Source organism: Ruditapes philippinarum, unplaced genomic scaffold (genome assembly GCF_026571515.1).
Source record: "Ruditapes philippinarum isolate M1 unplaced genomic scaffold, ASM2657151v2 ctg2215_1_1_1_1, whole genome shotgun sequence".
Lineage (NCBI taxonomy): Eukaryota > Metazoa > Mollusca > Bivalvia > Venerida > Veneridae > Ruditapes > Ruditapes philippinarum.
Genome location: NW_026862127.1, coordinates 1 through 64,529, shown reverse-complemented (window position 1 = coordinate 64,529; position 64,529 = coordinate 1). Strand labels below are relative to the sequence as shown.

At 31.8% G+C, this 64,529-nt stretch overlaps 4 protein-coding genes and 1 long non-coding RNA gene across 9 annotated transcripts; 4 read left to right on the top strand and 1 right to left on the bottom strand.

Annotated features, from left to right (window-relative positions):
• Positions 1 to 8,903: 8,903 nt before the first annotated feature.
• LOC132718036 (uncharacterized) lies at positions 8,904 to 16,795 on the top strand. Its single transcript, XM_060701638.1, has 6 exons — positions 8,904 to 9,075; positions 13,589 to 13,717; positions 14,527 to 14,644; positions 15,817 to 15,968; positions 16,299 to 16,373; positions 16,752 to 16,795. Exons 2-6 carry the CDS (start codon positions 13,658 to 13,660, stop codon positions 16,785 to 16,787), a joined length of 441 nt encoding a protein of 146 aa, XP_060557621.1. The 5' UTR covers positions 8,904 to 9,075; positions 13,589 to 13,657; the 3' UTR covers positions 16,788 to 16,795.
• An 81-nt stretch (positions 16,796 to 16,876) lies between these two features.
• On the top strand, positions 16,877 to 20,163 carry LOC132718035 (uncharacterized). The gene is made up of 4 exons (XR_009624034.1): positions 16,877 to 16,912; positions 18,072 to 18,290; positions 18,659 to 18,745; positions 19,145 to 20,163. It is a non-coding gene; the product is annotated as an uncharacterized LOC132718035 (long non-coding RNA).
• A 7,180-nt stretch (positions 20,164 to 27,343) lies between these two features.
• LOC132718039 (CD63 antigen-like) lies at positions 27,344 to 42,518 on the top strand. Of its 3 annotated transcripts, none has more exons than XM_060701646.1 (9): positions 27,344 to 27,471; positions 33,574 to 33,700; positions 34,826 to 34,943; positions 36,986 to 37,137; positions 38,454 to 38,528; positions 39,445 to 39,549; positions 40,082 to 40,300; positions 40,688 to 40,774; positions 42,112 to 42,518. In XM_060701646.1, the coding sequence occupies exons 2-9, from the start codon at positions 33,641 to 33,643 to the stop codon at positions 42,175 to 42,177; spliced, it is 882 nt and encodes a 293-aa protein (XP_060557629.1). In that variant the 5' UTR covers positions 27,344 to 27,471; positions 33,574 to 33,640; the 3' UTR covers positions 42,178 to 42,518. The 3 variants fall into 3 exon arrangements, with proteins under 3 accessions (XP_060557629.1, XP_060557627.1, XP_060557628.1); XM_060701644.1 differs by lacking the exon at positions 27,344 to 27,471 and adding an exon at positions 30,092 to 30,241; XM_060701645.1 differs by lacking the exon at positions 27,344 to 27,471 and adding an exon at positions 32,044 to 32,197.
• Positions 42,519 to 44,382: 1,864 nt separating this feature from the next.
• Positions 44,383 to 49,763, bottom strand: LOC132718038 (uncharacterized). Of its 3 annotated transcripts, XM_060701640.1 has the most exons (7): positions 49,703 to 49,763; positions 49,483 to 49,529; positions 48,271 to 48,407; positions 47,785 to 47,817; positions 45,561 to 45,797; positions 45,101 to 45,316; positions 44,383 to 44,772 (listed from the first exon to the last, which is right to left on the bottom strand). In XM_060701640.1, the coding sequence occupies exons 3-7, from the start codon at positions 48,382 to 48,384 to the stop codon at positions 44,389 to 44,391; spliced, it is 984 nt and encodes a 327-aa protein (XP_060557623.1). In that variant the 5' UTR covers positions 48,385 to 48,407; positions 49,483 to 49,529; positions 49,703 to 49,763; the 3' UTR covers positions 44,383 to 44,388. The 3 variants fall into 3 exon arrangements, with proteins under 3 accessions (XP_060557623.1, XP_060557625.1, XP_060557626.1); XM_060701642.1 differs by lacking the exons at positions 49,483 to 49,529; positions 49,703 to 49,763 and adding an exon at positions 49,309 to 49,444; XM_060701643.1 differs by lacking the exons at positions 47,785 to 47,817; positions 49,703 to 49,763 and having other exon boundaries at positions 49,483 to 49,673.
• Positions 49,764 to 51,446: 1,683 nt separating this feature from the next.
• LOC132718031 (phosphatidylglycerophosphatase and protein-tyrosine phosphatase 1-like) lies at positions 51,447 to 59,336 on the top strand (the record flags this gene model as incomplete). Its single annotated transcript, XM_060701635.1, is given in 6 exon segments — positions 51,447 to 51,514; positions 56,390 to 56,782; positions 57,432 to 57,512; positions 58,088 to 58,114; positions 58,116 to 58,283; positions 59,181 to 59,336. Coding segments are annotated over 5 exon segments (576 nt in total), but the record flags the coding sequence as incomplete, so codon positions are not given.
• Positions 59,337 to 64,529: the final 5,193 nt, after the last annotated feature.

The following is a 64,529-nucleotide window of genomic DNA, read 5'->3' as shown; positions in this document are numbered from 1 at the left end:
ATAGTTTATGATATCTTTGAGTACTACTATTAAAGGCCGCATCTACATCTAGTCAAGTTTAGATAAGCTAAATAAATGGCCTTTTCAACATATTTTCAGGCACATTTTTGACTGAAATCTCTTATAAAGAAACTGTTTGAGGAGGGCATCGTAAGATGGCTGCAGTTACAGTATCACGTGATTATCCCAAGCACCACAGCGACTTAGCGCAGGAATTATAAATAACGCCCGCCGGACGGCGTCGATCTATATCTCCAAAAATTCGTAATATCGGCCTATGTCCGTCCGACCTTCGGGACGATGGCAGCTGAAAATTTTGCTCAATGGGCTTGTGCCGTCGAGTTTTAAGTACTACTTTTAATTTTTGAGGTAAGTGAGTTGAAAAGTCATCAAGCAAGGCGATATTTTTGGATCGGTAGCATAAAAACACCGTCCGATTTTAAAGGCACTCGGACGGACATCGCCCGGGTCCGCCTGGTGCTCCAATAGACACCAGTTTGCAAAAGATTATCGCTCGATATCCGGACAGGCACCGGGCGGCCGACGTTTTGTCTTATGGCGATCGCGCGGCTTGAGTATTTTGTAATTGCGGCTTAAGTTTTTTTCTAGTTGCCTAAAAACGTATCTGCGAATTCCTTTGGATTAAACTCGAGCAAGAACGTCTTCACAGCTTATTAAGGGAAAGGCAAACTCCTATTTTTGCATTATTTGCTTGACCTTCATCTTGTCTCTAACAACTATCTCCTTTGCTGGCATATTGACCACTGACTGATTGAGTATCATAAAAAGCCAAGCCTTTACCGCCCGACCGTGCGATCCATTTATAAATCGTATATACGTCGTCCGTACATCGGGTGTCGACCGCCCGCTCTTTGACACACCGTACCATCAAATGAGCAGACAGCAGTTCAAGCCTCGACAGCTGTCGACTAACTAACTAACTAATAATCATACTTTAAATTAATTTACATGCTGTAAAATAAATCATTTATTATGGTTGAAAATTTAGAAATTATTGAATAGAAGATGGATTTTGTAAGCATGATGTCTATTAGAAAGTATCATAAATAAATGAATATTTTAAATGAACAAAAAAGTTTTACCTGTAGCGCAAAAACGCTGAAAATTGTTTCATTGAACTGCTTTCAGCGTTATTCATTCTTGCTGATGAATGGCTGTCATTAAAAAGAGGCGAACGGCTGATGACGTTACTAAAATTTTGATAACATTCAAACTTAAATACCCTATAACTTTAACAGAAAAGCATTTTTGAAGGTGTGGTCTGGAATATTTAATGACGAAATGTTGACGTTTACGACTCGTATGATAAAAGGATTTATTATCATGAGGAAAATATAAGATTTTGTGAGTTAATAAAAAGGCTGCATTTCATCGGATAGTGTAGTTATTTTCAGTCAAAATTCACGTGAAGTAAAGCTTGCACATTTAGCATGCTCCTTTGGATGTTGAATATGAATCATAACATTGATTTACTCGAATGTTAAAAATAGATAAATATTTACCGTCAGTCAATTGTGTTTTCTGCGCCGACATGTATATAATAATGATAATAATAATAATAATAACTTTATTTACCGAAGGCATATACATATTGCAACATCTTTTTTACAATGCAGCCTTCTGAAATTAAAACACGTACGCACGCACGCACACACGCGCACACGCGCACACGCACACGCACACACACACACACACACACACACACACAAGAACACATATCAATATAAGAAAATATAACATGTACCCATAACTAGAAGTCATCGACTCTAACCCCTCATTCACGGAGGCGGTATTATATTTAACACCATGGTGACATATATACGAGTTCAGAGAACAAGGAAATTAAAGCGGGAAAAATGGGGTTTTATTGTTTATATTTCTGTTTCTGTGGGTTTGCACGATTTTCATATGTTCTATTCAGTGGAAGATATGTAATTAAGTGTTTATCTTTTAAAGCTGTAAATTGGCTGTATTGTTTTATTTTTAAATTTGATTTTCTTATACTTTTTTTTTCATCTGGAGACTTGCAATTTCATTACAATTCCTTAGCGGCCCAGCGGCCTGAACTTAACAAAATACAAGTTTGGCAAAGAAATTAAATTGACTCTTAATTAATTTCTAAAGACATATCTTACCATTTAAAAGTTACATAAAAGAAAAAAAAACACATTTAGACAGTTTTTTTTTTTACCTCTAGCGACCTGTCAGCCGGATAGAAATGTTATTAATATGATAAAAACGTTACTTTATGGGTTCTTAAGACTATTCTTAATATTTAAAAGTTATATAAAAAGAAAAAAAATCACTTTCAAAGAACTATTTATTTTATCACTTTTCTGAAGTTTGCGGCCGCTGGGGCACTAGGCCGCCAACTTCACACATCTTACATTTATTACATTCCATGAAAAAGTTTGAAAATATAAAATGTCTGATGAAACGTTATTCATTTTCATTAGACCAGCATAAAAAATCTATACAGAAAAAAAATCTGAACACAGTGATCCCTCGGAAGCATTTATCACAACAAAAGAAGTCAGTATGCAATCGTGCCTATATTACATAAGAATGAATGTAATATTTTTCTTGTTTATCTGACAATCGACAATGACATTGTCCCCATTGACCTGAATTTTGCGTACAGTTCTGCGCTTCATAATGGTTAACATTTTTGCCTATTGTTATATAAAATTCTTTAATAATTTAGAAGTTTTTCTACGTATAAAACGGTTTTCATTGACCTTTAAATATAACCTTGACCCTTGACCTGGTTCAGGTATGCAGCACAACAAGTTAAGCTCCGGACAGGCGTATTGAAAGGGATTCTTAAGAAAAGGGAATGCTCTTGTTTCTTTTAGCCACAGAAATTTTTCACTCTGGAAAGGGCAAAAATGCATTTGATAATGTCACTGGGGAGGAACTGTTACACGAAGTATGGAGTTCTTGTCACAGAGTTCATCGGAAAACTTTTGTATATACTACAAAAACGCCAGTCAAAAATGGTTATTTTCATCTTTAAAAAGTGTGTTTCAGGTACTTAATTAAACATAAAAGATTAAGCTTGCCTTATATCTTGTATTATGTGTCAAAAATAATTCATAGTCAATTTTTCATCACATCCTGTTTAAAATCTGGTAGTTTGAGTAAAATTTCCAATTATTGCCTTCGCACGTATTGACCTGTTTCTTTCTGGGTTCATCCTCGCCATACATAATTACCTAATTATAATACAAAATTGCAACATAAAGCCCCGGCTTATAAACTTATACCCGATTTCCTAATATCCTGGTCCTAATGGAGTTCTTGTGATAACTATGAAGATATCCTAGAGTTCTTGTGATAAATTTTGTTACTGTCAGTGTGGTTTTTTTTTGCGCTAAATGACGGCACGTTTTAGCGCTTTTTAGCATTCAATAAGGTTGTAAATCATTATGAAATGTAGAACGCTCATCCTTTGGACAAAGATATGGATATAATGTTGGTCTTTAGTGTCTGCAAAGGATAAACGGGTAAAAGGAAATCATCTTCAGTACAATTAATCAGCAGTTACCGATATTCAGCAGAATCATGACTTAAACCGCAAAACAAAATTGTCTCAAAACTTACACGTCGTTCTAATTTACTCATGTTTTAAGCCATCGCCTTCTATATAACAGACATCATATATTTGTGTTTCCCTTATCTAATTGCACCGTAAATACTATTGTTGATCAATAAGTACTTGTTTAAAGTTATTCCAAGATGCACGTCCTCATACCCTCGCATATTGTTGTTGTACTTTTTGTCTACTTCCATTGCTTTCTCGTATTCAATCTTTGGCCTATTACCCACCAATATCACCAGAATAACTTACTCACATCCACCTAACCACCCTAGCAACCGTAACTTACGATCCTCATCATCAACGCCAGCATAACCAACATACAATATGGCCACCATAAACAACAGCCACCGTTATCTACTACCACCACAACAAATACCTTCACCGAACATAAACAACAACAGCTATCACCATCTTCACCAAACATAACCACACCTACGACCACCTTCACCAAACATAAACAATTACAACTACTACCACCACCTTCACCAAACATAAACAAGGACAACAACCACAACCTCCACCAAACATAAAACAACTAGAACTACCACCACCTTCACCATAAATAAACAACGTCAACCGCCACCTTCACCAAATATAAAAAACGAACACTACCACCACCTTCACCAAACTTAAACAACCACAACTACCACTACCTTCACCAAACATAAAAAAATAACATCTACCACCACCTTCACCAAACATAAACAACCACAACTACCACTACCTTCACCAAACATAAAAAATAACAACTACCACCACCTTAACCAAATATAAACAACTAGAACTACCACTACCTTCACCAAAAATAAACAACGTCAATCGCCACCATCATTGAACATAAAAACACAACTACCATCACCTTCACCAAACATAAATAACAACTACCACCACCTTCTCCAAACAAAAAACGACAATTACCACCACCCTCACCAAACATAAACAACCCAAACTACCACCACCTTCACCAAACCTAAACAACCACAACTACCACTACTTTCGCGAAATATAAACAGCCAGAACAACCACCACCTTCACCAAACCTAAACAACCACAACTACCACTACTTTCACGAAATATAAACAGCCAGAACAACCACCACCTTCACCAAACCTAAACAACCACAACTACCACTACTTTCACTAAATATAAACAACCAGAACAACCACCACCTTCACCAGTCATAAACAACAACAACTACCGCCACTTTCACAAAAAATAAACAACGACAAGAACAGCCACCTTCACCAAACATAAACAACAACAACTACCAATACCTTAACCAAACATAAACAACAACTACCACCACCTTCACCAAACATAAACAACAACAACAACCACTACCTTCACCAAACATAAACAACAACTACCACCCTTTCACAAAACATAAACAACGACAACTTCCACCACTTTCACCAAATATAAACAACAACAACTACCACCACTTCCATCAAACATAGACAACAACAACTACCACCACCTTCACCAAACATCAACAACAAGAACTATCGCCACCTTCACAAAACATAAACAACAACAACTTCGACCACCTTCTCCAAACAAAAAACGACAATTACCACCACCCTCGCCAAACATAAACAACCCAAACTACCACCACCTTCACCAAACCTAAACAACCACAACTACCACTACTTTCGCGAAATATAAACAGCCAGAACAACCACCACCTTCACCAAACCTAAACAACCACAACTACCACTACTTTCACGAAATATAAACAGCCAGAACAACCACCACCTTCACCAAACCTAAACAACCACAACTACCACTACTTTCACTAAATATAAACAACCAGAACAACCACCACCTTCACCAGTCATAAACAACAACAACTACCGCCACTTTCACAAAAAATAAACAACGACAAGAACAGCCACCTTCACCAAACATAAACAACAACAACTACCAATACCTTAACCAAACATAAACAACAACTACCACCACCTTCACCAAACATAAACAACAACAACAACCACTACCTTCACCAAACATAAACAACAACTACCACCACCTTCACAAAACATAAACAACGACAACTTCCACCACTTTCACCAAATATAAACAACAACAACTACCACCACTTCCATCAAACATAGACAACAAAAACTACCACCACCTTCACCAAACATCAACAACAAGAACTATCGCCACCTTCACAAAACATAAACAACAACAACTTCGACCACCTTCACCAAACTTAAACAACAACAACTTCCACTACTTTCACAAAACATAAACAACAACAACTACCACCACCCTCACCAAACATAAACAACAACAACTACCACCACCTTCACCAAACATAAATATCAACAACTACCACTACCTTCACCAAACATAAACAACAACAACTACCACCACTTTCACCAAACAATAACAGCCAGAACAACCACCACCTTCACCAAACATAAACAACGACAACTTCCACCTCTTTTACCAAACATAAACAACGACAACTTTCACCACTTTCACCAAACCTAAACAACCACAACTACCACTACTTTCACCAAATATAAACAGCCAGAACAACCACCACCTTCACCAAACAAAAACAACAACAACTACCACCACTTTCACCAAACATAAACAACGACGACTTCCACCACTTTCACCAAACATAAACAACAACAACTACCACCACTTTCACCAAACATAGACAGCAACAACAACTACCACCACCTTTACCAAACTTCAACAAGAACAACTACCGCCATCTTCACAAAACATAAACAACAACAACTTCGACCACTTTCACCAAACATAAACAACAACAACTTCCACTACTTCACAAAACATAAACAACAACAACTACCACCACCTTCTCCAAACATAAATAACAACTACCACCACCCTCACCAAACATAAACAACAACAACTACCACCACATTCACCAAACATAAATATCAACAACTACCACCACCTTCACCAAACATAAACAACAACAACTACCACCACCTTCACCAAACATAAACAACAACAACTACCACCACCTTCACCAAACATAAACAACAACAACTACCACCACCTTCACCAAACATAAACAACAACAACTACCACCACCTTCACCAAACATAAACAACGACAACTACCACCACTTTCACCAAACATTAACAGCCAGAACAACCACCACCTTCACTAAACATAAGCAACAACAACTTCAACCACTTTCACCAAACATAAACAACAACAACTACCACCAGTTTCACCAAACATAAATAAAAACAACTACCACCACCCTCCCCAAACATAAACAACAGCAACTACTAACCCCCTTACCAAACATTAACAACCACAACAACCACTACCTTCACCAAACATAAACAACAACTACCACCACCTTCACCAAACATAAAAGACCACAACTATCACCACTTTCACCAAATATGAACAGCCAGAACAACCACCACCTTCACCAAATATAACCAACGACAACTACCACCACCTTCACCAAACATAAACAACAACAACTACCACCACCTTCACCAAACATAAACAACAACAACTACCACCGCCATAACCAACCACCCACCCACACATCCCCATTATTATCACCTTATACCAATACCACTATCAGCACCCATCACTAAACACCCCCGTTTCATATAGCACTGTGTCCTAAAATTGTTCCCCAACTAAAGATGAATGTAGAATATTTAAATAGTCATTAAATCCGTGGCAAATACTTCTTTATTTAACCTACTATTACATATATATTTCACTAGAAAATAATGTTATTTCAGGGGATTATTTTTTGACAATCCTGATACGACATGCTATTATTTAAATAAAGATATATATTATACATGTACAATATTTATTTTAAGGATTTAAGAAACTGAATGTTCACGTAACTTTTGTTTGCATTTGACTGGTTAAAAGCAAATGTACACTCTTTTCATACAGTGAGCGAATTTTTGAATACAAAAATAGCGCTTTGATATTTAAATCAATCTGTAAATGTTATTTAGTCTTTTGAACAAACTTGAATGTTTTTATATTGTAAACATGTGTATTTTCTTTAATGTACATTTTCTTATCTTTAACCCCCTAAATAGTGCTACTATATAGTGCTCAAATATTGGAAGAATATAAAAAGCATCACGTTAAGGGCGCTGAATTAAAAGTAATTTGTAATTAAAGTAGCAAATTGCAAACAAAGTAGTACATATAATTATAAAGTTCCTTAATCACTTTTATTTACTCTATAAATTGTCAAATAGGAAATGATGCAAAACATAATAAGGAGATATGGCCAATGAAAATCATTGTGATAGCTGTATCAATACACTTGAAATAAAAAGTAATTAAAATAGATTTAAAGTTAATTTAACACATTAAATTGTGTAGACTCATCATTTAAAATGGGACGGGCATTATGTCTCGTAAATTACGATATCAACATTTTTCTTATATACAAGTATTATATTTTAAAATTTTGTGTTATCGGAATTTCTTTTTGAAATATTCGATTCTGTGCTAAGGGGGCACGCTTGATGTAGTTAGTTTCCTGTTGTCTCATTTTTTGTCGAACATTTTCATTTTGATTTAGTTATCCTTTATATAGTAATCACTCTTTTGAACATATCTTCATTTCAGAAGCACCAAAAAGTTTGGCAGGTGAAAAAGTAAGTTGTCCCTCTCTTTATGTCGCGGTTGGTTGCCCTCTATTTTTTCGGGATCATTGATTCCGATAAGTTTAATTCAGCTAATTGAATAAAGCTAAAGCCGGTGCTAGCGTGCCTACTTGTTTGTTATTGGTGAACAACCTTCATGGAACCGTTTTCCTTGGGTTTCACTAGTTAATTTTGCTTTGATTTCTGTGGTGGACTCCAACTTTTATACCGGGAGCAAACAGAATCTTAACCGTTTTCTTTTTGATGTTTTAGACCTGATTTCAGGGGTAAATATATTCTAATCTCGGACATTTGGGCGGAATCCGGAATAAAGGGGCCCCGGAATAAAGGGCTATATCATGTTATTATATAACGAAATAAATGGGAGACTTTCCACAGATTTAGAGGTTTGGCCCGAGGTTAAAAATTGAGCAGGGTTAGAGGGCATTTTCAATGGTTTCCACTGTAAACACTCCTAGTTTTAATTTAATACGAACAGTAAAAATACTGCATTTAAATGTTAAGTTGAACTAAATGTTAAACTTATATCCAGTCATGTTTTATCAATTATTTTCATCAATATTTTTTTACTGTGTTACACGAGCCTCTAGTTAATGACTCTAAAGTAGACCGAAATTGTAAAGCAAATATCATTCCATTGTGAACACTTCTATTTCAAACATCATGGTACATTTACGTCGTCTGTATTTTCACCTCATTTGATCATAAATACCTGATTATTAAAGGACACTTGGGAGAATCTATGAAGGAGTTAAATCCCATTTAACATCTTTTTATTTTTTTATGTTAATAATAATTAAGGTAAGTGATAATTTAACTACGAGATTTATCCAAGATTTGTTTACACATTCTTGATATCTTTAAGAAATCATTTTGCGTAGATTAAATATGAACATAGCACTTTATGAATTTCATGAACAGATAAAAATTAGAATAAACCTAACCAGTGTATGAATTACGTTCATAATACAACTTAGATAACAAGTTGAATATTTCGAAATTAAGACGAATATTGAAAACACATCTTTTTCTCGAAATTACAAAAAATCAAATCGTTATATAATAAATTAGTTCATACTGATTATGACAGTTCTAACAAAAATCTGACATCAAGTAAAATATTACAAATTAACAAAGACCTGATAAGCCCATTGATGTCAGTTTTTATCAGAAGGCTTGTTTTTTCTCATTGATTTCCTGTAAAATAAACCAAAAAAATAACTGTAAAAGTGGCACTTTGAATGTGCATTTTGAAAGTTTTAAACTGAAATCTAGAAATGTCATTGGTCATTACAAGATAGACTAGGAATTTCATGACGCAACCATTCTAGAACGATCATACTATAGGGTTTGTTGCATAATTTTAAGGAGGACATGCAAATGTATATATGCAAAATTATTATTGGACTTGTTTGCCTGGATAACAGCCCGTTCATACTTAGAAATAAAGCAAAACAATTAAAAAAGGTTAACCACGACTGAGTTTCTGTTTATATTTACTTTTTACTCATTTTTTTTCAAATTTTTTACATTTTGATAAGGAAATAAAATACAAGTGTATTACCAGCACAAGCAGTTTTGAATTAATTTTGAAATTTAGCTTCATCGTACAAACATTTACCTTATATATCGCTAAAACAGCTTGTGTATTCATACAAACGGACAATGTTTCTTTCAAATATCAACAAGATATAACTGTGTATTTTTTTTCCTGAAATCAATTGCGTTTAAAATCGATAAATGCACAGTATAGTAAAGTAGATCAAAATGCAGTTAATTTATGCAGTTTTACATATCATAACATAATTACGTTTTAATCGCACGTGAAACTCGTGCTGCCAATTTATCAAAATATTACAAATAATTTATAGTTTCTATGTAGAGTTCAAAGTACGTGGTACACGATTTATGAACTCTTCGATTTCGGCGTGCGGAAATTTAATCGATTGAATTTTGTGTAGGACTTCTGTTTGAAAATTTTACATAATTAGAAATTACAGCTGCATTTTGAAGGCTTTTAAGTTAAAAGTCATTTTAAATTGCACAATTACCAGATAATTTGTCTCAAAAAGTTATATTTGGAAACACGCAGTATAATTACATAATATCTCTTATATTGGTATCTATCTTTTCTGATTTTCTATAGCTCGACTCGCTTTATTAACTTTTTGTACTAAGTAGATAAAATTCATAAATAATTTCATGTTCTAGTACAGTTTATGATACGCTGACTACATTAATGACATAAGATACTATTATTTAAGTTATACATAAATAAATCGGTATCTAAATGGTATATAGATCAACAAATATTGAAATGATATATAGACCAATCGGCATTTTAATGATATAAATAAAAACAAACATTGAAATGATATTAACATGTAGAGCACACGGTATTCAACCGGTATTAAAATGCTACATAGGTCAACCAGTGTTGAAATGCTACATATGTCAACCAGTATTGAAATGTTACATAGGTCAACCGGTATTGAAATGTTACATAGGTCAACCAGTATTGAAAAGCTACATAAGTCAACCAGTATTGAAATGCTACATAGGTCAACCAGTATTGAAATGCTACATAAGTCAACCGGTATTGAAAAGCTACATAGGTCAACCGGTATTGAAATGTTACATAGGTCAACCAGTATTGAAATGCTACATAAGTCAACCGGTATTAAAATGCTACATAGGTCAACCAGTATTGAAATGCTACATAGGTCAACCAGTATTGAAAAGCTACATAGGTCAACCAGTATTGAAATGCTACATAGGTCAACCAGTATTAAAATGCTACATAGGTCAACCAGTATTGAAATGCTACATAGGCCAAACAGTTTTGAAATGATATATCGATAAACCTGTATTAGAATGGTTGGTAAATAGGTAAACCAGTATTGAAATGCTATACAGGTCAACCAGAATTGAAAAGATATATAATTCTACCGGTATTGAAATATTACATAGATTAACCAGTATTGAAATGATATACACCATAGTGTAACAGTAAATAGGTCAACCAGTATTGAAATGATATAAGGACAACCAGAATCGAAAATCTATATAGTTCAACCGATATTGAAAGTTTTGATAGACCAGTATTGAAATGATAAATAGATTAACAGGTTGTATAAAAAACAATTAATAGATCAATAGTTTATAGTGCTTGTTAAATTTGGATTTTTACTCTCATTTGATTGTTATTTATAGAGGACATGTATATTGCAATATGGATAACCGTTTAGATGCATTTAATGACTGTCATCAATGCACTGATTTCAAGTTTCAATTTCTATTATACTCGTACTATTTAATACGAACTTATTAAAACAGTATAGTACGACTTTTCAGTTGCATTGTTTGAAATATCATTATACTTTCTCTTAAATACCAACAAACTATCTTTAATTTATGCTATTTTGGCTCATCGATAGGTGTTTTTTTTGTATTGAAATTCGTTGATCCATTACAAAATCAAAGAGAAACGCCATTGTAGTATTATGTTGATTTTAACAACTGAATGATATCTCTTAAAATACTAAAGGACGAAAGGGTAACAACTATAAATTGTAATCGTATATTCTTATATACCGAATAACAAATTCAGCATATCTAAGAAATAATTATTATTAAAATATAATGTAACAAACTCATCTCATTTCTATATAAGTAAAATGTTTTCTGAATAATTAATTTCTAAAGTAAACACAACAGCAACAAGAGTCGGTCAATATTTGTTTTTTAAAGTTGGCAACCTTTCATGATGTTTCTAGTAGTCGATATTTAAGAAAACAACGGCTGTATTGCTAAATTCCAGTGTATAACTAATTCGTCTGGTTTGCTGTTATTATAGGTGTATATTGAGACGATATTACACAGTGTCTAAACATAGAATATATTGTCAAATGATTTTGGAAGAATGGATTATTAAATAGATTTAACAATTATTAAAAGGCAAGTGCATTTGCTTTTCAATGTTGTATACGTTTCGCGATAATTTACTTACAGGAACATGTCATAACACTTTAGCCATATAGCCACGCTAAATATCGTAAATAGAATTGTCTATCTTTCAGTCTGGACATAGGCATGTATAATTTCAAATATGAACTAACTGAAAATCAAGCCTTGCAGACCATCAAACAGTACGCCTAAGTCTGCATCGGTCACACAGAAGGATGCCGCCTAAGGGTTAAATCATCTGACATTTGTTTTAGATGAAACACAAACAGGAACACAAAACCGTGTTATATGTTTGTTGTTGTTGTTTTTTTGTTTTTGTTTTTTCTGATCGCAGATCAGATAATACATAGCTAACATCCACGGTCTAACACAAAATTTCCTAACAGTCCTAACAACGCAAATTAGTTCTCACTCAAAACTGCTTAAAAACCAGCAATTTAAAAGAAAGAACAATTTTTTGTTACAAGTGTTCAAGAAATTACTACACCTTCAAACTTTTAAAGTAGCGTTGGCTTATAGAGTTGTCAATAAACGCACACTCACAAATTACGCGGATGAATATGATTTTAATCAATGAAAATGCTATTTTTAGCGATGTCGATTACCGAATACTACACAAATAAATCTGACTGTCGAGTAGTTGAATATATAGTTTCTACATGTTGGACTGTTTTGGCGAGAAGATTTTTGCTAAATTATTTACTTCAATTCTAAACAACAGGTTTACCCCGAACAAAATACCTCGAAATTACCCTAACCCGAAATGCAATGGAAATTCTAAATTTAGAATCACTTGATTTTATTCAGCATTGGATTTTAAATCTTCTCTGTGGTGCAGGGGTAACGCGCTCGTTTCGTGTGTGAGAGGTCTGGAGTTCAAATCCCAGTCGAGTCAACATTTTTTTAATTCTTTTTTTTAGTGTCTTTGTTAAGGAAATAGCCACGATATGCAAGGATAAAGTGTGGCTACCATAAAAAATTAACATAATTTTTTTTTGATGCAACTCTAGTTATGCAAAATTCCGTATGTATCAAACTCTGGTGCCCTGCAAGATGACTTATAGTACATAAAAATAAACTTATACAGGAAAACACATACAGATATACAGTACGATTTAGATTTCAGGGATCAGAAAATACCACTGAGCTTGCAGCCCTTTGATTGTTTGTTTGTTGTTGTTTTACTGCTTCTGTTGCACAAAAACATGTTCTAACATTAAAGATACACTATGCTCAACTTTTTGTCAAAAGTTTATAGATCTAAAGAAGTTCTGCAATAAAAATATTTTAATCGAAGATGTGCATGTATATTTTTAATAGAATAAGAAAATAATTGTATTTCCTTCAGTAAATTGGAAAAGAAGCAAGCGACGCGAAACAATACATATTCTACTTCCGGTTCCTTGTGTGAGGCACTATGGGATTACTGACGTTTGCAGGAAGGATAGTTCTTGTTGTTATAAATATAGTCTTCATTGTAAGTACTATATATTTTGTATGGAAAGCGGTATGGTATGGAAAGCGGTATTGGACCCTTCCGCCGTTACTATATAATCCAATGTAATTGTCTTATGACGGAAATCCGCCGTTAGAAATACCCGTTCCGCCATAAGCTATCTATTTCGCATAATTGTGTTTGTTCATTAAACATGGCATATTTATACTTGTAAAAATCCTTTCTTAATTATGTGCATATATATATATACTTATCGTTTAATAATTCACTCAGTTGTTCTGTTTGTCTAAAAAGAAAATAGAGAAAAAATTTTTTTTTTACATTTATAGGTATCTTAAATTTTCACAGTATGTAGAAATAAAAGAACTATTGATTGTATTTTCCAATAATATGTTCCGATGGTAAAAAAACTAATGCTAGAAATATATCAAAAATGAAATTTCAACCAATCGACACTTCTATTTCTAATATATCTTACATCAACACATTTTATTGACCGACAGGTATTTCCATCACTTTACAGCATTTGAGCATTGGATACAATGACCAAAAACCCTTTTCTAATTAATCAACATGTGTCTGGTAAAGTTAAGGATGTGATGTTTATATGTAGCATGGTCTTTCGAATAACTTTTGAAACATTTTGTATGTAACAATTGTCTGTTGCATTACCGAGTAGTGAATAGTTTTCATACACACTTATAGGTTAATCGATACAGAAAGCAAACACTTTGATAATGTCTTAGATTGTCTTTGTATGCAAAACTAAAGCGTTTCTGATGAATGGAAAAATGACTTATAAACTAGTATTTATTTTTACTTTATTACAGCTTTTATCACTGGCGCTGATCGTTGCAGGTTTTGTGATACGTTTTGCTCATGATTGGCTTCGACCTAAAGTCACAGCTATTCTAGCTGATATAGAAGCTACTGTCAACAATGCATATGGTAAGGTACTTTTGAGAAATGTTTAAGGCCTTTATGCCCATGTTTTGTTACAGTTCCAAAAAGTGACTCTTTGGTTATCTAGCTGAGCCACTTTGTTTATATTTTGGTACATTGAGTACAAATTATTTCACTATCAGCGTCATTTATTTTCAGGATATAGAAATATCAAATGTTCTATAAGATTATTAATTCTATTTAATGGTGCTAAGTTTGATGTAGTATTTAAACCAATTTCAGATTGACTTTTGAAAGGTAGCCGATATTCGATGCATTCTTAAATATAATAATGGTGAATTGATATTTACGTAAAATTGACTCCTTCACAATAAAACATAATTAATGGAAATTATGTAAGATTGAACCGGAAATAGAATTTGGCAAATACAGTATTTGATTTAATAATGTTTGCCGTGATCAAATATTTGACACGACTGGAGGTACACACATATTGTCATGAAATTGAACCCGAGCAAGTAACGAACACATAGATACGAAAGAACAGTGGTGACATTTCAATTTCTTAAATTCTCCGGACTTTATTTTCATGAATTTACAAAATAATGAAACTTCATGAATTCACGATTCTAAAATACAGAATTTACTAATTCACAAAGTTGAAATCGTGAAATTCGTGAAGTTGAAATCGTGAAATTGGACAACTGGAATTTGTGAATTCCGTATGTTGAAAACACGAATTTGTGAATTCGTGAAGATTAACATATGAAATGTCCCCACCTGTCTGTCATACATAAATATAAAAATATGTAAAATAATTATGTCGTACTAAATTGGATAGCCTCACTTCTTGAATTATAGTTTCCTACAGTCACATATACAGAATTTGTCTCTCAAATAACCTTGTAATGATACAATCATGTATGTTTGATACGAATAGAGACAATAAGATAAAATTATTTATATTCGCGAACCTATTTCTTCGCGAATTTATGGTTATCGTGAATAAATTTGTAGCCCGAAACTTCGAACGTCATATTTGATTTAGAAATACTTTAGATTTTGATTATAATGATGATGCAATTTCATCCTAATAAAGAAAAAACAACAACATTTTTTGGGGGGAATACCCTGAATTTTGACGCCGAGAATTTAAATCGTTTTACAGTACTACAATACCTTAATACCCCATCATAGTTTATGAATGTCTATTACAGGAGACGCAAGTTTTAGTACGGACAATTTTGAGTTTGGGAGTCTGGTCTCAACACTATGTTATATCATGATTGCATTAGGAGTCGTGCTTATGGCTGTTGCCTTCGTGGGCTGCTGTGGTGCTTGCTGCTCTCTCACCACTGTCATACTTGTGGTATAGCTTTATTTCTTCAAGTCATCAATACGAAGTGTATATTTAATGTATAACAAAAATTGCATACATCGTAAAGTAGCTAGGTTTTCTAGAAACTTTAAAAGAAATCATTGTTTCTTAAAGGTGCGTTTTAAATACATTTATGAAAAATCTATTCACATGTGGCACTAATATTATACAATGTACATTGTATATCTAGAATAGCAATTTGGTACTTGAACTAGATCGACATTTCATGTGAGAATCAGCCACATTTGTAGCATATTATAATGTTAATATTTAATTAGTAACTCAGCAGGTCATGTTTTACATTATTTTCATCTATTTCAGTACCTTATCATTGTGATTGCCTTGCTGGTAGGACAGGTTGTTATTGTTATATTGGTGTTTGGAGCACCAGACACGGTAAATTCATTTCAATTGTTCATCTAAACTCTTTTGTATATAGTAGGAGTAATTTGGATTATTCTAAAAGAACATAACATTAACTTACTGTAAAACAACAAATCCAATTGTAATTAAAGAGAAGAAATATGCATATTTTTTCGGCTTATTATAAAAAAATCATGTCCAGCAATAAAAGATAATTATGACAGCGTTTGAAGACCAATAAGATCAGATTGTTGATTACTTATACCAGAACTAAATATTGAATATAACAACAATTCTTGTAACGCTGTACGTTGTTGCACTTTATTTGATTTCCATTTTTTATGGCAACTATAAAATAAACCATTTTTATCTTATAATTAAGTATGTGTGATTTTGTTTATTTCATTTTAGTTAAAGGGACACATGAAGACGAAAATGAAGGGATAACAGAGAGAAAATTGTATATTATTATCTATACATGGATATAAAACAATGAAGCCGCTCACCTTGTTTTCTATCAGGCCGCGCGCTCCCTCGTATCACGATTAGGCTGGAACTGGGTACAGCAAGAGGTTAGAGTCTTTATATATACCAAAATGTAGTGGTCAAAACTATAAACTTAAACATATTGTTATTAATGTTAACGGTAACGATACATCAGCTGTCAATGTGAATAAAACAAAATTATAAACAGTTCTGTTTTCATATACTTCTAGATCAAATATTTCAGAACTTTATGGAAGTTAAATACTGCTTTAGTCGGTGTTTGTTGTACTAAATCCCAAGTCAAATCACATGAATGCATATCGTTATTTGGTTTTATTGTTGTTAGCTCACAAAAGCGCATATTGCCGAAAGTGAGCTATTACGATAAAAAAAACTGTTCGTCTGTCCGTCCGCTCTTCTACACTATCTTCACCGGGTCATTATTATTTAAATTTTAGAGAGATATTTCAATATTGTTTAGTTAGTCATTTCCATGATGGACTTGCCTTGTCACCTAAAGGAAAAGTTCATTATTTCTTTTTTTTTGCGTCATTCTGTCAGTTCGATTTTGATAGTACATGTACATGTATTTTCACATAAATTATCTTTAGTTAGAATGTTCAAATAGTTTCGATTCCTTTGAACGTGGTCTATTTACCATTTATAAAAATGGGGAAAACTTACAAAATACTGACAGTCACATTTTTCACACAAAAAAAACATTCATTCAGTGACAGTTTAACAAGATCGTTCAAATAGATTTTATTCGTTTATAATATGTTATATAAATTGGGTGACGGCACTTTTCTGTATAATATTATGAAGAAATCTTTGAAAATCATCCGTCAGATTTTAATATGATTTACTTGAAATGATTCTAAGGTAACCCAGTCAAACAATTTTGATTGATTCAGATTCACATTGACCTGTGTTCCCCTGTACCTTTATAAACATATTAACAACAAATGTTCTAGTAAACTCAGGTGAGCGATATATAATTATCATGACTCTCTAATTTATACTATAAATTTGTACATTAATATATTATTCTCTTTTTTCGTAGTTACGTGAAAAAGTACATTCTTCTTTGATAAAGGTATAAGATAGTAGTAGTACTAAGTCACAATACGACATGTTACATCTTTAAAAATTGAAATCAATCCAATGAATTATTGCAACATTTGAACGCATGATTATAATTATATTGAATTATGTATATATTTTTATTGTTTTTTGTTTTGTCAGTTTGAATGTTGTGGTGCCGATAGCTACGCTGACTTTGAGGAGAAAGGTAGTTCGTATAAAGATGGCATCACAAATGATAACTTCGTCATTGGTATAAGTAATGGGGATGTGTATGCCCCGGTAGCATGTTGTAAGACATTACCGTTGACTGATGCTGAACGTACAACATGTGCCGGATATGGTAGTCTTCCCAGTGAAACTAACAGTAATCTCAACAAGGTAACGAAACAAATATACCATTTATCTATAATAACTTTACTTATATTCTAAAATAAACTGAAAATCACAGTTTTAATATTTTTTTATTTATTTATTCATTTATTTAGTTGGTCAAGTAAGGAAATCACTATTTTATTCTTTATAAGGCGAAAAGTTTAGTTCCTGTGATTGACTAGTGTATTTATTTTGAGGACATTTAAATAATAATGAATAAAAAAATCATGCGAAGAAATGGAAATTTTGTAAAAATAGAAACGATTCAATGAGTACGTAATTTGAATTCTTTTTACATAAGTATGTGCCTCATGAATAAAAGAAAATCTTTGGATCAAATTCGGTGCCACTGATTTTTTTATTTACCATTGTAGGGGTGTGTAGACCAAGTATGGAAAATTGTTGTAGAGGACAATACTGTATACTTCGGGCTTGCTGTAGGGTTTTGCTTTGCCTTCCAGGTAAGGAATTGACATATTTTCAACTATTTCCGAAACATAAAAATAAGAAATATGACAAAAGGATAAACAAACCAACAAAATATTAACAGACAATTTGCAATATGTCGTATGTATTATGAAAGTGGTCGTTTTTATATTGTTGAAAAGGAAAACTATAGTTTACGGGGAAATGTATGACACGTAAAATCAGAAATGTACCATTATAGTTTGAGTGATTAAACGTTTTAGTTGTGTCTGCATACATTAGCACATATGTTGAATTTACTGCAAATTGTTGTATGAGAGCAGTCTAAACGGACATTGCTCTTTCATTGTCGCAAAAGAAGAGTTTTTTATTATAACGTATAACGCGGAAGGATATTAGGGCATTAAGAAGACCAAATTATTATTTTCTTTCAGATTGTTATCATCTTCTTCGCCATTCTAATCTACAAGAACCGAGGCATTACCGGTGGTTTGGTGTAATAACATCGTCATCGTGTGTTTTGAAACAACGAAGTGTTTATATCGTCTGTGATACATAATCTATGTCTTTCTTTCTTAATTCTCAGTTATACTTCATCATAACATACATATATAGATGTTCCCTTAATCAACTACGTTTTATTAAGACTAGTTTTCTTATTTTCTATTAAACAGCTTAAAATCAAATACTAAACAGAAAACTGTTAAATTCGGGTGAGGATTTTTCGAACTAGCTTTTAGGAACAATAACTGCACGGTTTTCTTTTGCAATAACGAATGTTTCCATATTTTTCTAGTGGCTTTTATATGATAATGCAACCAATGTTCGTACGGAACAACAGTTTTGACATAGTGACAAAAGAATTAGAATTGTAAGTGTCTGTTTATACATCCTTTGAGCGGCCACCATTTTTTTCAAGCCCCCAAACTCCAAGAATATTAGTTACTACCCAGACAGAGTAATCTCCTAAAAATATGATTAAGTGGTGTGTAGTTATGTGCAGGTCGTCATGGAAATGTATAAACAAATAAAAGAAAAAGACCCGGTATACCTCACAACATTTTGACAGGAAAGTCACGTGACCCCTGTCCAGAAACATGTATTCGTGGATGGTTTCAATTTCGTAAATACATGTACGTCTTCAAATGGATAAAGCGGTGTCAAGAAATTGTCCTTGACCTCTACGTTTTATTACACTATTGTCGTTAAAAGGATATAAGATTGTGCTTTGAGTGTACTGATTATACTATGTATTAAAGTTATCACACAATGATCTGCGCAATTAATGTCCTACAATAATAAACTTCTACATGAAACTGTATTTTTTCTTAATAAAATCATTTTGACTAATTTCTAGTCACTTTTATATGTTTATAATTTTCAACGTTGCAATTTATAATTATTCTTTTTGTGCTGGGAACATGTGAATAAATATGAATTAACCGTTTTCTGAGCAATTGGTTTTCTTGTTCTTTCTCTTGCATGGACTTCAAAATAGAGAAGACGAGGTAAATACATTTGTCTCATTCAGAGTAAAACTTATCTCGTGTAAACATTTTTTTTATCTCCAGGCACAACTTTCAAGCAGCATTCCTCCAGAGTATGCAAATTTTGAAAATATATTTAAAAGTAAAATATTGTGAAGTGAACAAAGAAAGTTATTTACACATTGCAAACGGCATTTACACGTATATAACGTAAAAGAGGTCAAAATATGCAAAAAATAGCCCTCACTGCGTTAGTCACGCTGTAGAAATATTGTGATAAATGCTGCAAAATCAGTCATCAATTGCACATAAAGTAAATTATTTCTTGAATCTTGAATCTTTTTAGTTCCCATAAAATCTTAGTGCATATTTCTACTTTGATATTCTAGAAATGCTTTTGAAATCCTTTTTTCCAATGCGAGTGTAGTATTATGCATGTTTCTCCACTGTCGATAATAAGTTGCAAATGTTTAGTAATGTGTCCATGCCGCCGAACTTCGGAAAGGATACAAGACCCATATAGTCAGCTTTATAAAGTAGCAAACATTAATATTATGCACACAAAATCTTTATTTCGAGTCTTCTAATTTTCTTGTAACATTCAGGTGAATCATTGGTAAATAAATTTAAACTAGAACTGTGTCCAAAGGACACGGATGCCCCTACTGACAACATATATATGGTATATAGTGAAAATATCAACAAAGGGCCATAATTCTGTTAAATTTGGTCGCAGCAAAAATTCCTTCCTTTACTTCCATCTACACATTAAGGTTGTTCATCCCTGGAAGTTTAAGCAAAATCTGCCATCCGGTTTAAGAGGAGTTGCGTTCACAAAATTTCTATATGGTATATAGTGAAAAAAATCAACAAAGGGCCATAATTCTGTTAAATTTGGTCGCAGCGAAAATTCCTTCCTTTACTACCATCTACACATTAAGGTTGTTCATCCATGGAAGTTTAAGCAAAATCTGCCATCCGGTTTAAGAGGAGTTGCGGACGGACAGACGTACGGACGGACGGACGGACGTTCTCACAGGACAGTAATTATGTGGCTACTCTATTGTTCTCTCTATTGTTCTTTTAGCCACGCAAAAGAAAATAGCCACATAAAAGCATTACGGAATGAATGCCATCAAAGAGAAAGAACAGTTACCTATTGTCCCTCTAGCCACATTATACTCTCCTGTGAGTGCGGACAGACGGACGGACGGACAAGTGCAACGCTATATGCTCCCACTTTGTGGGTGCATAAATACTATCATCCACATTGTTCGACGAGTTGCGTGCGGTCATATATGAGCCGCGTCACGACAAAACCAACATAATGGGTTTGCGACCAGCATGGATATAGACCAGCCTGCGCATCCGCGCAGTCTGATCAGGATCCATGCTGTTCTCTATCAGTTTCTCTACTTGTGTTAGGGTTGGTTGGCAAACACACTATGTTGGTTTTGTCGTGACGCGGCTCATATAATCTCGTTCAAGAGGTCTTCTTTTCAATTCATTTTTACAATAAAACACTGATGGTGTTAAATGTGTTTATTACGTAGACATGAGTAAAGCTGAAAAGTTGTTAACCTTGACAGCGGCTGTGTGCTCAAAAATTAAAACATTGCAGAATAACATTGTCTCTTACTAGTAAGTTGAAAATTAAAAAGATTTGGATAAAGCTGTTCTTTTTATGCTGGAATGGGAGTCAACTGATACCATAAAGATGTTTAGAAATATCCGTACGATTTATTTCCCCTTATATGTCATTGTGGGCTGGCCTGGGCTATATACTGGAGGCAAAGGCTAATTACTTTTGGTTCCAGCAGATGAAGAGTTTATTTAGTTAAACTAGTAGAATTATTTTCTATCAGTTTTATTGTTTTATCAATATGTATGTGAGATGTTTAATCAATCTTAAAATGTGTTTAATTATTAAAGAACTCACAACGATTTTTATAATCCAGCTCATCAGTAATGCTTCAACTGTTTATGGGTAAATTGATATGCGGTAATGTGTGCAAAATCAAAAATCGAACAAAAACTTGCATTCAAATGCTAGTAATAAATTTGCATGATTAGATCCCTTCATACAATATTCAATTTAACTTCCCTAGGTATATAATGTAAAAATGTAATGCTTGCATGTTTGCATCTAATGAAATGTTCAAAATCGATAAAATGCAGAATGTTCATCGATTTTATCATTTGTTCATTACTTCCGGGTTACATAATGAGCTTTTCGTCAAATTTCGGAAAATGCCTTTAGTTTAAAGATATTTATTTCAATATTTCATCATTTTTTCTTTACATTTTATATGTATACAATTATCACATATCATTGAAAGGAATAGGATCAAAAGAGAACTTATATAGTTCCTCTCCCTGAATAGGAAATAATATTTACACATACATCTATGGCAGAATAGTTTATAAGAAGAACTATATTGTTAGGTTATGTTTAAACAAAAGTAATTAAGAAGTAAATTAAAAATGAGAAAAAGAGTTACATTGGTTACATTGTTCGATTTTTTTGCATTGTAGAGGAAAAAAAATATAACTATTCGTATTTAAATTATTATCATCATTTGATTTATTTAATACCATTAAAGGCACATCATGTATCGGAAACAATTCTTTTCTCGTAAAGAAAAAGCAAATATCAAAACATTTAAATTATGTTTTATAAGCATGAGAGATGCTTTCCGCGCATGAAGAAATTAGTGTGAAAGTAACATTATTTGTCATAAAAGTAGCAAAATGTAGTAGTATTTTAACTTCCATACTAAATGCCAAAACACTTTATTTGTACTAGTTGTCAAAAGGTAACAGAAGTAAAAGTTGGCTCAGGAATTTAGCCAATGAGTAATTGTCTGAAAACTAAAGCAAGACACTGCTAATAAAAATCTTTTGAGAAATAAAAAATAAAAGCATTCTGGGGCATAATTGGCCTTTAATTGTTAAATTGTTAAAGAATTGCATAGCAACCTGATATGCCTCATGAAAAAAACCTAAACTTTTTTTGCCAAATAAATTGTTTTTTTTCCCATTCGTATCTTCGAATGGTCATCATGGTCATAAAGGGAGATATGATCCTATGTTGTAAAAATAATCTAATCACAAGAATGTGACTGGTCAGAAAATGCCACACAATGTACAATGACCATTAAAGGTTTGAGACAGAACTCCAAACCAATTTAGTGAAGCTTTTATTTACAAAGCTCATATATTGATATCATGTATTGTATTAAAACTGAATGAATCATCATACGAATATACTTGACGGTCAAAAGTTGCACCAATAATTTATTGCAGACTTTTCACAAGCATTTCATTGTGTCTTAATATTTAACTAATGTAATATCTCATTTTGATATTAGACCATCATCCATGTGTTACTTTAAACGTTAATCTTAGAAATTGTAATAGAAGACTCAAACAACTGTATTCCTTTAGAACAATTCTAAATGATAGTTTAAATGAGCCGCGTCATGACAAAACCAACGTAATGCGTTTGCGACCAGCATGGATCCAGACCAGCCTGCGCTTCCGCGCAGTCTGATCAGGATCCATGCTGTTCGCTTACAATACCTATTACAAGTAGAGAAACTGATAGCGAACAGCATGGATCCTGATCAGACTGCGCGGAGGCGCAGGCTGGTCTGGATCCATGCTGGTCGCAAACCCATTATGTTGTTTTTGTCGTGACGCGGCTCAAATGAAACAGTGAGAATAAATACAGAACATATTTTATACTATGGGACATTATTGAAAGATTAAGAAGAAATATTGCGATAAAATGTTCTACACATAAAAAACACCTTTGATTATAGAATAAGATAATAATAATGATACAAATAATACCGAAGAAAATTATATTTCAGAAAGAATATCAATCAAACAAAATCAACTAGAAAATCTTTATGAAAGGAAAATAAACTGTGAAAGAATGTTGTAAGAATAAGAAAAAATCTCAAAGTTTCTACAAAAAGAAAATAAATATCATAAAACATTATACACTAAAGTTCCCCAGAAAGAAACAGATATTTCCTTTTTGATGGCAATACAAATAAATAAATAATTAATTGTAGAACAAAAAATGTGTGAAGAAATCTTAAGTGAACATTAATGTGAAGCTGCACTTTTTGAAATAAAAATAAGAGATCATCTGGCTTTGATCGACTTTTTTTAAGATTTAGGCCTCATGCAACAAAATTAAAGCATATTTTTTTCACTGTCTTGATTGCTCCTTCTTAAAAGAAAAAGAGGCGGAGCGCAAAAACAAAGTTCCTAAGGAAGGTAAAGACCAAACTCCACTTTTAAACTGGCGATTTATTAGCCTATTGAACATTGGACACTAGATTACAGCCAAAGTTATTACTTTCGGTTAAAAAAGTATTACATGAAATTATTTTTCACCAGCAAACAGGCTTTATGAAAGCGATATATATGAGAAATTGTTAATATTTGAGATAATTGAACACTTTGAAAGAAAAGAAAACATGTCAAATCATTTGTTTTCCGATTATCAAAAGGTATTTGATTGCTCAAGCCATGATTTTATTTTTCAATGTCTTCACTATTTTATTGATGATTGACATATAAGTTCGTGTTTTTCTCTCTTTGTCTTAACCCTTAATCATCCGAGTTTCTTAAATGGATTTGCCTTGGTTTGATATGTGAATAGTTCGTTTGAAGTGTAATGGCTTTCAGTATCAAAATACAAAACGTGAACTACACACTAGAGCCGGGTCATGCTGCACGGCTGTTCACACTTGCATGGCTCTCTACTAGTGGCGAAGGGCATCAATTTTTGCTCTTGTACTTTAAGGGTTACTATCTGAAGCCTGAATCCGACCACAGGAATGTGGCAGTCTTTCGTGTACCAATATATCAAATAGATACAATTATAGGCCTAATCTCTTTGAACTGACAGTCTACGTTTGTATTCTTAAAATACTTTTCTTGCATAGCAGACTGGCGATTCCGTGAGTTTTACCCATGCCGGAAATTTCATCTGGCATGGGGGGTGCCAGATGAGTCGCGAGCCAAACAACAACGTCATTTTAGCGCACTTTATGAATGAACCGCGTTAAAATGACGTCGTTTTAGAAGGGAAATATGTCTTAGGATGACGTCATTTCGCCGTTGTTATTTAAGTTGTAAGCTCATACGCTATTGTAAGAAAATAGTTATGGATGAAATGACTTTAATTTCCATGAACATATATCATATTGAGGTAAACCATTTTAAATATGAAATAATATGGCAGAATATGCGAGAAAAAATATCTTTCATATGTTTGCGGTTCGGATCGGAATATCCGTCCCTCGGGAACCCGCCCATGGGCGGTAACTCGGCAAGCCTCGTTACCGCCCAATGGGCGGGTCCCCTCGGGACGGATATTCCGGTCCGAACCGCAACATATGACAGATATTATTATTCTTGCATAGCAGACTGGCGTTTCCGTGAGTTTTACCCATGCCGGAAATTTCATCTGGCATGGGGGTGCCAGATGAGTCGCGTGCCAAACAACAACGTCATTTTAGCGCACTTTATGAATGAACCGCGTTAAAATGACGTCGTTTTAGAAGGGAAATATGTGCTTAGGATGACGTCATTTCGCCGTTGTTATTTAAGTTGTAAGTTCATGCGCTATTGTAAGAAAATAGTTATGGATGAAATGACTCTAATTTCCATGAACATATATCATATTGAGGTAAACCATTTTAAATATGAAATAATATGGCATAATATGCAAGAAAAAATATCTGATATAATTATGTTTGCGGTTCGGATCGGACTATCCGTCCCTCGGGAACCCGCCCATGGGCGGTAACTCGGCAAGCCTCGTTACTCGGGACGGATATTCCGGTCCGAACCGCAACATAATTATGACAGATATTATTATGATATATGCAAACTAAATCAAACGGATAAAATTAAACAAATGACAAGATAAGGGTGGGATTTTTTTTATAAATAAAACTTTGAAAAACTGCTAAAGAATTATGTTCGGGGCAGCACTTATCGATTTTGGTCGTCAAAAAAATTGATCTGAATTAAGATGTAAATTGATGGTTCGTGCTTAAGTTATCAATTCTAATTTAGTTTCAAATTTATTGAAATATTCATGATGTAGCAATATCACTGTAACATACATCGATTAGATGAAGGTTTATTTACTGATATTTCCAATCAAATATTTATATACTGCAATTGATTTTATCTTGACATAATTCGATAAAAGAATATTTGAAGTGCTCTAAATGTTTTACAGATGTACGTATTGCCCTTATATATTTTATGACCAAGTCAGTTGAAGACCAGGTTAAATTTTCAGATCTTCGACAAGCTTGAGACATTTTTAAAACTTTCAAAATGACTTTTTACCTAGAAGACCAAAGTTAAGAAAGACAAAAAAAGAAAAAAAGAAACACACATACAAAACAAAACAAAAACGTGCGCAAACGTAAGCACAAAACTCGATCCTATTGCATGACTTGTCTTCTATCTCACATGGAGACAACAAATCTTTCCTGTCTTTGATGTCAGAGATGAACGTTTGTCTTAAGCATTCTTTCCCTTTTATTCAACCCTTATCTTGCTGGAAGACAAATTTATTACCCTTAATATCCAATAAATTGATAATGGACAGTTCCAAAATTAGAAGCTAGTCAATTTCATTCATGAAAATCAGGAGGTTAGGGTTTTTTGTTTTTTTCCTGAAACAATCATGTTCTCGCGTAACCAGATTTTCAAGGCCAATACATATTAGCAAAATAAAATAACAATTAGGCCCTGAGAGATATTAGGTTTAATAAGATTACATCTAGATGGAACATTTTGTTACAATGCTTTCAAATTGATGCGATTTGGTGATATAATTCAGGGGACTGACCTTATAGTGACTTAATTGAAATCTATTCAGGAAGTAAAGCCATGTACGAATACATTAAAGTTACACCCAGCTTTGATTTTTATAACGATTTTTCATTCATGCGTAAAACATGCAACGAAACTACCTAATTTTATATTCCGATTATTTTTTTATTCATTCATTGCCACGTTGCATTCATATCTAGGTAGGAAAATGAAATAATAATGTTTATATATGACCGGTCCTATTTCTTCTATTTATCGGCGTATTTTTAAATCACATTTTCGAGAAATCGGTGACATGCCGTCTCGCATATCGAGATTAGGAACGGTAGATATACACTTAGATCATTTAAACCCTTATACATGCATCTATAATAAGATGTGGACTTAACCTTCGTAAAGTAAGACAATTATTTCTTTGATAACGCTCTTTTCGTCTAATTCTACCTTTAACAATATTTTTGTCAATTTCGACCTTGTTGGACAGTTTTTGTTTTTTTTTTAATCCAGAACCGTAAGTATATTAACTTTAACAGCAGTTTTGGACTATGATGCAAGAAAACAATAGCAATATAATATTTAAACATGGATAATTTGTAAATACATGTAGACATGTAGTGTCATCTTTCAAGCTAATTCATAGAGATAAAGTATATGCTATAAGGAATGTCATATCAACACCAGAGGGTCTTTTGCCTATATGTTGCTCAGGGGATCTATTAGATGCTCTAGGAAAAACTCATGCTTGACATGTTAGTAGTTGTTTTTGTAAGTTTTGTTTTTGTTTTTTTACCATTTTACATTTAAAAAAACGAAATGAAAATAAACGCGTGTCATATCTAGCTATGTTGGTGTTTAAATATCTTTATCAAAGTAGCGGGAGATAGATAACGGAAGTTTTTCCTGCTATTTTTTTTGTTCATTTATCAAACTATATAAGTGATTTATCTATAACGAATCATTGCTGCTATTTACCATGCAAGCCATTTTAACCAGAAAAATGTGTCAATGATACATTCTGTCAAAGTAAACATGTTGCTCCTTAAGAAGCAAAGAAGCTTTCATATTATCAAAAGGTTATCGTAGTTTTTTTAATGACAGTTACGATCGTAAGTGGCTTGCATACATATAAGGGAAGTAGCTTTGCATACAGATAAATGCAGTTGCATTGCGCAGCTTTGTATTCAGATAGGAAAATAGATTTGCATACAGATAAGGAATTCGCTTTAAGAACCAGATAGCTTTGCGAAGAAATAGGGGAATAGCTTTGTATACAGACAGAGAGGTACATTTGCAAAACGCAGGGAGACATTTTAATGTAATAAAAAGCAGTTGGAGGCGGAATGTTGCAACCAAATGCTAACCGGTTTTAGCTCATTCAGACACTTTTTGATATTCTTAAAATAGTTTAAAAATGCCATCGATGAAAGATAGTCATTAGGAGGGTAAAACCTACAAAAGACTATGTATCACTTTTTCAAAGTAAGTACCGTGGTACAATATATCAAGTCTTGTGACGTATATAAGAATCTTAATACATATATTTTATGTCATTTAACTGTACGTTTCAAACAGTTTGAATGTTTGCTTTGTGATAAGCTAATATGAAGATTGTTTCTTGTTTTGATACGATTTACAATTTCATTTTATTTTTTTGTCTTACTTGTAAAGAAAAGTAGGTACTTATAGATACTCTGATAATACGTAATCTATAAATCGAATTTGTAACACAGGTAAGACTTAGGTAAACAATCTTTATTGCCGCTGACATCATGTCAAATATATGCGTTTTTAATAGTTTCGATATAGTAGATGTGTTGTTATTTATCAATAATTTTACCTGTTAAAGTAAACAATCTTTATTGCCACTAATAATATAATGTGTAAAACATATGAGTGTTTTAATAGTTGGGATATAGCTCAGGGCACAACATATCTTTATTGATATATTGTTATTTATTCATAATTCCGCGCCGGACTTTAACTTAAACAAAAAACCCAAATTACATGTAGTTTAAGGTTGGTATTTAAATATCTTTAAGTATTTCAAACAGGTATTCACTACTCATATGTTGACGATCGAAATAAGTCATTTACATTGTCATGTAGAAATTACATCGGTAGCTGAATATTCAATAGCTCAACACTTAGCCTGCTGGCAGCAATTGATTGTAGCCTTGCAACCAGTGCAGACCAACATCAGCTGGCACAGCTGTCTGTTCAGATCATAGTCTGAACTGTTAGCCTTTCAGTCAGTACTTATATTGAATTTTGTATTTTTCCCCTGAAAATATTGACGGTTTTTCCTGACTGAAAGATGGGCAAGTCCATTTAATATATTTAACATGATAAGGGGTGTTTTCTTTTAGATCAAAGTTTTCTTATAAATAATAATGTCTATCGATACATACAATTCTGTAAACTAAAATTCAAGATGTCGTTTTTCAGAATCAAGTAAAGATAAATCAACAATAAGTTAGAATATACAAGTGAATGCCTCTTACGTTCAAGTGGTATCTAAAATTTAAAAAAAACTGTCCCAAGGCACATACCAATTCTGGTAAAAAAACAAACAAAATATCATTTTTTAACTAAAAACTTAAATAAATTAACCGTTTTTATTTTCATTAGAGATGGTATAGACTTATCTTTATCTTAGTAAACTTCTTCTAAATGATACTAATTTAATGATTGCGCGAAAATTTTGACCCCGCGAAAACGCCATCCTTGTGAAAAGCGCGAAAAAATGTTTCCGCGAAAGATTCTAGGAATACAGTACTCTGTAATAAATGTAATGGTTTGTATACGTAAATTTACGACAACAATACTCGTCATGACATCTGTTGTTTTGTCACATGATACATGGAATCTGACAATCTCTTAAGCTGAGCATTTGTATATTATATGAAAATCAATATTAGGGCTAGCAACAGCTTAAGAATAGATGTTCTCGTATGTCACTGACAGACCACCTTGATAAAACATCAACATGACTCTATGTCTCTACAACAACAGTCGATATTAGTGAATATTTATTCTAAATACGGAAGTTATGAAGTTTTATTACCACTAACATTATGAACAAACAGGTAGTTGTTGTGTTAGATATGAGACCTAGAACTATTACTATGTAGAGGATTTACCGGTGTTTGGATTGTGTGAAATATTGATGTGCGTATTACTAATTAATTAATATAACTATTGATTTAAACATGATGTGTAGTTTCTAATTTAAAATTTAGTCGTTTTTAGCCGTTTAACTGCCATTGTACACTCATCCAGCACGTATGTCTTACATTTATATTGGGTATTTTATGGTTAAGTATATGTAAAATAGTACTTGTAAATGTAAGGTCTATATAAACAAACGGTTTGAAATATGTCATTAGTGAGAGATTTGTTTGAATTGATGTTCATGCTATAAGATATATAAGAATAGGGAATGTTCATTTTCAGACATATTTGAGCCGCGCCATGACAAAACCAACATAATGGATTTGCAACAGCATGGATCCAGACCAGCCTGGAAATTTTAAATAGTTAACTTAAGTTATAATAAAAGAAGGGCATTTATGATATATGTGAAAGGGGCTCTAAAAGGGTTATAGCTTGAATTATGAATACAGTTTATACTTGACAACATTAATACATCAAATTTAAAGGAACTCAATTTAGATGATTTGACATGGCAGGGCTGGATATTTTTTTTAATTTGTAAACCATTTGATGACTTGTGATCATTCCCTCCATCCGTTGTACCATAATTATCATTTTACTGTTCAAAATTATCTAAAATGAAAAAAACGTTATAATATATAGGACCATGTAACCTGTCAAAATCTTGATAACTAATAATATAATTATAAAATGGATCAATGTTTTAAATGATTAATGCAAGGAAATTAAATACTATATTAATCTATTCTTATGTATACCCAACGTCTATTTAAGAAATAACATCGGCCTGAGATGTGTATATTGGCTATTTAACACCGGTTTGGAGTTTTGATGCGCAGGAATTGCATCAAAACGACAAAACCGGTGTTAAATAGCCGATATAAACCTCTCCGGCCGATGTTATTTCGATTCTAACACGATAAAATAAGGAAAATCACTTATGTTATTTTTCAAGCGGAAATAACTTCCGGTGCCGATTTTCGTATGATGCTGTTCGATTTTCGCACCCTACTTTTGCGAAGATATAGAAATTATTAAACAAAAGAAATAATAAGAAAACATGTTATTTTATCAAGTTTTTAACAATAAAAAACTTCGTGTTGTGTTTACATCAGTGCCCCATTTATCATTCTTGTATGTATGAAATAACGTCAGCTTGTTTATGAATGAGTTGTTTACTTAGGATGACGTCATTACGCTGCTTACGGATTGGCGCCGTTTGATCAAAATATTTATGAACTGATATGGTTATAATATGTGGCGTTAGTGTATGTGAGATATTATTTCGGTATTGTATGAAAAGAAAACATTATACGAACTGAAAATATAAATTAAAAAAAATGCTTTTTAATGTTGCTTTAAAATGCTTTGTAAACTATAATCGAGGGTGAAAACATAACAGCGCATATACAGGTAGTCCCTAACCGGTGTTTATTGGCATTTAACACCAGTTTTTTCCTTCTTTGTCTATAGTGGCAAAAGCACGTGAGTGTTAGAATAAATGTTATAATATAGTTTTAAGTGTTTAATTAACAACAGTTCTTTTTTTTCCTTAACACTGACGCGCATGATCAAACTTGTCAATAGTGTAACACTAATAAGAAGTTTTACGAAGGAGTGATTACTTTGTACAAGGTTTTTTGTTTGTTCAACATGTCATAATATTCAAATAAAGAAGGGTCACATTACGGAAAGAACCTTCAGAAAGTAATCGTTTACCAATGAGACGTATCATATCACGTTATCATACTTGATATTCCTATTACACTTTAAAGTTTTTTTCGTGGAAGAGAACAAAAGAGTTGTTCAAAATAACAAATTAAAAAAGTAATGGCTAATGTCCAAGTCACGAACTTTCTAAAAATGTTCTAAAAGAAATGCGTTTTAGAAAAACGAATAAATCGTTTTCGTGAAAAAGGACATGTCGTTGATTAACAAATAATCTTAAAGGTAAAGTAATTAATTATTATTTGATATCATCATTGTCATTTATTTATCTATTTATTTTTTATTATTTATTCATTTTTATTTTGTTTTTTATTTAATTTTATTTATTTATTTATTTTTTTTGTATTAAGAAGCACATTTTGAATACAGGCAATGAAGCATTTAATACATTTTATTAAAGCAAAGACTTCCACTATAAGATTTTTAACGAACACCTTTTTGGAACATACATGTAATTTATTTTACAGAAAACACACAGAAGTGAGTTTTAATTATTCTTTTTGACATGTCAAAATAAAAACTATAAACATTCGTTAAAATAATAGGACTATACACATGATTATTGTTAAAGAATGGACAGAACATGCTTTATGTTTTTTATTTATTTATCTATTTATTTATTTATTTGTTATTTTTGAAAAACATTATACAAACAACAATGAGTATGACATAATTGTTTGCTTTGGTTTAGATAAACAGAATCATGTATAACATAAGAGTTTAGTTGTTTTAATAATAACGCATATTATATGATCTATTAGCAATTATTATGTTAAAAAGTTGATAACTGAACACTGAATGTCTTAAATGGGCTTGTCTCCCTCTTGATCTGGACAAAACCATTCATCATTTTAAGGGAAAATATATAATATTAACAGGCAATATAGTGAACAGTGTGGACCATGGTCAAGTGGTTACTGGCTTGTCTTGGACTGCACTGTTCGCATGGCCACCAGCAGGGGCAAGGATTAATAAGGTCAAATAAAGATGTGTAAAATAAAGTCGTTACTTTTTCTGCGAGAGTACATTATTATTTTGTTGTCCTTTTTGTTCGATTTCTTTTTCAATACACTTTTATACTTACTGTTCGGGTTTTTACGTGTTATTTTTTCACCTTCCTATCAAATCGGTCCCACGATTTTCCTTTTTATTTGTCTACCCGAATGTTTATTCATGCTCACAACAGCAGGTCAAAAGTGTTGTGTGAGATTCGTGTAAAATTGAGCAATATTTGATTTTATAAAATTATTTTTCTAGACCTTTGGAACCATACATTCCAGTATTAAGTTAATGTTGAACATTCCAAATATTACTATATATGCCAGTGCTTTTGGTGCTGATAAAATGTCTATTTCTCCCAAAAGTCATTCAAACTAAGTCCGGGTTTTTGTTTTAATTGCTTCCTGATACTCTCAAATCACCAGAAAGTTTTGAACGACAAAATCTACGTCACCAAAATAAGATCGCTACAACTCGCATAGAATCTAACGTAATGGTAATTGAAAATAGATATTATCCGTACCTTTGTTTGTGATTTTTTAACTATATAACTATAAATTGTTACCACATCACACATTTCTTTTCGCATTTTCTTTCAGACTTTCTGGTAATCTCGATTCAACGTGCAACAATATTGTGATCTCAGAGGTTATTTATTGAAGGATCATGGGACTGTTAACATTCGCTGGAAGAATAGTTCTTGTTGTGGTCAACATAGTATTTATCGTGAGTATATCAGTGTTATATTCGTGTTATCAACACATTCTCAATATATATGAGTGTTATATTCGTGTTATCAACGCATTCTCAACATATATAAGTGTTATACAGTATAAGAGTGTTATATTCGTGTTATCAACGCATTCTCAATATATATGTGTGATATACTGGATATGAGTGTTATATTCGTGTTATCAAAGCCTTCTCAATATATATGAGTGTTATACAGTATATGAGGGTTATATTTACGTTTTCAACACATTCTCAATATATATGAGTGTTATACAGTATATAAGAGTAACATTCACGTTTTCAACACATTCTCAATATAAAGTATATAAGTGTTATATTCGTGTTATCAAAGCATTCTCAATATATATGAGTGTTATACAGTATATGAGTGTTATATTCGTGTTATCACAAATTCTCATTATATATGAGTGTTAAATTCGTGTGATAAATATATTCTCAATATATATCAGTGCTTTCTCAATGTTTATTATCGGATAAGATATCACGGTTGATAATGTGAGCACTGGGTGGTACCATTTTTAAACATTTGAATGATTGAAAGCGATAATATAATGTCGAACTGTAAGATTTGAAGGTCTGTCGTATTCTAATCGAAACATACCATCTAGAAATGAAATTCATTTTGAAACGATTGAGTAAAATTCTATAGAAATAATGTCTATCGCGGAACGATGAATGATTGGAGAATTATATAAGTAACATATATTTACCGGTAATCATGCAATTATCATTTGCATATGTTCATATATATTTACGTATTTATACATAATCAATATTCGCGTATAAAATTAAATTGTAATCAATGTGTGCGAAATGGACCGATTAACGTTATTTTTGGCCTGCCTTGCTCAGCTTATTTAAAACTCACGTTCACGTTTTCATGATATTGCTGTCTTATGCTCAATATTCACAAATAATCTAAAAATAGATGACCCAGGGCTCAAATTATTTAACAAAGTTTTCTTTTTTGGAACATTTTCTACACTAACCAATTACGTTGAGATTACAAAAATGGACATCACTTCTTGCCTAAGTTGTAACTATATTGTATTTTGAAAAAGGAGATTCCTTGAATATATTATTTCCATTCTGTTACAGTTGGTGTCACTGACTTTGATTATAGCTGGATTCATCATTAGATTTGCCCATGAGTGGCTCAAACCTAGACTCGATAGTGTCCTCAACAAGATAGAGAGTACAGTACAAGAGGGATATGGTAATGTATTTATCAACTTATCAATATTTCGAAAGAAAATGTGACTTAAAATTGCTGATAATTTTGTGAATAATGATAGAGAATACATTTTTGCATATTTTTTTTAGTTTGGTATGTACTCGTTCCAAAGACATAGTATGCCTCTCATCATTCAAGCTGTCACAGTTGAAAACAAAACAAAACAAACACCAACGATACATAATAGTGGTACATAGACCAACTGTCAGAATAAATATCATAGACTCCATACCACTTTTACCATACCACTAAAAGACAAAAGTCTTTGACCTAGAGTCATGAAACTTTACAGAAATGTTGATCAGCATGTGTAAGTTGTGCAGCTGGGTATTTTCGTCTGGATATTTTTAGTATTTTTAGAGTAATTGCCCTTGACTTAGTAAAATTTTGCAATTTTCAACTTGTGTCGCATGTAACTCAAAAGTATTTGACCTAGAGTCATGAAACTTTACAGGAATGTTGATCAGCATGTGTAATTGTCTACCTTGGTATTTTTATCTGGATATTTTAGTCCTTTTAGAGTTATTGCCCTTGACTTAGTAAAATTTTGCAATTTTCAACTTGTGTCGCATGTAACTCAAAAAGTCTTTGACCTAGAGTCATGAAACTTTAAAGGAATGTTGATCAGCATGTGTAGTTGTGCACCTGGGTATTTTCGTGTGGATTTATTTAGTATTTTTAGAGTTATTGCCCTTGACTTAATAAAAAAAATTCAATTTTCAACCTGTGTCGCAAGTAACTCAAAAAGTATTTGACATAGAGTCATGAAACTTGACAGGAATATTGATCAGCATGTGTAGTTGTGCACCTGGGTATTTTCGTGTGGATTTATTTAGTATTTTTAGAGTTATTGCCCTTGACTAAGAAAATTTTTGCAATTTTCAACTTGTGTCGCATGTAAGGCCCCCACGATTACACGTTTAAACGGATTCGTTTCGATTTTCATTCATAAACGTTTACGATATTGTTTACCGTTTAATCGAAATGACCATATTGGCTTACAAAATTTCTTAAATGCCTGTAATCATGGATTTTATCAATTCTTGAGGTTTTTTTATTCCAAAGTAAACAAACGGAAAATGGGTGTTTACAACCCTCCACACAGCATTACCGTGCAAAATTGCTCGTGACATAATACATTTTTGGTAAAAAATGGGGTTACAATGCAAAAAATGTGTGCTGACTAAATCGTGATGAGCCTTGCACATTCTTAATTTGTACATGTATTAAAAATAGAAAGAAAGACATCATTTGGCGACTCAAATACATGGTGTAGGTACCACCGTTTAAACGGTATCGTTTCGGTTCTTAGCAGTCGTGTAAACGTTTACAAAAAATTGTAAACGTGGGAGCCTTAGTCGCATGTAACTCAAAAAGTATTTGACCTAGAGTCATTAAATCTTACGGGAAGGTTGCTCAGCATATTTAGTTTTGCACCTGGGGTTTCGCTTGTGGATTTATCCAGTATTTGTAGAGTTATATCCATTGACTTAGTAAAAACCGTTTCATTATGTTGTTATTTGTTCCTTGAGTGATTGAGTTAAAATCAACGAACTTTACAGGAATAATGATCAACATCACTAAATTACAGGAATAATGATTCACATCACTGTGAAGCTATGCACCTGGGACTTTGCATGAGGATTTTTTTCAGTTTTGTTAGAGTTATTGCCCTTGACTTACAGTAGTATAAATTTGCAATTTTCAACTTGTACATGCATAGCTCAAAAAGTATTTGACTTGTAGGCCTGTGGTTTACAATAATGTTGGTCAGCATGTGTACTTATGCACCTTGGGGTTTGCTTGTGGATTTATACAGTATTTGTAAAGTTCTAGCCCTTTACTTAGTAACAGATTTTTAGTTTTCAAAAATTTTTGACCTAGAGTCATAAGATTGACAGAGCTGTGGCGCGGTGGGGGCACCCGTGTCCTATGGACACATTTCTAGTTATATTTTGCATTTTAAAATTATTTCATTTCATAGGATTTTTCTCAAGTATTTCCTCATTTTCGTCTAATTTCAGGGGACGCCGAGTTCAGTACGGATAAGTTCGAGTTTGGATCTCTCGTCAGTACACTATGTTATATAATGATAGCGGCCGGAGTGGTTCTCCTTGCCATATCCTTCCTAGGATGCTGTGGAGCTTGCTGTTCTTTTACTACCGTCATGCTCGTGGTATAATATAGCTTATCTTTTTTATGTTCAATTCTTTACTTCATATTTCGTCTAGTGATACAAATAAGGTTCTATTTTGATAAAAAGTGTAAAAGTAAAGATCAAAAAGAGGACTAAATCTTTTCCATCCACCAAACAAATAAGTCACTTCAAAGGACAAATAGACAAGGCATACACGAATTATTTACCTAAGGTAACTCGATAACTCGAGGCCTTCGAACAACCATTTAAACATACATTTATACAAACAGTTATTTAAACTTTTAAAAGTTGCACCAATCTCATTTATATACCACTTTCCGTATTTACGGGACAGTTAAGCTCAAAGTATAGTTGTAACAGAATATTATAGCATTGACGACTTGATAAAGTAGTAAATCTTAAACATTGAAATGATTAAATATTAATTAAATAATTCCAAATAAAAAAAGTTATAAATGCCTTCTATGAAGACAATGCGACAAGAATATTACCTATAAGTGCACTGAAGCCATTTACTTTGATATTTTGCGAGATAAAAATTGATTTCTGTAATTCTAATCCTTGTTTCCGCTAAAATCGTGCGTCTTAAACATTCGAACATTTGTGCTTTTAGTCTAGCCGTATTGTATTGTATCACTACAAAACAAACTTTATTTTCAGCCTAACCTTTTGATAATAACAAAATTTGGAGGATGAAAAAAGATATTATAATACTGACGTATATGACATTAGGAAAATGTGTAAGCTTAAAGATGACAGATTTGTGCTTACATGCATAAAGTCATTAAGTTATTTTTAGCGCTTCGGGAAATGATGTCAAATGGAGCAACTACCCGTTATCTATTATTTATTACATGCTTTTCGGTGGTTTATAGAAATATATCAGTGATATAAAACTGGTTATTTCAATGTTTTAAACAGTGAAATTATCAATTTGATAATTTCACTGTTTTGAATTTTAGCCCCTTACGTTGTTTCAGTGAAATACCAGCGTGCACAGTACTGGGAACCAACTTAATTACTACGGGACGTCGTAAATGACGTCACGTTGTTTTATTATTTGGCGCGCTTTTCATGCAGTATTAGGTTTAATGTCTTTTTAAAACGTTTCTTTGCATATAATAAAAAGAAAATTTGTTTGGTTTAGTGTAAAATCGAAATATATTTCACATTGTGAACACCAAAAGTTCATATTTCACTCGTGGCTGCGCCACTCGTGAAATATACCTTTTAGTGCTCACTCGGTGAAATACATTCCGATCTTACACTGAACTAAACAAATATCCTCTATAATTATAATCATTATATTAAATGAAATTTTGTTCTTTTTTCAGTACTCAATCATTTTGATAGTTATCCTGCTTGCCCAGGTTGCTGCTATAATTCTAGTATTCGCAAAACCCGATGTGGTAAGACCCTTTTCAATTTTGTAACGTGTTTGCAATTTTACAGTACGTTTAACTATGCAATGAATGCGGGGAAAAAACAATCGGAAATGAATAAGGACACGTTCTTCCTAGCATATTCAGTATCAGATATTTCGCAACAAACTAAATTGAACACAACTATCTCCGCATATCCTCATTGTCAGAAAAAAATGAGATCTGTATACCTAGATTTGTAGAAAATTACGAGTCTCTGAACATTTGAATTCAGAGCGCATACTGACAGGAGAACAGACAGATCTTTTATTAATGTATTCATCACGCCCGATCGTTATACGAGCTCTTGGTGCGAAAGCGTTGTAACTCATATTAGATAAAAAGGAGTAACAACCCTTTCGCACCAAGCTGTCGTTATGTATACAATGCCGGACCGTGAAGAACCGAAGCGCGCACAAATAACAATGTATTTTTACATCCTAGACGGTCAACTACGTGTGTGCATATATTTTGTTTTTAGGTTTTGTTCTTTATTGCATAAATCTCGATTCAAATGTCATTATTTTTTAAAAAGTAATTAAAGTTTGACCGCTATGATGATTTTATAATTGAGCAGCCATTACGTAGCCGTTGACGACCTGCCGTTATCTTATTTGCGTACTAAGTCTTCTTATGAACATGCCGTTAATAACAAATTGTGTTAAAAGAAATTTATTACACAAGATGCTTCTGAGATATACGAGAGATTATAGAAAAAACATCCTTCTTGAAATAAATGTTAACCTCGACTAGCACATCGGGTCATAAGTATCCCATTCTGGCTAGATACTCTCGTATATCCCGTCAACAACTTGTATAACTAATAAAATATATTGTTATACACGTGTTAAAGAAAATGAAATGTTTTAGAATATTAAATAACAATTTATTGATACTACTTTAGGTTAAAGACAGAATGAAATCTACACTTCAAGATACAATGAAAGATTATGACGGTATCAAGGGGACGTCAGTGTCTGCATTAGGCTGGAACTGGGTGCAACAAGAGGTATTTCTGCGTATAAAAATCATGGTTGCCATATTAGATAACCCTTTAAGAAGTCGCTTCAAATTGAATTTGTAAGCAGGAAATTATAAACAGAACAACTATATAAAACGGGACAGATTTCCTTGCGTTAATATATTGATGAATGAACTATTAAAAATATCTAAAATAACAATTTTTGACAAAACATTTTCCTTGCATGCAAATAAGGAAAATAGACCACACCCCTCTAGCGACCCTATTTTGAGGATTTAAAGCTAAAATATTGAAATGGTAACATTCGAGTATAGTCACCCAAGAATCATGTCTTATTTATATATGAAACAGTACAGGAGCTATTTTTTTTAATTTACGTACTACCTTATTTTGTTTTAATTTACGTACTACCTTTTATTTGACAAAGCTAGAAATTACATACGTTTTGAAATGTCATTGGTTATAACCAATTAAGTCATAGTAACATTTTACTTTATTAATTATTAAGAGTTTATTTAATAAAATAATCATTTCATATTTCTTCAAATATCTTTTCAAGTTTGATTGTTGCGGGGCAGAAGGATATGCAGATTTCGGGGATAAGGGAAGTCCATACAAAGATTCAGGAGTGAATGACAATGCAGATATGGGTGGTAACACAGGGAATGTTGGAGCTCCTGTGGCCTGCTGTAAAACATTGCCTACAGACGATGGAAAAAGGACGACATGTGCTGGCAATGGTGCTCCTCCAACAGAAGCAAACAGCAATTTAAATAAAGTACAAAATAATTGAATTTCTTTAATTAGATTTATGTAGATAATTGTGTGATAGATCTTGAATATATGCTATATATGTGTGATAGATCTTGAATATATGCTATATATGTGTGATAGATCTTGAATATATGCTATATATGTGTGATAGATCTTGAATATATGCTATATATGTGTGATAGATCTTGAATATATGCTTTATGTACTAATGCTTCATCTGTTTATGAATGTATATAAATCATGACTGTATTCTCTTTCAACATAAGTAGATAAGCCGATGTATGAAAACATGCTCGTGTGTTTACTGACAAAAATTTAGAGTACAAAATGATTTTTAGATTGTTTTGTTATAGAACACTTAATTAATAGCATATTTTGTCCATTTTGAAAGGGTTGCGTTAATGAGGTTTGGTCCCGTGTCGTTGAAGAAAATACTTTGATGTTTGGCATCGTTGTTGGTATATGCTTTTTAATACAGGTAAATCTCTTATACTTTATATTACATTAAATCATGGTTTGGATTTGAGTATTTACGAACATTTTAAGGAGTTTTATTCTGTTAAATATAACAATTTTGTTGAAATCACAATACACACCCATCTGACGTTAAGGAAGACACAGGCAAAATTTTCATATTTTAGATTTTAATTTTCTATCCAATATTCTATAAATGTCATCGAAATGAATACTCTTAAGCAGTCTAGGGAACAAAATTTTTCTCCATATAAAGAAAAAAAAAATTGTTTCCTAACCTGACCCACGCGGGTCAGGTTAGAGCATTTACATTTCACCATAGTTATCACAGTGAACTATAAAAGCGTAAAAGAACCTGTCAAATGAGCGACTTAGGCTTGTTTTAATCTTACAATATCCACAATATTTTTTTTTTAACTTCTAGAGATTGTAATTGTCAAATGACTTGTTTTAAAACTACTGGTTAGTTCTGTCTGCGTCGTCATTTCGTTCAATATATGTAGACTTATTTACTTTTTAAACTCACATTATACAGTATTTATACAGAAAAAAACATCCTGGGACTTTTAATCACTTTTAAAAACTTCATTTTAGCGTAAGTTAAGTAAATATTGAAAATTTAATATTTTGTCATATATTTGCCTAAGTATCCCTTTAAGGTAACACAATGTTAAGGTGAGTTTAATGTACGAATGTTGTTGTGTATTCCAAACACTGGAAAGAAATTATGTCCGCTTAAGAACATAAATTGCACGCCATGAATTTACTTAGAGATCCTGTATGTTGTAATTGAGGTTGTAACTACACGTAAGTGAAATTTTATACATGTATATGTATATAATTATGCTTAAAATTAAAATCAATTATCAAACATCGAAGAATATGTTAAATATGTACTGCAAATATTTGTGCACATTATAGTAATCATTAAAATATATGCATTCATTTCTTATTGAAAAATTTGACTTGGACTTTATAGAAAATGAATTTTTCTAATTACCTCCCTTTATTTAAATGAAATGTTAAATTCGGTAATATCTATATAAATAATGCTTTTTTGGAACTTACAATATTGATAAATCTTAATAAGAGTATCATATTTATGATATGAAAGCATAAAAAATTGTGTAACAAGTACGATTACTACCAATATATATACATGTAATACATTTGAAAACTGTTTGTAGGCTTGTTTTCATGATAGTATGTATTCATATTGATATATTGTAGCATCTTCTTTCACACAGTTTTATGCTACGCTTTTTCGATTGTCTCGGAACTCATCTGAAGATTTCTAGCAGTGACGGACTTTAAATGTTGTTTTGTTGATATATTTTCCAGATTGTGCTCATCATTTTTGCTTGCCTTGTCTTCAAGAACAGAGGAGTTACCGGAGGCTTGATTTAACACAGGACAATAAAGTTCTACACAATCAGCAAATATCTGTGATAATGTATATATTGTGATATGTTACTATAGTGATATATGTGTGTGATATCTGGACAAACTTTACATTAACCGTAGTCATGATTCTCCTTGATAAAAAAAAAGATTTATTTTGTAAAATACCGGTATGAAATCTATATCAACATACCAATCTTGTTTTGAAAACTTTAAAAATCATAGTGTAATCTAAGCATACAAATATAACTTTGAAGACATAAGTGAACATGTACAATACTTTATTGAAACACATACATTTCCTTAGACGTTATATCTCTTTTAAGGAGAAAGTGTTACTTATATTTTTTTTAAAAGTATGTATGAACTCAGTGAAATGTTATTTCCATGAGAAACCCCTTGCTATTCCTAGAAATATCTTCAAGCAATCTCAGGCCTATGTCTTGCCTCTTGTCAATGCTTATTTTTACAAATGAAAACAAACTTCCATTAAAATCGGTACCTTAAATTGTTAATTTTTTATCTACAGTTTAGTTGAAATTATATCTACAGTTTTTGTGCAGAGCGCAAATAATAAATATATTTATGTTATAAATACGGATTTATTTTGATATGCTTGCTGTTGAATAAGTACAACCGTCTGCTGTCTAGACTTAATGATTGATACAGTTACCGGGTTATCACTGTTTAAAGGGGCGAATATAATACATCTATATCTATAAATGAATCTTACATGGGGTGCCATATTAATCACAAAGTGAAAGCTTTTTGAATTGCAAACATTTATACTTATAAAATATATAATTATTTTAAACCTCTGGTAGTGCATTTTCTTATATCAAGTAAATAATCACTGACCGAACTTGTTGTTCTTTGTTCTATTTTTGTTATACTTCGCAGTAAAATGTATCCAAATATAGAATTTTAATTGATGAGTTCAAAGATAATAAAGAAAACATTTTAACACGGAGGAATTACTGTTTTCATGTTTTCGGTTGATTACAATAATTTTAATGGATATTGAGCTGAAAGAGACATTGACTATGATAGTTTAGTAACCTTATTTTATGATACTTAACAACTAATGGTACATAAAATACTAATAGTTCACAGAACAATTAAATACAAGACACATTGTGAATGTTGAAAATATAATTTATGCAATAAATTAACTGTATATTAACAAACTATATCGATAAATGCATGGTACATTTCACAAAAACAAAACAAAAAATTGGCACAATATTAACAAAGACATTTACAATAACGAAAAAATCAACGAATAACAAAACAAGAAGTCAAAAATAGTTAACTTTGAGAAACATGATAACAGAAAAAGTGTATTATATCTAAACATAATTATAGTTCAAACAGTACATTAACTAGTGAAAGAGGTCATATAATATGACACGCTTCAACATTTGATGGAACAAACAAATGAAACTATATCAATTTTGAAAATAAAGTAAATTATTAAAAGAGAAAAGATGTCTGTACATCAATATATTACATAACTATTTAACTACAAAGTTGTTATTGCAATGCGTAATGTGCTGAACGAGTTTTCTATATCGCTTCATAATTATGTCGTCTGCAGAACAGTAAAGACATATTTACTTTCTGAATGGAACCGTGAATAATACAGTCAGTATATATTCACAAAAATATCATTTTATCTTGATGGGTACTGTATTGAAGTTTTAAAACAAACCATATTTGATAAATTATTTCTAATATAATAAGAAAAGTAGTCATTCTTTTTAGTTGTAATTATACTGTAGTTTTAGATTAAACCAAAAAGTCGTTTTAGTAAAACATACTAAAGTTATCAACATTTCGTCGTTATACAAATCAATATAATTATGTACCTTTTTCGAATCTATACCGAGGAACTGTATAATTTATACAGGAAGAACATCTTTAAAGCCATTCACGAAACAAAGAAATAAAAATTTCAAAACTCAGGTATATGCATGTAACTTTGGTCCCGACGCAAAGTTGTAAAACGTCACACTGATAACTTCTTGGGACATGTCGTAAAACAGACCGGTCATATTATATTAAATTGGAAGAAATTTACACAAACAATCCTCGTCAACACATAACACTGTCCACTTCCTTAGAAATGACATGTTTGTAGTCGCTACATTATCCTCAAATTTCCTTTTTTACACAGCACATAAGGCACTTTTTTAGATTCTTTTTAAAAAAAAATATTTAAAGTATTGGCGGGAGATATGTTAACTGTCTATTGACGTCATCTTTACCTTCATCTCTAACCGTTACCGGCGTCACCATGAGTCTTTCATACGGTCCTTGATTGTCTGACGAACGGTTATGTTCATGGAGTCCTTTAGTATAAGAGTAAATGCTATCAACAATCCTAGTATACAATCTCGGATGAAGTTTTGATGTTTTGTCACTTTCCTCCGATGTTTTCGTCATTTGCTTAAACGGAGATAGTTTGTGTTCTTTTAAATGGAACGAGTTAGCAACCTCTGGCTCCCTTTTACTCTTAAATGCCATGTGAGACGTCGGCGAGTTCATGTCCATCATGTTGTGTAGCTTTTTCTCATACCTTCGTTCTACAGCTCGTTTTGCCTTGAAATACAAAAAGTACTTTTGAATATGAAGAGACCAAAGCATGAACGTTTCAAAAATGGGAGAAACGGGAGGGTTTCTTATTTGTAATGTGGACAATAAATGTCTGAAAACGCTTTTTCAAGAGTCTGTTATCAAGTTTACACATACATATTCATTGATGTTGTAAAACAGTATGATATATTGAGATGATAATCTTTGATAAAACCATTGTTTTAAAACGCACCGACTTGAAATGTGTCACTATTATTTCTATCATATAAGTCGGGCTTCGCAAACAAAAGAGAAAAAAACTCATAAATAAGACAACATCTTGCCAAAACATTACCCTTTCCTTTCTCTTTTGTTTGGCTAGTTTTTCTATCTTTGCCTGAATAGGGACTTCTCTAACTCTAGGTGTAAGGGCTGGGACAATACTTGGCTGACTAGGTAGATGCTTCTTTCTTTTTGCACTTGATTCCGGAAATGTAAACTCCCGGGTATTAAACATGTGGTAACTGGGAATCCTGGCAGCAACCTCAACCGACAGTGAACGTTCATCTGCCTAATGGTAAGAATTTAATGATATCAGTTTCAGCATATAGATTATAAAAAAAAAAACTACAAAAAAAAATAAAAATGAAAAATCAATCTGAGTGTGTCTGTTTTGGTTTTTTTTCTCTGTTACTATGCAAATTTACTCAATCTAATGGATGAAATAAGTTGTACAATTAAAAAACAATTGGTTAAAATTTCAGATCGCAATTATGCTACGGCAATAACGTTGACTAAGGTTCAACTTGACTTACCCTTTCTGTAAGAAATGCCGGTGATATAGACAATGAGGGTAATGTAGGGAGGTCGCTATGTCCTTCTTCATAATCTTCTTCTTCCTCCTCGAAACTATTGTGTCGTTTTGGTAGCATGTTCTCCGGAATAGGGGGAAGTTTCTTCTTTTTGATATCTTTTTTCCTTGAAACAAATGGCGGCTCAAAGCGGAACTCCTTAAATGCGCATGTCCTGGTGAGCCCTTGGTCACGTGACAACTGCAAAGGTAATGGAAGTCCGCAATGTTTACAAATCAGAAGCTGTGGGCAAAGGAAATAACGGTATCCGTACTTAGCAAAGAATTTTTTGATTTCAGATTTACAGTCCGGACTCAATCCAATAAAATCCCCTTTCATTATTAAAAGCTAATGACTTGGAACTTCATCGGATGAAAGGCAAACACTATGCAGAAATGTGCACTGTTTATTTTTTATAACCGATTTCAGTTGAAAAATAGGATATGATTTAGTACATCCCAATACAAGAATAGCATCCAACACAGCAAATATTTACGAAAGAGTAATAAAAGGATATGAATCGTTATTATCGAATATCTTTCATTGTTAAATGTATATATTTTCAATAACCATGTATCAAATAAGAGGATTTGCTTATGCAAATATTGTGAAATCCAAATTGAATTGCTGTTTTTCCTTATTTTTACTCTAATTAACGTAGGATTTGCAAAAATTTATTTCCAACATTGCATGAATAATAGAATTGTGTGTTTATTTTAAACATTTATCTATATGCATAAGATTTTAATGCCATTAAACAGCGTCATTAGAAAGTAGTTCTTTCCTTAATCACAGTGGCAATTCTGAATATTTTGAAGGAAACAAACTTGTAAAAGTCAACACCCACTTTCATATGTCAAACATTTTAAGCCATTGTTTAAATATAACTTTTTGTTAATAATAACAATAGTTTTTATTTACCTTTTGAATGCTATTTACTAATACATTTATGAACTTAATAATCTTTTATCGGCTAATTTCTATTTTCGTTTGATAATTACTAGTGTCAATACGAATGTGCTGAATAAATTTAAAAACATTCTTTAAGATTAACTAGATAGTTTTAAATATTTTACTGTAAGTCAAGTACGAGTCATATGGTTTATCGTAATTGCCGACCGATCTCGTACAAGATCAAATTTCCCACAAGGTGTAAGATATTCTATAATTACCAGTTTATCTTGATGACAAAAGTATTGGACCATGTCATTTCATAAATTCTATAACTTAATATACAAATATACAGATGGGTTTGATGATTAAAGACTTAACGTTAGAATAGGTATTTAAAAAGATAACACAAATGAAAAGTTCATTTAAATTAACAGGTCACGCTGTGCACACGATGACAGAGCAAAAATTCATTGGTCTATTTCATTTTCTTTTCTTTTTTAATTAAGTATAACGAAAATGATTAAACGCTTAACACTGCAAATTTCTTCGCTTCCATTTTTGGAACTTCCCATTATCAAACTTTTGGATATCAAAATGAAAACTTTAAGCTAGTCTGCCAACAGTGTAGAGTTTAGTCAAATAACACGATGAGCAGGCAGGCCTGTCACTACTGGTTGTATATACTAATCACTTTTGGTTCCAATAGGTTAAAACAAAATCAATTTAACTTAACGTGATACGTTGAATTGAATTGCATTCCATGATAATAATTTCTCTTGCCAAAGTGCTTCTAAAAACCCAGCATGTCAGGTGACTTTATTAAAATAAGCGCTATATCTATGGTATAAATTGCTTTGCAATGAGGCTTAGAAATACTCGTGCACTTGAACCCTTGAACATTATAACAATTAATTAAAGTATTTACAAATCAAACTATAATTGCTTCTTCTCGAGACAAGCATCCTCCTTCAAGTAAATTTAGATATTCAACTGCTTGAATTTCACTGGTAGCCATATTATTGAGTGATCTGTCGCAACTGTTTGTAGTCATTTGTCATTTACCAAAGGTATGTGCTTAAAAGTACAAGATTTCTTTCGTCCTAATGATATGATAGTTCATGAAAACAATTTGACAGTCGAAAAGTTGAAAGCTTAAGATTAAAAAGCTGTAAAGATGAGAAGCACGTGACGGTGTTGCTCAAAGTAATCCAGAAATATCAGTAATGTGTCTTGTGCAAAAAGTATAAACATGTGTGAAGTTTAACCAAACCTGTGCTAAATACAGAAGACTTACCCTTTGTTTCCATTTCAATTTTTGACAGTTTGTCTATTTGCAAATCGAAAAGACATTAGGTAAATATATATTATACGTAAATACGGAATCGAGAATATTCCTAAAAATGTCATCGGGCTAATTAAAACATGAATAGAATGTAGAGAAAGCTTGGTGTAAAGATAGGATAAAGATTTTAATACAATTTATTTTCCATTTGTTGGAAAATATCGCCGATACATACTAAGGACAATTATTTTCCTTTCGAATGAACCACGTTGTATTATAACGATGTCATGAAAAGAAACCAAACTAAAAACTTAAGATCTTCTTAAGGGTTTTTGAGATGATATACTTCAAAAAGTGTTTGAATTTAATCACCTAATTAAAATACTTGTAGTAACGCTTATAAAAAAAGTTCCCTTGATACTTATTCTGAATGTTGTCGAACACTAAATTATTTTTGTATAAACACTAGTGTTTTAGATACGTGTAGATATTATTAACCTTTTTAATTGCAGGAAGTTTTTCGACATGTTTCAGCTGAAGTTGTTTGACCCTGTGTATTTGCTCGATGGTAGCAGTCTCCATTCTATTGGCCAAGTTCACTTCCAACAACATCTTCTGTCACATAAACTACACATCTGAAACATTAACCATCTGGTAATAGAAACACTCCGGCCATTATTTTGCATAGTTTGTGCAATGGATTCGTTCTCCTTTGAATATGGAATAACAGTCCATTAAAACTTGAAGGGATTTTAGTACCAAAATACGAAAGTTGAGCTACAAAAATATAGAGCCCCTATACTGGCTCTCTGTTCTGATGGCAAAAGCTAAGGACATCAGGTAAGTTGGTGATTAATAAAGGACAAGTTAAATGTTTTTTGTGAAAAATCGTAATGAAATCAGTTTGCGACGCCAATCGTTGTTGTTATGATCACTGTACGCATTTGTAACAGTACTATTTCAGAGGCCATACTATTTCAAAGTTACACTGACAGGCATTAAATGTATCATTACCTCGTATATACTGGAAATGAATGTTTTTATAAAGCACTTATAAGGGACAATGTAGAAATATAGGTGACAATGCCAATAATGTCTTAATTATAGGTATTAGTCATCTAGCGCGCTAGTTAAACATGTTAAAGGAATACAAGGCAGTGGGAGGATTTGTTTTGGCGATTTTAATAAAATTAATAATGCATGTCAAGTGTGCATCATCACTGCCACTACTACTTAGGCTGCATTCTCTTTGGATTTAGACTTCATCCTGCTACTTGTTGTCAACCAAATGGTTTGTATCCGAGGCATAATTCTTAGAATAGATAATCTCTTCATTGGTAAATGTAGCTTTCCAATTTATTCGATTTATATTTTCAACACATCATTCAAAGCCTTGATATTGGTCGTGATTACACGCCAGGAACACATATTACATTAAAAAATCGCATAGTTCAATATTAAATTCAATAACAAAAGTATGATGTGATGGAAAAAAAAGAGTATATACTTTGTCAGTATACATAAAACAATACTTACCTTTTATGGCTGTATTACTCCAGTTATTAACAACAGTTAGAATACAATTTTAAACATTTCTCCTTCTTCCTTTGTAATTAAAAATCTATATTAAAATGTTTTATATAAACCTCTTACAACTATGACAATGTAGTTTAAAGCATTAAACTTTATTTTTGCCTCAATAAAACTTACCATTCAATATATATCCGCCATTTTTATCTAAACGATTGAAACAATACCTTTAAAAGAGCACAAAAAATATTTTCTGTTACAGTAAACAACACATCTTCAAATAGCCTTAATAATCAACGATATTAAAACACATTTCAACATTATTGTTTCAACAGAAGGAAAAAAACTCGAGATAAAATATTGCCAATTAACTATTGTTTAAGATATCTAATTTTATTACAATGAAATACTATAGACTGTTTATTATCAAGATCTATAAATTGTGTTGGAGACATTTTCAAGGATCGTCTAATCTCAATTGATGATTATTATTTTGAATGTTTAAATTGTGAATAAAACCATAATAGGCCTGTTTATCATATATACGAAAAGTATAGTTAAATTTATTCGTTAGAGTAGATCTAGTGGTATATCTTTGTTAAAAACCAAATTGGTGCCTCTATTTATAATATCTATCAAGTTAAATTAAGGCGATATTATGAGTCCATATGTTCATTTAAACCATTAAACGACGTGCCAATATCTGTTTTAAATAACAAGACATTGAATAAAGTTGTAAACTGATACATGATTTGACAGAGTAATTCAATGCTATATACCATATAAAACAATTTCGTAAAGCTATTATTCGCAGGCACAAATGCGTATAACTTTGATTAATGCGTCTTTAAACACTACGTGCTGTAAAAATGCTAATAATTTTATTCAATTTAAAATGAATGCAAATAAATGAAGATGTCCTATCAAATTTTACAAAAGATTAAAAGTGTGTTAATAAATGAAATTTGACTCAATATACAAAAATGCTAAATGAAACCATTGCGCCTGATTTTGAGATATTGACAGTTGATCACTCAAACTATTGGCTAAAAAGCACATATAAAAACAAATAGCCAACAGTCATAACTACCCGTCCGTTTCATAAATTACTTAATTATATTAGATGCAATCCTAGGGAAGAAAATTTAAACACCCTACAATGTATGTATGAGGTCCTAGATGCTCAAGTTTTTAGCTTCATTATTGACACTGTCATTAATCACATGACTAGTTGTTATATTACTTATGTGACTGACCATTGAAAAGTCTTAACTTACTGTGACAATTTCTTTAATATATAAGAGTCTCGGCTGACTTTAGTTCTTTGCCGTGAAGTGTATAAGGAAACACAACGGATGTTTCTTTCGACTGATTCATATATATGATTTCACTCTCATCTTGATTAAAGTCCATGGACCAATCAGTTTCCCAATTTTTTAAGGTTATTGAGAGTTTTTGAAGGGTCTTTGTGTGAATTAAATTTTAAGATAAGTTATTGTGTTGTTTGCGAGTAGAATAACTTTTCAGTCAGCCTGTTTGGCTTGTTATAAGTTGTCATGGGTTTAATAGCTATGTTATGACCTGAAACCATGTTGATAAGGGCTTAAGATATCACGTTTATTATAAAAAGACATGATATTGGAAACATGCTACATATTAGCTTAGAGTCAATGCATGTTGGTTTGCATTTTTGGCCCATTTTATAAACAGGGGCAATGGCGGCATGTTTGGAAAGGAACTTGGGATGTTTAAAGGTGAAGTTTTTTAAGTGTTAAATATTGTGGTAAGCTTAAAATTGTCAAGACCAGGGACCGAGGTTTGCTTGGATTTAAATCCATAACTTAATTACGGAGTTTCCGTACTCCACCCTCTGTAGTATGGTTGTGTGGAGTAAGCAGTTGTTTGCAAGACTTTGAAAGGCTTGCTAATTATATTATCTGATATGATATTTATAATGTACATGTATAGCAGATGAACGAAATCATATAAAATTTATTCATATTAAATTAGGTCTAGTTATCTTATTATAAATTATATCGAAAATGCTCATACTAAATCACATAGAACATTTTTTCAAGAAATATTATATACTTTCCTTTTGTTTTATACAGAATCGGATACCGCCATTTGTAAACTACAACAATTATCTCCCCTAGATTTAAATACACCATTTTATGTTAGATGTCAAATTTTCTGTAGAAATCCAGAAGCTGTAAGTTTAATGCTTTTAAACTCTGAAAATTCTTAACTAAGATGTTTTTAGGTATATTTATTGTAAATTGAAGTTATATTAAGTTATGTTAAGCAGCTGTCCATAGTCCTTCATTGAAAGACATCGCATTTTCTTTTTTTACAGTTTATCGGAAAATGTGCGGATTTGACCCATGTAAAAATAGCTTCAAATCCGCGGTTACGTCTATATTTTTGGACTACAGCTGTCCAATGATATAATGGTGTCTCATCTCATATTAATGAACACCTATCTGCTACTATTTGTGTTCTAATATTTCCAAGACAATTTACATTTGAACAGTATCAAAGCAAAACCAATAGTCATCTTTATTTTTTAGTAAATCTATACTGGCATGCGAGCAGTTCCCGTACAGAAGCAGTACCCGTATTTTTCATTTAAACGCTTGATTTTTACATGCATTCTTCAAAAATTCATTTCAAATCAAGCAGATACATAAACGAGACAAAATCTAAGTGTCAGTTCGGCAGTACGTATAAAGGGTGGGAGTGGTTTCGTCGAACTACCGGTTCGTCTAACTGATCTTATATAGTAAAACAGGTAGTGGTTTCGGCTAACTTAATTTATATAGTGAACAATAGCTATTGTATAATGGGCACATCAATTATCGCGGGTCTTAATGTGTGGTTTATCACACATTTTCATGCAATTAAAGACAAGATATTGAAAATTTAAACATATTATTTATTCTTTTCTTTAGAATAATAATGATATTTACAGAACAGAACAGAACAGAACATGAATTTTATTTTAGATTTGAGCATTTCGCTCCTCATCCATAACATAATTATACATTGTTATGTCAAAGTCAAACAATATAATGATATAATACAATATTGAAAATGACAGTATCTGTGGTACATATGACAAAAGAAGGTATAGAATATATATCAGTATCATTTAACATGAGATTCTTAACGTACATGACAATAAATTGAGCATTTATTTATTTATTATATATTTATTAATTATTTATTGTAAAAGATTATGCCTAATTCTTAATGCACAATTTAGGAAACAAACTAAATTATTCAACATTTTTTCATTTCTGGTTGACAACAACTGGGTAAGTTTAAACATAGATGGTCTTTCATAATAATATCTATCAATGTAACGTTTTCTTATAAGTCTGTAGCAGGGACACACACAAATCATATGGAATTCATCCTCAATGTCTCTGGATTGACATACACTGCATGTTCTTTCACCTCTTTCAATTCTATTCTGACCATATCGTCCGGTTTCAATCCTAAGGCAATGTGCGGATATCCTAAACTTGGTAATAACATATATATATTTACATAAAATAATAACACAAGATCTCAGGGAACAAACAACATCATAGAAATATATATATACGTTTAAAAGTACAACCTGAAAAAAAAAAAACTAAAGAGTCAACACAAATTACATTTCACACAAGTTTATTTTTAAATTCTATGACAAACTATACATACAAATAGTTAAAGCTGAAAAATAATGCTTTTAATCGGAATAAAATCGACATATATACTAAACAAAAAATAAAGCTTGAAAGAGAAAGAATTAAAAATGCATGAATACATAAAAAAAATCCACGTACGTAATTATTATAAAAAACACATATTTTTTAAATACTTTGTTTTTCTCTATATAAATAAATGAGGTATGCACATTATTCAAAAATGAAAATAATACATCATGATTTCTATGTAATAAACAACAATCTGTTTTAATTCTTTTTTCACCACTCAATAGATATAAAACTATGATTTAAATGTATATACGTATATACGAAAGTAAAACCTGAAAAAAAAGAATAATTTATAAAATTTACACAAATATATACACATTAAGTGAAACCTGTAAAATATATTTTTACTAATGTCGACCTATATTCACAAATGGTAAAAGAAGGAACAATGTTGTTATTGGAATAAAATTTATACCATTATTTTGTAGTAATAAGCAACGCATATTTTTTAAATTCTTTATTCATCTCTTTATAAGCATGCATAGTATTACAGAGTATACACCATGGCTTTTACGTAGTATTCAACAATATTTTTTATTCTTTATTCATCACTTTTTATATATAATGGAAGTAACATGTACAATCTCAAGTCCGCACGTCCTGCTCGTGTGTTGATCCTTCTGTGCCATCCTGTAATGAATAATGTCGGAATAAATGTAAAGTTGATTTAGTAAACATACAACGTCAATAATTTCAAAAAAAAAATTTCCTTTTAATTTCATTTTCCGTATTTGATGAATAATATGTGAGAAAAAAAACAACAAAAAACATGAACATTTTATTTTTTATTTAGAAATATATCAAAATTCACAAATAGACATTTACTAATATATTAATATATTGTATTAGAATTGTTTCAGGATCTTACCTTCAACGTCGTTGTTTATCAAATAACGAAAAAACCTTTTCAAAATAAGTATAATTAATATATAAACATACTTCTACAATATATTATATTCATTAATGATATTTGCGTCATAATTTAATTATAACAAAATATTCAATTGATGATAAAAACACTATATATATGAACCACATCTACTTTTCCTTTAATTACTATATAATATCAGTTAGACGAAACCACTTTCGCACCTCTTCATAAATTAAGTTAGCCGAACCGGTAGTTTGACGAAACCACCCTAATTCCGTATAAAAAGTCTCATTTTAAATCACTTTCACCTGTGCGTTGTCAAAACGTGACCTTGTTTTATCTGGGGGATTCCGTCCTTGCGCGCATGCGCAATCATACTTACACGTAAGGCATGTTAAAGGGTTTTCCACTAATACCACCTGTTTACAGATAAGAAGGCAATGTGATGAACTTGTTTAATTATCAGAATTTTGACCAATGTTACTATATAAAATAATTTTATGGCTTTGATGCGTAAAATATCATGCATACAAGCATGCCATCGCATGTAAATGCGTTGGGGGTAACGGTACCGGGCAATAGATACACGCGTTTAGTCTACTTTCTATTTCCTGAATTACATCTATGTATCTTTTAGAAAATGGTCTGTTTTAACAATTATGAATGAAAAATAGGTCCGATATAATAAAATTGTATAATTATAATGGGTTAAAGTTTATGTACGGGAACTACTTCTCTTCATACAAAATAACGGATAATTTCGGTACCCCATATGAGGCCTCATAACTAAGGGTTATTCTATGTTTAGAACATGATGGAATTTCCATGATTTGTGTGACGAGCCGAATATTGATGTGTAACATTCAAATTTTGGTGAGTGAGCGTAATAAAAAATAATGTTTAAATAACTACGATTTTTGTACGGGAACTGCTCGCATGCCAGTACATACGTAACCTAGCCCCGTCCGAAAGTGGGAATTTTCTCTATGGCATTTATCAAATCTCTCAATGGTTGTTTAACAAAGACAATTGTCGTAAAAGGTATGAAAACTTAAAGTAAAATTGTGAAATTATTTACTTTGCTCTTAATCTTAATAAATTATAAGTTTTTTCAGTCATATATATATATAGCATTTCAATAAAAATACAATAAAAAAGTAAAAGTAAATCTACTGGAAGATGCATGAGCCATGAGGTCTAGGAGGTACTTGAGACTGTTTATGCCTAATACCTTGGAATTGTAGGTACAACAGAAATATGAGGCACCAGTATATAATGTATTGTATTGCAGTTGCACTCACAGATATCCGGCCTATTTGTCTTGTCAGTAATGATATTATCGTAAAATAATATTCTGTAAACAACCTATAAACACTGCAGACTGACTTAAATGTTATTGTTTTTGGTCATTAACTTATACTTTATTGACATGTGTACTTAAATTTGATAGACCATTCTGGTAGACAGACGTTTCATTTCCAAGACAGTTAACACCAAGACGTTTCACTCACAAAGTTATAGTAAAACGTCTTGGAGATGTTTCACTCCTATTTTTATGTCAAAATGAAACAGGTACTTTTGAATTTTTACTTTCTGTCTTCTTTAATTTTGGTGTAGGCAGAGGTGCTGTCATATTAATCAGCAGGCAGATACAGAATACTCTATAGGGCCTAGTAATATACTGGACATTCCGTAGTACATGTTCATTACAGCTGTTTTATTCTGCAAGTTAGAGCCCATTTTTTCTTCAAAATTAATTGAAATGGCAGTCAGTGAGTTAGTGTAGTATGAATGTCAATAACATATTGTCATGAGAAAAAATACATGTATATTATTATATGCAATTACTGAAGTTCCCTCCCATTAACTGATCAACTATGCAACTTTTCCATGGCATTCATTTATGGATTTTGAAATAAGTTTGGACAAATAGTATACCATATTAAGAAAAGGTGTCATATGCAACACCCTGAATTGTACCACCAAAGCCAGATTAACACTTATATAAAGTTCAAGGTTAATGTAGTCTGTATTTCCCTTTCAGAAAATAACTGCAAGTATTGGGGGGATTCCAGTGAAACTTAAAATGTGAATAGGTAACAGTGAGAGGGAGTGCACTGCAAGAGAACCATAACTTCATCATAAATTATTTTCAAATAATCTTCCTTATAAACTTACTTATATACAGGAGTTATTTTATTTCATTTCTTTCATTAATTAACTTATTGTTGCATGATTGTGCATATCTTGTATTTATCAAGATTTTGCACTGAAAGTCTAGATCCATGCCTCATTTTTTGAAATAATACAATTGTTTACTTCATGTAAAACTACTCATTGGTAACTCTGTTATACTTTAAAAATTTAAATATATAATTGATAAACTCGTCCCTAGTTATATTAACTAAGTCTCACAATTTGATTGAATCTGTGCTATTTATACTATTTTCAGAAATTCTACATCAATGGCAATGACATAAACATCATCTTGATAAAACCACAAAGGTGGTGTACATGTAAGGTTGGATTGGTACCTTGCTTTCCTTAACACTCTAAAAAAAGTAATAAATAGACAAAGACAATATAAGAAATATTTTTTTGGTACCGGGTATATATCCATTTATATAAGCAAGTTTGTTGCATGTAAAATTAGTACAGATTGTTTGCAAAGAATCAAAACTGTACTAATTGAAGCTTCATCATGAGTTTAATGAATAAGGTTGCCTTCTACCCAACTCTCTTTTACAATGTGGTGATGGCCCAGGTGACTGGCAGGAACTGGTATGATAGAATAGATGAGACTGTTTTACTTGGAGCACTACCATTCAGAGGAATGACAAAATGGGTCAGTATTTAGTACATGTAATACATGTAACATTTACTTATTTTACAGCTTCAATGTCTGTATTGAAGAAAATGTTAAGCTATTTATGATCGCTATGGTGTCGTCATTAAAAATCTTCAATGTAGCCAATCCTTTAAAAGGTATCAACATAAAAAGCTGCACTGTTTGGCTTTAAGATACAAAGTAATGGTAAAGTGTATTCAAAAGTCACAGCTTCATTGTACTACTGATAAATGGTTGAATAATGTACAATAAAGGAAAATTCTTTGTCTATGAAGGAAAAGACATGACATGCTACAATTTATCATGATAATGTTACTATGTACAAAAATCAGTGTCATTCAGTTGGAAAGTTAATATTAATTTACAAATTTGATTTACAAGTAGCCATTCTCATTTATTAACTTCATGTTACAAGCTTCTGGTTTTGTAGTGAGTGTATTATGCTCAAATGATTTAAATTTTAAAAATGATTGTAAAATATGCACCAACATGCACATTGTAAACAAGATTATATTTGTTGGCATCCATAAATGCACAAGAGAATGTATTCTAACTATATACATTGTACATTGTATTTTTTATATTGTTATCAGATCATCTAACATTATGTTAAAAAGATGATATTTTATATGTATTTATATTTTAGTTAGTAGGAGAAGAGAATGTTAAAGGGGTGATAACACTGAATGAGGATTGGGAACTGGAGCAGTTTTGTAATACCACTGAGGTTAGATTTATAAAGAATCAGCATTATCTCCCTTTGCTACTTTTTGTCAATTCTTTCATTAATTAATAAAAGTTATATTCTAGTAAAAACTAATTAAATGTAGATTGAATGGCAGCACATCTGTATTGGTAAGTGTCTGTTAGCAAGAATTCTTTCTTATAGCCCATAGAGTGCTGTCTAATATAAGCAATAGAAAAATGCCACTGGTAATAAATCTGATCGGTCTTCCTATTCATTAATGTTAATGTAGTGAAAAACAAGGGAATTTGTGACAATATTGGAAACTAACAAGAATTTGTTTTCATTGTTTCAAGGCAATCTTTATGTCTGACTGAATTAAATTATATACCTTCGAATTTGAATACAAGTCATCTTGCTTTGAATAACTTACATTACATTCTGTGTTTAAGGGGTTTCTATGATATAACATAACAAATGAACAGTCAACTGTGTAGAGAGACTCTGAGTCTAGTCAGGTTTGAAGTTAAGTTATGGTGCTTTTGTTGTAGTTCAAAACTATTTTATAGTATGTTTATTTGAGGTTAAAATGAAAAATATTTTGTTGACAATTTCAGGAATGGGAGAAGGCTGGTGTAAAGCAGTTTGAAGATACCTACTGTAGATTTTACTGCCAGTCCAAGTCAGGAAAATATTAGAAAGGCTGTTGCATTTATTGAGGATTATCATAACAAAGATTTAGGCAGCGTGTATGTTCACTGTAAGGCTGGACGAACCCGTAGTGCAACCATTGTAGCGTGCTATCTAGTCAAAGTTAGTTGAGATATATTAGTTAAAAATTTCATTGTTACTATGCTATTGTAAAGCATGCTAACTAACCTATAATCTGTTGATTTCTTAAATGGACTTGTCTAGTGTCTGGAACTGTCCATTATCAATTTGTGGGATATCAAGATGAAAATATAAATGTAGTCAACAAGCAGTATAGAACCTGGTCAGACTGCACAGATGTACAAGTTGACCAGCTTGGCATTATACTGGTGTCTCAATCATTTCATTGCTGCAAGCCTTTTTTTTTTCAGATAAAGACTGTATTATTGTGATTTTCATTGATTGTATGAGAAATGATTATATATATACTACAGTTGCCACAGGTTCAAACTTTACATGTGACTCACCTCAAAAGATTTATAGTCATTTTGTTTTTTGAAGGATAGACCATATAGATAGTGACAAGCTTATCCTGGTTGAACATTTCTTTAAGCCAAATATGTATAATTATCAGATTTCATACAAAAAATGATCAAAATTAGCATAACTTGGACAAGAAGTCCAGTAACCAAATTAAAATGTCTGTAGCTAAATTAATGAAATTTTAGCAAATCGTTAAAATGGCTAAAGACAGACAATGGCAGTGAGGCCAGATAGTTTAGTGGATACAGAAATCACTCCATTTTAATGAAAAAACTAGATAGTTTCTTACATGTTAAATGTGTACAGCACCTTGGTTATCAAAGGCTGATCTAAGTAATCAGTTAGCAGAGAATCATACTCTTAATTATCCAGGCAAATTTTAATAAAGGACCCATTCTGAATATTCTAATTGTAAATGGAAATCACTGACAAGTATTAAATTATTTACTTTTTGTATGAACTATAAATAACACTATATTTTAGGTAATAGAAGTTTTCTTTATATTACGTTTACAGATCCATGGATGGTCACCAGACAAGGCAGTGGAATTTATCCAGGAGAAAAGACCTCATATATGGTTACGTGACAAACAACTTGATTCCATTAATGTATTTTCGAAGATGTGCAATAATAATATAATAACCCACCATCGGGTGCTTAACTTATGTGTAGTAATGACATTTTATAGTAACATTTAGTATTAATGGTTTATCAGAATAAAGTCTGTTACAGCTTGGCGACATTTTTAGCTTGGACTATTTGAAGAACAGGGAGAGCTATTGTGCTAACAAAGACATTGGTGTTACACTTTGGTTTAAGTTTTTGCATCCACAACAACTGAAGGGAAGAGGCTGAATCTTCACACACTTATTTTAGATTATAATAGATCGCTATCCAAGGTCCTTAACCTAATTTGAATTTTGACAGAATTATAGCCCTTTCATTTAGAAAATTTCTACGTTGTTGAGGCTCTTATAGAATAGTCAAGCACACCAACCAATAGCTTTTTTTATTTTTTAATTTTTCTTTGCACTTTGGCATGTATTTCATGCAAAAAATTAAGGAAATACAATGCAATAAAATTAAGTTCCTTAAGTTCTTGTTCTTTTACTTTTGAAATTCTTACACTACATTTAAAAATATAGTTATACATGTAATAGTATATGTCTGATGCAAAACAATTATTGTGAATGTTTCAATACAGGCCCCACCTCAGTCAAACAATTGTTAAAAGAAGAAAACTATTTTGATAATTCAGTTATTTGGCCACACCCATGACGTGATATTCTACAGCAGTTGTAGATTATCACGGGTCATGGGTGTGGCAATTTTACTACCAGATTTTCAATTTCTCTGAGATATAATGAAAGATAAGAGTACTTTAAATGTGTAAAATGTGATTGAAATTGATCACTAGCATATTATTTTTTGTCCAGACAGTTTACTTGCTGACTTCTGACAACTTAAACTTAAGCCACAACTTGTTTTATTCTAAAGCTAACAGCCTAGAGTTAATAAAAAAGTCATCTTGACCTTTAACTAATTTTGACTTTTATGTTGGTCCTGAATGATCTAAAAAGCTAGTGATTGAAAATATTACTTCAATAATCAATATTGACTTCACTGGATATCTCTAATATAAATGGAAATTTAAAGTTGCTTGCCACCCAGAGGAGCCAAAATATTTCCAAGAAAATCAACTTAGGAAAATGAACTTTGAAAATAAAAACAATAAATGATATAGAAAATATTCAAAAATTGATGTATGATTTACATGTTATATGCAATGAATGAAGTGTTTTTTCCCCCAGTAATTGTCACCCATATTTCTACTGCATGACAAAATGCAATAAGGGCTATTTTTGCGCATTTTGACCTTTATTTGGTAATTTACTTGGATTGAATGTGCCATTTGCAATGTGTAAATTACTTTCTTTGTTCACTTGACAATATTTTAAATTTTTCAATTACATTTTTCAAGAAATAAGCATTGAATTCCGAGGCGTGCTGCTTTAAGTCTTGTGTCCCGGTACTTTACTTTTGCAAAAAATTTAAACTGTTGGCTTATCCAGGTTAGCATAAAGTGGTGGCCTTATGAACAACAGATATGTATAAATTTTTTTGCCTCAGGTTTTTATTTATTAATTTTATTTAGGATGGATATTATTGCAAATATTTACATACTTAGAAATGAAAGTGTAAATTACAGGAATGTCTTTCACATTGCTTTATATTTGCACACATGTACCATTGAAATAAATAAAGCAAAAAAGATTCAGTTTGTTTTTTCATTTAGATTACAAAAACATATTAGATATTGATAAGTTTTTTGTAGTTGAACAGCATTTTCTAGGTAGTATTAGTGCTATAATGGTTGTTATTTCATTGGCACAGATATAAACAACCCTTTTTTTACTACATAAATGTCAGTTTTAAAACAGATTATCAAGTTATGTTTTTATTACTCCCCCTGGCATAAAAATAGTAATCAGTCTGTCTGTCCGTCCATACGAGATTAACCTAAAAAGGCAAGTTGCATTTATCTTAAGTTCTACCTGTACCAATGGCTTCATAATTTGCACACTTATCAATACAAAGTACTTGATATTGTCAAGAAATATAACTGTGCCATCCATTTTCCCGGTTATTTCCCTTTCTATCACTTTGAAAATAGGGCCTTGTATGGTTAACCTATTCTGGCAAGTTGGATTTGTCTTAAATTTCTCCTGATTTCTCATATATTTAATATTTTTCTGTGGAATAAGGGGTCATTGGGGTCAAGGTCATTGGTGTAAAAACAATGAATTTTAACATTTTTGCTCATGCAGCCTTTAATTTTTAAATTGATGTCTTTCATGTTTAGTATGGACATGCCTAGGGAGGTCCTCTTCCTTTGGGTTAAGTTAGGGGTCATTTTGGGTTAGGGTTACCAATGCCAAAAATAGATTTTTACACTTTTGCCCATACAACCTTTATTTATGGACTGTCATGTTTGGTATGAAGATATAATGCATGGTATTCTTCCTTTGTAACGAATAAAGGGGTCAGTGGGTTAAGGTCAATAGAATTTTACACTTTTGCTCATACAGCCTTCATGAATCTTTCAGATGTCTTTCATATTAGATAGGAAGATAACTTGCATGGTATTGTACCTTGGATTGAGTTAGGGGTCAAGGTCAAGTAATAGATGTCTCACATTTGCTTATTCAGTGGCTATTTACAGACTGATATTTTTCATATTTGGAAGGAACATAACTTGGATCTTATACAGCCTTTGTATTATTTTATCAGTATCTCATATTTAGAAGGAACATACCTCAAGTGGTCCTTTAAGTTTGGTTGGAGTTGAGAGTCACTGGGTTCAAGGTCAAGTTCTTGCATTTATATATGTATATTTCATAAATATTTAATGATGAAGTTGAATATCATTCAACTTCATCACATAGCAGACATATATTTTTCACAATAACAAAACATCATGACTCTGTTAAGTTATATAACTTATTACTACAATTTTTTGGCAATTTTTCTGTCCATAATTGATTGCAGAATAAAAAATCTTACCAAGCGCACAATTGTTCTACCAGCAACCAACTGATCTACTTGCAACCATTTAAAAGTTTGTTTATAATTCAAGTACATGTAGATATTTTCAACATAAAATGTTGTTACAGTTTAAAATTGCAGCAGGGTAAACAATGATAATACTTTGATCAGACGGTTTTTTGGTGGACAAGACATGTATTAATCTTCTAGTTTCAAATAAATGTACTATAAGCTTGTGGTGTAATTTTATCTTTTGATGACATCTTTTTATGCCGCCGCAGCATCTGCGATGCGGTGGCATATGGCAATTCACCTGTGTGTGTGTTTGTACGTATGTGTTATATAGATTATATAGTGAACTTAATAAATCTTCTTGTGAAAAACCACTAGTCCAATTTCAACCAAACTTGGCAGGATTGATCCTTGGGTGAAGGGCTTCCTAAGTTGTTCAAAGAATTTCATTCCCTGCAAAAATCTGGTTGCCATGGTAACCAAAAGGAATTATAAGAATAAATTAAAAAAATCTTCTTGTAAAGACCAACAAGGCCTAGAGCATAGATATTTTGCATAAGGCATTGTCTGGTAGGCATCTACCCAGATTGTTCAAATTAAAGCCCTGGGGTCAAAATTGGCCCCGTCCCAGGGGTCATTGATTTTCACTATATGTACATACAGTAAAAAATTAATAATCTTAGAGCTTTGATGTTTGCTTTATAATATCATCCATGGGTCCTCTACCAAAGTTGTTCAAATTTTGCCCCTGGTGTCAAAATTGGCCCTGCCGGGGGGCATTGATTTTCATTTTGTACACATAGTAAAAACAAAAACTTAAACAAATGTTTTCTGAATTGGAGAAAGCTACAGCTTAGATATTTGACATGAAATGTTGTTTGGTGGACCTGTATCAAGATTGTTTGGTTGACCTGTATCAAGATTGTTTAAATTAAACCCTTGGGTCAAAATTTTGCTTTGCCCAACGGGAAAGTGACCTACTTTCTTGTCCTTTGATGTACAGCTATGAAATTTGGACTATGTGCACATTTTTATTTATAAAATTGAACTTTGATATCATGTGACCTAGATTTTGATGATGTGACCTACTTTTTTGTCCTTTAATGTGCAGCTATGAAATTTGAACCATGTGCACATACAATGTATTTAAGATGTAAAGTGAACTTTGATATCAGCTGGCCTAGAATTTGACTAAGTGTCTTACTGTGTTGTCCTTTGATTTACAGTCATGGAATTTTGGCCATGTGAAATATGACCTTCACCACCAAATTCACTAGACTCAACTGCATTGGTAGATTCCTACTCTGATCTTTTATTTGATTAACAATAGATTAAACCACTAACCTAAAAAATTCTGTTCCTACATTACTATTTAGTGTTGTATTAATGTGGTGGCATAGCATTTTTCACAAATGCAATCTTGTTTCAAATTACAATGTGTGGGATAGTAGCTTTAAGCACAGACTTTCAAAATAACAAAACTTGATTTATGTTATAACTTTAATGTAAATATAGATAGACAGATAGATAGATAGATAAACTTTATTCATACAAAGGCAATATGTCCGTCAGTACACAGTAATAATACAATCAGCAGTTACATAACATCAATGGCATGATATAGCATGGTATACAGGTTTGACTGTACATGAACTAGGTCTATTAAAAAGTCAATTCTTATTCATCATAACATATCTAGTATTATAATATATGTGATACATATAAAATGAATATGATATATATATATACATGTATATAACATCAGAACTATCATAACACATGCAATATTCATGAGACATCATGATTTAACATTCATTTTAAACAAGCTACTCAATAAATTATTCATTAAACCTGTAAGTAATTTGATTACAACATATTAATTTATATTACAAACCTTATATCTTATCTTTGTTGTTCATTCACTAAACATTTTTAAATGAAAATTATCAGGACTAATGTTTTTTTCTGGCAAAATGGTTATCTCTGATGATTTTTTTTAACCAGAACAGAAGTGGATTGCCTTATTGTTTGAAATTTTATCTTGCATAAAGTATATTCGTTTTCAATGCAAATGCAAAAAAAACCTTAGTAATATGTTTTTAAATGTTTGTGTCATAAAATAAATCTTTCATTAGAGTGATACATTTACAATATTTATTCATTTACATCATTAAAGTTATCACACATAAACACTACTATAATAAAATGAAACATCGTGTGATATTAATTTCAGAAAAACAATTGAAATATATACTGGCAGGACAAAAAATGAACAAAACTTGGATATTTAATACAAGATCAGTTAT

Bases quoted from the DNA above. Each gene is read 5' to 3' on its own strand.
- LOC132718036 (XM_060701638.1), top strand. From the start codon at position 13,658: ATGGGATTACTGACGTTTGCAGGAAGGATAGTTCTTGTTGTTATAAAT. The intron at 14,645-15,816 runs GTAAGGTACTTT...TGTCTATTACAG, and splicing joins TACTGTCAACAATGCATATG to GAGACGCAAGTTTTAGTACG. The intron at 15,969-16,298 runs GTATAGCTTTAT...CATCTATTTCAG, and splicing joins TCACCACTGTCATACTTGTG to TACCTTATCATTGTGATTGC.
- LOC132718038 (XM_060701640.1), bottom strand. From the start codon at position 48,384: ATGTTGTTGGAAGTGAACTTGGCCAATAGAATGGAGACTGCTACCATC. The intron at 45,798-47,784 runs GTAAGTCTTCTG...TTACCTTTGCAG, and splicing joins AATTGAAATGGAAACAAAGG to TTGTCACGTGACCAAGGGCT. The intron at 45,317-45,560 runs GTAAGTCAAGTT...TCTTACCATTAG, and splicing joins CGGCATTTCTTACAGAAAGG to GCAGATGAACGTTCACTGTC.
- LOC132718039 (XM_060701646.1), top strand. From the start codon at position 33,641: ATGGGACTGTTAACATTCGCTGGAAGAATAGTTCTTGTTGTGGTCAAC. The intron at 33,701-34,825 runs GTGAGTATATCA...ATTCTGTTACAG, and splicing joins TGGTCAACATAGTATTTATC to TTGGTGTCACTGACTTTGAT. The intron at 38,529-39,444 runs GTAAGACCCTTT...ATACTACTTTAG, and splicing joins TATTCGCAAAACCCGATGTG to GTTAAAGACAGAATGAAATC.